The 72,089-nt window shown below is 41.0% G+C and overlaps 1 long non-coding RNA gene across 2 annotated transcripts; it reads left to right on the top strand.

The window, feature by feature from the left end:
• Nucleotides 1–11,908: 11,908 nt before the first annotated feature.
• LOC129822825 (uncharacterized) lies at nucleotides 11,909–54,062 on the top strand. 2 transcript variants are annotated; one of them, XR_008754534.1, is made up of 7 exons: nucleotides 11,909–12,142; nucleotides 39,833–39,870; nucleotides 40,541–40,779; nucleotides 41,061–41,224; nucleotides 48,931–49,020; nucleotides 49,402–49,513; nucleotides 49,664–54,062. It is a non-coding gene; the product is annotated as an uncharacterized LOC129822825 (long non-coding RNA). The 2 variants fall into 2 exon arrangements; XR_008754533.1 differs by having other exon boundaries at nucleotides 39,833–40,779.
• The last annotated feature ends 18,027 nt before the right edge of the window (nucleotides 54,063–72,089 follow it).

Raw genomic sequence — 72,089 nt, 5'->3', positions numbered from 1 at the left:
GTGACAGATAGCAGGCAGAGATATGTAGGAGAGAGAGGGGGCAGAGAGGGAGAGGGAGAAGAGAGAGAGGGAAAGAGAGAGAGAATGTGGCTGGAGTCTCTAGTCTACACAGGAGGAGTTAGATAGAGTCAGGCAGTGCAGGAACAGACAGGAACAGAGAGGTTAGCCTACATGGAAATGCCGCATTCTCAAACTGTTTCCTATACACATGCAGTACCATTCCAAAGTTTGGACCCACATTTCAAGGGTTTTTCTCTATGTTTACTATTTTCTACATTATAGAATAGTAGTGAAGACATCAAAACTATGCAATAACACATATGGAGTCATGTAGTAACCAAAAAAGGGTGAAACCAATAGAAACACATTTTATATTTGAGAATCTTCAAAGTGGCCACCCTTTGCCTTGATGACAACTTTGCACACTCTTGGCATTCTCTCAACCAGCTTCATGAGGTTTTCACCTGGAATGCATTTCAATTAACAGGTGTGCCTTGTTAAAACTTCCTTTGTGGAATTTCTTTCCTTCTTAATGCGTTTGAAACAATCAGTTGTGTTGTGACCAAGGTAGGGTTGGTATACAGAAGATAGCCCTATTTGGTAAAGACCAAATCCATATTATGTCAAGAACAGCTCAAATATTCAAAGAGAAACGACAGTCCATCATACTTTAAGACATGGTCAGTGAATCGAGAAAATTTCAAGAACTTTGAAAGTTTCTTCAAGTACAGTCGCAAAAAAACATCAAGCGCTAAGATGAAACAGGAAAGGAAGACCCAGAGTTACTTCTACTGCAGAGGATACATTCATTGGAGTTAACTGCACCTCAGATTGCAGCCCAAATAAATACTTCACCAAGTTCAAGTAACAGACACATCTCAACATCAACTGTTCAGTGGATACTGCATGAATCAGGCCTTCATGATCGAATTGCTGCAAAAAAAAACCTGCTAAAGGACACCAATAAGAAGAAGGGATTTGCTTGGGCCAAGAAGCACGAGCAATGGACATTAGACAGGTGGAAATTTGTCCTTTGGTATGATGAGTCCAAATTTTAGATTTTTGTTTCCAACCACTGAGTAGGTGAACGGATGTTCTCTGCATGTGTGTTCCCCTCCGTGATGCATGGAGGAGGTGTGATGTGTGGAGGTGCTTTGCTGGTGACACGTTCAGTGATTTATTTAGAATTCAAGGCACACTTAACCAGCATGGCGACCACAGCATTCTGCAGGGATACGCCATCCCATTTGGTTTGCGCTTAGTGGGACTATCATTTGTTTTTCAACAGTACAATGACCCAAAACACACCTCCAGGCTGTGTAAGGGCTATTTGACCAAGAGGGAGAGTGATTGAGTGCTGCATCAGATGACCTGGCCTCCGCAATCACCCAACCTCAACCCAATTGAGATGGTTTGGGATGAGTTGGACCGCGGAGTGAAGGAAAAGCAACCAACAAGTGCTCAGCATATGTGGGAACTCCTTCAAGATTGTTGTGTGGTGACGCGGCTATCATTAATCTGATGACTGTTATTTATTTTATCAACTAACTATGTTTAATTGTTACTCAATTAAATTAATCATGTAACAATTAACTCCTTAGGAATTTGGGGCACCATTGGAAAAGTTGTTTAATGAGTTACTATCTCTTGACTTAAATTCTAAAGATATATTGATATCTCTTACATCAATAACAGTCAATTATAAATTATTATCTCATCAGTCTCATTCTGAACATCGCATAATCCTTCGATCCACAAGAACCCTAGCCCTTCTGAATATTCAATACTACACAAATTGATTTAATAATTTCTTTACTAACTAAATAATAACACAGAATACATATACAGACTTACATTAAATAAAAGTCCCTAGTGGACTGACAAGATATGACGGCTTGTTACACATATGGAGAGGGAAGGGTAGATATCGAGAGGGAGAGACAAAGAGAGACAACAATTGGATACATTTGGAAGCTACACTCATGGAAATATTAATACTTAGCACCCTAACTACTGCTCATTCGGATTAGAAATGTAATGTATATATTTACGCGTAGCTGTCCTTGATGACTCCTATGGTGAAGTTGCAGATGTATCTAAGGCTCTGGTTTATCCACCAGAGGTCACAATGTTGTTTGTAGAGCTTCTCTGGTGGTGGAGTGTTTATTAGACAGATACTTCAGATGTACCAACGGTTGTCTGTGGGGATTCTAGGATTATGCGATGTTCAGAATGAGACTGATGAGGTAATAATTAATAATGGACTGTTATTGATGTAAGAGATATCTATATATCTTTAGAGTTTAACACTTGTGCAGTCTTAACATTCTGTATACTCCCCTTGTTCTAAGTGTCAAAAATGACCCACCTTCACTAAACCCCTAAAATAAAGCGATTTTAAACCCCAAATCTATTTTGCATGAAGAAAAAAACCTGTCGTTCATCACAAACTTTGTGAATATCTGGGTTTTCCCTCTTCACAATGCAGAAAGACTGCATTTAATCAGTGGACACCACTCGTTTTTATTACAACACACTTGTCATAATTGTTTTTCTTTACTAAAGTAGAGGTTTATTAATATTATTATTGCTAAAGGTACTGCATAGGTGTAAACATAACATTTTTAGCAAGAGATAGCACTTGTATAGCCTAAGAAAGTAGCAGAAAGGTGCATAAAATAGTTTTGAATGCATTTTATTGAAGGGAAACAATAAAAGTCTTGAACTTTTTTGACAACATAGTGATATATTCTTATATACTGTACAATGAGGAATTCAACTACAAAAGCCGAAGAACACCAACACAACAGTGAAATACGGGGTGCATCATGTTGTGGGGGTGCTTTGCTGCAGGAGGGACTGGTGCACTTCACAAAATAGATGGCATCATGAGTGTAATATTTGTGTTGTGGAGAGATGACCAGGCAGGAGACGGGAGTACAGTTAGGTTTCGTTTAGTCAAAAAATCCTCATGCTCTACAGCCCCTGGCACAATATTGCGCATGTGCATTTCCTATTAGGAGTAGTAACGTAACACTGCCGTAATACATCACTGCTTAGTAACAGCATAGTAACTAATATAAACAGTCTGCTCTACCCAAAATTACAACCAATTAATTGCAGCATTACCACAAAAATGGAAGAGGCAGGTGGAAGGGGATAAAAGTAAGGAACTTGTATGTCGGCCTTATATTAAAGAACATAAATGGTTAAAGAAAAGTGTGATAAATAAAAACATATACCAATTTCATTTAAGGACCAAAAAACTTACAGCTGTGCCATATAAATTGCAAAATAGTTGGGAAGAGATTTTCGATGTACCCATTCCATGGCACATGGTTTATGAATTGATACGCAAAACAACGCCGGATTCAAAACTTCGAATTTTTCAATTTAAATTATTGTACAAAATTCTTGCAACTAATAGAATGTTATATATATGGGGGATACAATCTTCACAGCTCTGTAGATTCTGCTGTGAGGCGGCAGAGTCATTAGACCATTTATTTTGGTATTGTCAGCATGTAGCTCGTTTTTGGTCACATGTCCAGGAATGGTTGAAGAATTGCAACATTTGCGTAGAACTAACGCTACAGATAGCAATACTGGGGGATTTGAAAAGCCATAGTCAATCAATCAATAATATAATAATTATTTTAGCAAAAATGTTTATTTTTAATTTACAATCCGTGGAAGCTATGAGAATGGGAAGATTCAAATCTTTTGTGAAGCATCACAGCACAGTTGAAAAATATATGGCAAATAAAAATCCGAAATGGATGATGTTGGAAGATAGATGGGAAAGGTTGAGTGGAGCTGAAGGGTGGGACTAATAACAAGATAAACAATGTAGGGCATACGGGATCTGTGAAATGTGTATAGGTGCGGAGCTATTGTGAAATAGCACAGTTACAAGTGGAAATCAAACTGGATGGACAACAGAAATAGAGGAAGGACTAAGAACAAACAAGAGAGAATTATTATAAAGTAGACTGTGTCTGTAAAATGTGTATAAGATGTATAAATTGAAGGTAAAAACAGAAATGTTTATCAGTTTACTCCAATTGGGGGATCGGTGGTAGGGTTTGCGGGGAATAATAATAAAGGTATACTCTTTAAAAAAAAGTATGTATGTCTATGTAGGTATGTGTATGTATATATGTGTATATGTATGCATACGTGAATGGATATATATATTTACCCCAAAAAATATGGGGGATTGGAAATGATGCAGACAATTACATTGGAAGCAACATTCTTTCTGCAATATTAAGCTGATCCACCCCCCCCCCAAAAAAAGAAAAAAAAAGAAAAAAACAAAAAAAACAACAACTAATATAAACAGATGTAGTTCACAGATACTACAATGAGGAGGAAAATTATGTAGATATATTGAACCATCATCTCAAGACATCAGTCAGGAAGTTAAAGCTTGGTCACAAATGGGTCTTCCAAATAGGTATTGGAGTGGCCATCACAAAACCCTGACCTCAATCCTATTGAAAACTGAAAAAGTGTGTGCGAGCAAGGAGTCCTACAAAGGATGCCTACAAACCTGACTCAGCTCTGTCAGGAGGAATGGGCCAAAATTCACGCAATTTATTGTAGGAAGCGTGTGGTAGGTTACCCGAAACATTTGACCCAAATTAAACAATTTAAGGCAATGCTACCAAATACTAATTGAGTGTATGTAAACGTCTGATCCACTGGGAATGTGATGAAAGAAACAAAAGCTGAAATGAATCATTCTCTCTACTATTATTCTGACATTTCACATTCCTAAAATAAATTGATGATCCTAACTGAACTAAGACAGTGACTTTTTACTAGGATTAAATGTCAGGAATTGTGAAAAACTGAGTTTAAATGTATTTGGCTAAGGTGTATGTAAACTTCCTACTTCAACTGTAAGTGTGTTTGTGTATTCTGTGTTATTATTTAGTTAATTAGTAAATAAATGATTAAATCAATTTGTGTTGTACTGAATATTCGAAGGGCTAGGGTTGCGGATTATGCGACATTCAGAATTAGACTGATGAGGTAATAATTAATAATTGACTGGTATTTATGTAAGAGATATCTATATATCTTTCGAGTTTAAGTCGGGAGATAGTAACTCGTTAAACAACTTTTCCCATGGTGCCCCAAATTCCTAGTGAGTTAATTGGTACATTATTAATTGAATCGAGTAACAATTAAACACAGTTAGTTGATAAAATAAATAACAGTCATCAGATTAATGATAGTCACATCACGACAGTTGGAAAAGCATTCCTCATGAAGCTGGTTGAGAGAATGCCAAGAGTCTGCAAAGTTGTCATCAAGGCAAAAGGTGCTACTTTTTAGAATTTAAAATTTGAACGTGATTCCATATTTGTTATTTCATAGTTTTGATGTCTTCACTATTATTCTACAATGTAGAAAATAGTACAAATAAAATAAAAATCATTGAATGAGTAGGTGTGTCCCAACTTTTGACTGGTACTGTACATAAATTTAAAAAGCAGCTGGGCTTTGGGTCAGCTGAGCCATGAACATGACCAACCTAGAGGTCATGAGCCTACACAGTTTAAATATATAAAACCAGTGGGGGATTGTTGTGTAACGATACTCTAAATCCTCCTCCTCCTCAGACGAGGAGAGGAGAGAGGGATCTGAAGACCAATATGCAGCGAGGTATGATGACATGATTTATTGATTTAAACAAGACACGAAATAGACAGAAAACGAACTATACTTGAATAACTACAAAACAACAAACGACGTAGACGCACCTGAACATAAGAACTTACGTATAACGAAGAACGCATGAAAACAGGAACAGACTACATAAACCGAACAAACAAAACCGAAACAGTCCCATGTGGCGTAACATCACACAGACACAGGAGACAACCACCCACCAACAAACAGTGTGAAAACACCTACCTTAATATGGCTCTCAATCAGAGGAAATGAAAACCACCTGCCTCTAATTGAGAGCCATATCAGGTCACCCTTAAACCAACATAGAAACAGAAAACATAGACTGCCCACCCAAACTCACGTCCTGACCAGCTAACACATACACAAACTAACAGAAAACAGGTCAGGAACGTGACATGTTGACACTAAAGGCCAATAGAATCCACCTTGGTGGAGAGAAACAATTATTTACAGACTACCCCATAGAGGACCCAGTTCACCCGCAGTCTTTTGCTTTCCTACAGCACCTCTATTATACCCCCTGACAGTTTTGTACATACACACACACTTAAAATACCACTTGGGGTAAGACAAATATTTAAAACTAAGAGTGTACATATTTAATTAAGGTACCTCCCCAAGTGCCTGAGCTTAGGTAATTAATTTTGTCAAAAGGGAGGCACACACTAATTCTCCATACTGATTACCATCAATTTATTAATGGTTTACATGGGGAGATAAGACAACTGGAGCCTTGGATTAGCATTGAAGGTGTCTTACATCTACTCAGGCAATGCCCAGGACAGCAAGAAAAATGACATTTTTATCCCAGGGAACTGAATAGATTTTTCTCTGACCTAGGCTAAGTGGGAGAAGTAGGTTTATCTTATTACACCACTGAGATTATCTGTGTCCCAAGTGGCACCATATTCCCTATGTAGTGCACTACTTTTGACCAGGGCCCAGTGCACTATATAGTGAATAGGGTGCCATTTGAGACACATACAGTGTCTACTTCCTGGTTTTGTTTGATCCAACAGCAATAATCAATTAATAATTCATGGCTGCACCAGTCCTCCCACTGTCATCTGCACCTCAAATAATTATAGAGAAGTGGGTTATCATTGTCGACAGACATTGCAGGTATGTATGTTCCTAATGTATGATCTGCTATTCAACCATTCATTATGATCTATAGAAAGTGTTTATCCTTTAGTTAGGCATTACTGTTCATGTTTTCATGGAAGATAATGGTGACATGTCGATGCATGTGTGTATATTTTTACAGTAAGGTGTTTGAATGTGTGTCTCATAGAATTAAATATAGAACTAGGGATTATAGGATCTCTGTGGTGTCTATTCATTTCTGTACATGTCTTTATAAGGATATGAGACAATGACCTACAGTTCCTTCAGAAAGTATTCACAACCCTTGAAGTTTTCCACATTTTATTGTGTTACAGCCTGAATTTAAAATTGATTAAATGTTGATTTTGTGCCACAGGCCTACACAAAATACCTCATAATTTCAAAGTGGAATTATGTTTAAGAAATATATTTTTAAATAAATTACATAAAAATGAAAAGCTGAAATGTCTTGAGTCAATAAGTATTCAACCCTTTGTTATGGCAAGCCTAAATAAGTACAGGAGTAAAAATTTGCTTAACAAGTCACATAATAAGTTGTATGGATAGTGTTTATTCCTTAAGAGTCCATTGACTCACCGTTGCGTCAATCTAAGTAACATAATAAAGAAATCCCCATCAAAATCCATAAATTTAAGCTAGAGATACTGTATCAGCATGGGCTGCATGTCTATCCACTGCAACCGACTATGTGGTGCATCTCCGGTGGTGTTTGTCACACCACAAGACATCCCGAAAATCGGTGTTTTCACGAAAACGTTGGTAACATCCGAACAGTTTGGCCAATATACTATTATGACCACGGGACTCGTTTGAAAGTAACCCATACAAACGAATCGAAGTATGGAGGTAGTTTTGTGCCCCCAAAAATAAGGGGTTAAATATGTGTAAAAACAAATATATACAGTGGCTTCGGAAAGTATTCAGACCCCTTTTGTCATTATGGGGTATTTTGTGTAGATTGCTGACGATTTAAAAAAATGGAATCCATTTTAGAGTAAGGCTGTAATGTAACAAAATGTTGTTATGTCAAGGGGTCTGTATACTTCCCGAAGGCACTGTATATATTTGTTTTTACACATATTTAACCTCTCTAGGGTATGTGGGACAGTAGCGTCTCACCTCGTCAACAGCCAGTGAAACTGCAGGGCGCCAAATTCAAAACAACAGAAATCCCATCATTAAAATTCCTCAAACATACATGTATTTTACACCATTTTAAAGATACACTTGTTGTAAATCCAGCCACAATGTCCTTTTTCAAAAAGGCTTTACGACGAAAGCAGACCAAACGATTATGTTAGGTCAGAGCCAAGTCACAGAAAAACACAGCCATTTTTCCAGCCAAAGAGAGGAGTCACAAAAAGCAGAAATATAAATAAAATTTATCACTAACCTTTGATGATCTTCATCAGATGACACTCATAGGACTTCATGTTACACAATACATGTATTTATATCCAAAAATCTGAGTTTACATTGACGCGTTATGTTCAATAGTTCCAAAACATCCGGTGATTTTGCAGAGAGCCACATCAATTTACAGAAATAGTCATAAATGTTGATGAAAATACAAGTGTTATACATGGAATTTTAGATCCACTTCTCCTTAATGCAACCGCTGTGTCAGATTTCAAAAAAACTTTACGGAAAAAGCAAACCATGCAATAATCTGAGTATGGCGCTCAGGCGACAAATCAACCCAAAGACATTTCCGCTATGTTGGAGTCAACAGAAGTCAGAAATAGCATTATAAATATTCACTTACCTGTGATGATCTTCATCAGAATGCACTCCCAGGAATCCCAGTTCCACAATAAATGTTTGTTTTGTTCGATAATGTTCGTAATTTATGTCCAAATACCTCCTTGTTGTTTGCGCGTTCAGTACACAATCTAAACTCACGAGGCGCAGGCAGGTCCAGGCAAAAGTTCAGACGAAAAGTCATATTACAGTCCGTAGAAACATCTCAAACTAAGTATAGAATCAATCTTTAGGATGTTTTTAACATAAATCTTCAATAATGTTCCAACTGGGGAATTCCTTTGTCTTCAGAAATGCGATGGAACAGAGCTCGCTCTCACATGAACGCGCATGGTCAGCACATGTTCAGCTCATGGCAGACCTTACTCAATCCCCTCTCATTCGCCCCCACTTCACAGTAGAAGTATCAAACAAGGTTCTAAAGACTGGTGACACCTAGTGGAAGCCTTAGGAAGTGCAACATGACCCAATTTCCACTGTATCTTGGATAAGCAAACAGTTGAAAAACTAAAAACTTCAGATTTCCCACTTCCTGGTTGGATTTTTTCTCGGGTTTTTGCCTGCCATATGAATTCTGTTATACTCACATACATCATTCAAACAGTTTTAGAAACTTCGGAGTGTTTTCTATTTAAATCTACTAATAATATGCAAATCCTAGCATCTGGGCCTGAGTAGCAGGCAGTTTACTCTGGGCACGCTTTTCATCCGGACGTGAAAATACTGCCCCCTACCGTAAAGAAGTTAACACCTTATTATTTTATTAAAAAATGTATAATTTTTTTTGAAAATGTATTAAAAATAAAAAACAGAAATACCATATTCAGACCCTGCTATGAGACTCGAAATTGAGCTCAGATGCATCCTGTTTCCATTGATCATCCTTGAGATGTTTCTACAACTTTATTGGAGTCCACTTGTGGTAAATTAAATTGATTGGACATGTTTTGGAAAGGCACACACTTGACAACGACGCTAAGCACACTGCCAAGACAACGCAGGAGCGGCTTCGGAACATGTCTCTGAATGTCTTTGAGTGGCCCAGCCAGAGCCCGGACTTAAACCTGATCGAACATCTTTGGAGAGACCAGAAAATAGCTGTGCAGCAATGCTCCCCATCCAACCTGCTAGAGCTTGAGAGGATCTTCAATGAAGAATGGAAGAAACTCCTCAAATTCATGTGTACCAAGCTTGTAGCGTCATACCCAGAAGACTCGAGGCTGTAATTGCATATTTTTCCTTTTTCATTATGGGGTATTGTGTGTGGATTGATGAGGGAAAAAAACGATTTAATATATTTTAGAATAAGGCTGTAGCCTAACAAAATATGGAAGAGGTCAAGGGGTCTCTATACTTTCCGAAGGCACTCCCCCTTTTTCTTCCAAACATAATGATGGTCATTATGGCCAAACAGTTCAATTTTTGTTTCATGAGACCAGAGGACATTTCTCCAAAAAGTATGATCTTTGTCCCCATATGCAGTTGCAAACCGTAGTCTGGCTTTTTTTATGGTGGTTTTGGAGCAGTGGCTTCCTCCTTGATGAGCAGCCTTTCAGGTTATGTCGATATAGGACTTGTTTTACTGTGGATATAGATACTTTTGTACCTGTTTCCTCCAGCATCTTCACAAGGTCCTTTGCTGTTTTTCTGGGATTGATTTGCACATTTCGCACCAAAGTGCGTTCATCTCTAGGAGACAGAACGCGTCTCCTTCCTGAGCGGTATGACAGCTGAGTGGTCCCATGGTGTTTATACCTGCGTACTATTGTTCGTACAGATGAACGTGGTACCTTCAGGCATTTGGAAATTGCTCCCAAGGATGTACCAGACTTGTGGAGGTCTACAATTGTTTTCTCTGAGCTCTTGGCTGATTTCTTTTGATTTTCCCATGATGTCAATGCAAAGAGGCACTGAGTTTGGAAGTAGGCCTTGAAATACATCCACAGGTACACCTCCAATTTACCCAAATTATGTCAATTAGCCTGTCAGAAGCTTCTAAAGCCATGACATAATTTTCTGAACTTTTCCAATCTGTTTAAAGGCACAGTCAACTTAATGTATGTAAACTTCTGAATTGTGATACAGTGAATTATAAATGAAATAATCTGTCTGTAAACAGTTGTTGGAAAAATTACTTGTGTCGTGCACAAAGTAGGTGTTCTAACCGACTTGCCAAAACTATAGTTTGTTAACAAGACATGTGTGGAGTGGTTGAAAAACGAGTTTTAATGACTCCAACCTAAGTGTATGTAAACTTCCGACTTCAACTGTATATCATTATTGCTGTTCAGGAGGTGCGGCTGGTTAAATCATTGAGCCAGAGCACCCAGCACGACAAAATAAATTGGTTCAAAAGGGTGAGGAAATTTAATGGATACATTCAGTAAAATGTTTTGGACGGGCAGGAAATGTAGAACAGTATATTATTAATTTCTCTCTATAAGGACAGGTTTTCTGCTATCAGTGGATTGCTTATACAAATGAGAGATTTATTCTCAACAATAAATAATGTGCATTATCACCTATGGTCTGTCCATCAACTTGATGATGTGCCCGGTGTGTCATGACAATAGGTTTCAAACCAGCCTAAACAGCCCTACACACCATATGCAGCCTCTTGTCTACACATCATCAAGCTAAGCTGTACTAAGATTAACACAGTGGCCCATTTAATTGTTGAAAACAGTCCCCCACCATTCTATTCAAGTCTGTTATGAGAGAGAGAGAGAGAGAGAGAGAGAGAGAGAGAGAGAGAGAGAGAGAGAGAGAGAGCATAATAAATGCCTGCCTTTTTATTGTTTGTGATTTTCTCTCATCCATTTACTGTTAGTCTCCTCAGGTGGCGAGAAATATTAATTTTCTGAGCTGTTTAAACACACCGCTGGAGGCAGGAAGGTCTAAAGCTGTTGTCATGGTAAACATTAGCCTCCTAAATTACTCAATGATCCTTTAATGAGATCTCCACCCCCCACCACTGTCTCCTTGTGACAGCTGCCGGCCAATAATCAGGTTGTTCTGCAGGGAGCGGTCCTCATCCTTTGCAACAAATTAAAAAGTCTGTGTCGCAAATTACACCCTATTGCCTACATACAGATGTAGGATCTTAATTTGAGCCAGTTTGCTACAGCAGGATAACAATCCTGCAGCAACAGGAAATGTGAATTATTATGTGGATTATGATTAATGTAGAAAGCCAGTATGAGGGTTTGCGCTCAGGCTATAATGAAAGGTGGCCGGTGCATGGTGAGTGTACACAACAGTACAAAAAACGTACAAGGTCCAATTCCTCCAATTCCACTGGAGAAGGCACTCATTCGTGTTGCAGTATCTGCGGCTTGAGCAAACACGGTCAATGGCACAGAACTTAAGATCAGTCACAGCATGATTAGCCTCATGAAAATGTCTGACCACTGGTGATTTTAGGTCATTTCTTTAGATGGCACCACAATGCTTGTTGATGCGTAACCGTAGTTGTCTGCGCGTAATGCCAGTGTATTGCAAGCCACATGGACAAGACAGTAGATACTCTACATTGTCAGATCCACAGGTAAGGAATCTATTGATGGTGTATTCTTTATTTGTGATAAAGATCTGAAGGTGTTGCACTTTTTAATACCTGTACAGGCCGCACAATAGCGTCAGGGGAAGAAACCACAGGCATCATCCAGAAGTTCCTGAGGAGATTTTGATGAGTCATACATGTCTGCGTGCACCAGCATGCCCCTTAGGCTGCGGGACCTAGAACGAGTGAACAGGGAGAGATCATGAAACACATCAGAGCCCACAGTTTGCAATACATGCCAGGGCTGTCTAATAATGTTTTTAATGTCAGAGCTTTAAGGACTGTATGCGGTACAGCACACCACAGAAAAGTAGTTTTGTTTGTTATTGTGTTTGCCTTGTAATGTGTCACGTCTGTCCATAGCCCGGACTTTATCAAGAGCAGAGTCCAAACTTACTTTGGTGTAACATCTGTGATGGAAATTCTAGTACAATTGATTTGCTTCCATGATAAAATCCTCATTTCAAATGCAGATGTGTCTAATGCGTAAGATTTGGCTGAATGGCAAGCCCCTCTTCAAAGAACCAGGGGTTGTAGCTTGACGTGTGAAGAAAGCTGTTTTTATCCATCTGTTTGACATAGAGGGTAGTGTAAAATGAATTGTCATAAATCACATATGTGTCTAGAAAATGTATCTTGGCAGGGTCACATTCCCAAACTGAAGTTAATAGAATCAACTAAGTCATTGGCATACTGATGGAATGAGTCCAGTTTCATTTTAGTGCCTTTCCATATGATACATACATCATCAATATAGCATTTGTAGAACATGATATTATCAGAAAAATTATTATTAGAATGGATTTATTTATCCTCAATGAGGCCCATAAAAAGGTTGGCAAAAACTGGGGCCAAGGTAGCGCCCATCAAAGTACCTCAAAATTGTAAATAGTGATCTTCTCCAAACAAAAAACTTTTTCTTGGTCAATACCAGCCCAGCCATTTCATACAGAAAGTAGGTGGGAGGAGTACGGTCAGCTCTAGAGTCTAAAAAGTAACGTGAAGCCTCCAGTCCAATGTTGTGGGGAATGTTGGTGTACAAGCTAGTTAAGTCCATAGTTACAAGAAAGTACGCCTATCATCCTTGTTCAGCTTTAGTTCAGATAACTGATTGATGAAATCACCCGTGTCTCTTAAGTAGGAAGGTAGCTTCATAACAAGAGGTCGGATGTGGAAATCAATTAAATGAAACAAACGCTCGGTTAGAGAGCCATTGCTTGCCACAATCGGACGTCCAGGGGGAAACTCCTGGTAATCCTTGTGTGTTTTTGGTAAAATGTACATAGCGGCCTTGGTAGGCCGCTTGTTGATGAGGTAGCCCTGCTCCTTGTCAGTCAGTTAGCCTGCCTCATGAGCTCTGCTGAGAAAATAATACAGTTTGGTTTTATACACACAGGTAGGTCACCTTTGAGTTTGCAGTAAGAGTCCGTGTCAGACAATTGTCTATGGATTTCTCCATCATAATCAGATCTAGTCATGCATACCAATCCACCTCCTTTATCACAGCTCTTGAAGATAAGGTTGGGATTTTTCGAGATGGAATGAAGAATGTCTCTGTATTTTTCTGCAGTTAGAAGCATATTTTTTATTGTCATTAACAACAAAGAAGTCATCATCCTCTGCAACAAATTAGAAAGACTTTGTTGAAAATGACACCCTATTCCCTACATACAGATGTAGGGTCTTAATTTAAGCCAGTTTGCTACAGCAGGAACATATGTCACGATCATTATAAGGAGTGGACCAAGATGCAGCGTGGAATGTTTCCATCCTCTTCATTAGGAAAAGAAACTCAAAGAAAAAACAATAAAGCGTTAACCGAAACGTGAAGCTCAATGTAGTGCTCGCAGGCAACTATACCTAGACAAGATCTCACAAAGCACAATGGGGAAATGGCTGCCTAAATATGATCCCCAATCAGAGACAACAATAAACAGCTGCCTCTGATTGGGAACCATACCAGGCCAACATAGATCTTTAATCACATAGATAACTCACCCTAGTCACTGTCACACCCCAACCAACATAGAGAATGAACAGCTCTCTATAGTCAGGGCGTGACAACATAATCCTGAAGCAACAGGAAATGTGAATTATTATGTGGGTTATACTTGATGAACATTGGTGTAGGGGTTGATACATTTTTCTAAAGTAAAAATCAAGTCTGGCAAACTTCAGAAACCTTTTTTAACCTCAAATACACAAGTTTTACATTTCCTGCTTTGCATGAAAGTTGTCCTGCAACAGGGGAATTAAATTAATATCCTACATTGTAGTGCACTACCTTTGACTACGGCACATAGGGCTCTGGTCAAAAGTAGTGCACTGTGTAGGGAGTAGGGTGCCATATCGGACATAGACAAAGACTTTTTTAAACTGGATTTTCTTATTTTGCCAATATGGCTGTCATCAATGTCGTATGACTCCTCCTGGTTAAATATTAATTTAATTATTGATGTATTGAGTAGGCCTATTTAGCACCACCACGAGCTCTCTGAAATAAAAACAGGACGAGAGGTTTCTCTGATCAATAATTACAACTTAATCAACTTGAATTACCTTGCGGATGGAGTTCTTTTTAATAATGTGCTCTCATATGGAGGATGTTTCAAGGGAACGCTCTGGGAGATCTATATTGTCATGAAGACGAATGGTGTGTCGATGTGACGACAGTTTTACTCAGTTTCAGTACCCGAAGGATACTGTTTGTCTGAACTCCTCACGTGGAACTGTTAAACGGTTGTGGTCCAGTATATCCTGTGGTGGTATAGACTCTCACGTTATTGTACGTTGCACCTTATAATTCTGTCCAAGCACACCGGATTTTCCCACAACGTTGCCCTTGCAACTCGGCCCCTCAGATCTAGTTCTGTATGTAGTGACTTTGTTTACCTTGCACGATTGCAGTGGTAAGGAATGTAATTATGCTATAAACAGGTTACAGTATATACATGAGTCCTGTATCTCTATAGCACCTACCTGCATTTGTACAATATGAACTCTCATTTTCGTTGGACTACACCCCAGAAATGTCTCGTAACTTAGAAATTGTTTATAATTTAAAAGCCTAGTTTTCTCCAGAGTCCATCTTTCTCCAAGATTTTTTGTGTGGACTACTGACTTAAAATAACATTCTAAGACTTTCTTATATTTTTGGGAGTGTTTCTCTGTGGACTATTTCTCCTTTGGATTATTAACAAAACAAATGAACTGGTAAAATCAATCCTTATTTAATTTATTGCAGCTGGATGAATTAGATTTTTGCTTATTGAGTTGGGTTTCGTGCTAACTGACTGTTATAGTGATAGTTACGGGGTGGCAAGTAGCCTCAAAAATCTGTTGCTGTGCCCTTGAGCAAGGCACTTGCTGTAAAGTGGCGACCCTGGCCGTGACCCCACTCCCTGGGGACAAATATAAGCACCCCCCAAGTTGTTGTATGTTGAACCTCATCATTCCTGCCAAGCACATGGGATTTTTTCACAAATGTTCCCTTATATTACTCGGGCCCACAGATCTAGTTCTGTGTACAGTGACTTTGTTAACTTTGCACAATTGCAGCGGTAAGGAATGTAACCATACTTCTGCATATAGAGTATAGACTATAGACTATTGGATTTATCTACATTCAATTTCCTAGAAAACCACATCAGTTATTTGTCTTATACACTGTAGGCCTACATTTGTTGCATTCTTGACAAGTAATCCTGAATTAAAAACTGCCTCATAAAAATATGATTCTAAAACACGGTCTTTATAGCCTAACCGCTTTTAATGATGCTGAATTACACCAAGAGAGACAGCATTGGCAATCACTATGATAAATATAATAATCATGACTATGTAGAGCCAATTCTCTGTCTTATTATAAAATATTGTTTGAACTGAATGATAATGAGTTGTTTCGCTCTTTTTCCTTGCCATCCCTTATGGAAAAAACACATGATTTCCACATTTTGCACACATGTCATTTTATTTCACATGAAATTTCACATGTGAAACCATATGGTTTTGGAACACATTTTTCATGAGATTTCACCTGATTTGAATTCACAACCTCTTGGTTCACTCCATCCTAATCTTCCTGCTACACCACCATGTCTGTGTCAATAACTGATTTCATCTGTATTCCTACACTTTGGACTTCAGAGTAAATCTCAGCTTTGTTAAAAATACTCTCAAGGAAAACTACTATATTTATCATAGTGATTCAGGAGAAATATTAACACAGAACAATATGCCTCACCAGCATTAAACAACTAAACAGAAAACCCTGAAATCAACGATGAGAGAATAGTCAGATTAACTGATTACTAAAATAGCAGTACAGATGGCACTCTTTTGTTAAGTGCAGAGATGTATTATAGGTAATGAATCTTTAAGAGACTTCTGCGAATGCTAAAGACTTTGTGGCACAGCATAAAGATCAGGGTACCCCAAATCCAGAGGTGGGGTCATATTGAAAAGTCAGCACTAAGTGATCATGTCAAATGTAATCAAATTGATTAAAGATGTTTACACTTTACCCCCATACCATTTCATTACTTCCCTTAAAAAAATATGAAATTTGCAGTTTCACATGTAAAAAAAAATTACATTTTCACATGTGAAATAGCTGTTTTCACATGTTGAGCAGAAATGTTCACATGTGAAAACAAAAGAGACACATGGGAGGTCAGTTGTTCACATATGAAACCATATCCGTTCACATGTATTACATTTAGAGTTCACATACTAACACCACCTTTTCACGTGAGGAGAATAACTTGAAAATCTAATTTGCATTTCACATGTGAAAAACATTCACATGTGAATTAGCAGTTTTACATAAGAAACATTTTCAAATGTTGCCACGTAGTTTTATGGTATCACATGTTGAAATTTTGAATCCCCATGTCATTACATTTATTTCAGATGTAATCATGTTTTCACATGTGGTCAAATGTGTTCATGTGTAGTTTCATGTTATCACATGTTGTTTTTACATATTGTTATATTAACTTCACATAACATCAGTGAAACTTGTGTTTTTTCCGGACGGGATTAGTTTAGCCATAGCCAATACTGCCCACACACAAAGCGGATCAGAGGGACTTTGGGTTATAGGCAGGGTATTCAATGCATGGGCATGTGGTGACATTGAGAGAGAGCGCTTAGTGACAAAGCATGGCGCTTTCATATGCAGGGGAGCTTGCCTTTGGTTGTGCACCAAAAGTGCAATTTATAACATATCTGACAACTAACCCTGGCTGCCACAAAAAAGCATCACTCATTGCTCCTGCGTTTTGCATATTGCGAGTCAAAAGCGTTTAATGGTGAGATGTAACTTTCCCTGGGTTCCATTGATCATGTGGCAGGCTGCGATTCCCATGAGAAGTGTGTGTTAAGGCCAGTGACAAGCGGAAAAAATACAAATAAGCTTTAACATATTTGCGAGGCAGTGCCACCCCTTTGATGTATAGATAAGTAGATGCTGGATTCTCTCTCTCTCTCTCTCTCTCTCTCTCTCTCTCTCTCTCTCTCTCTCTCTCTCTCTCTCTCTCTCTCTCTCTCTCTCTCTCTCTCCTCTCCTCTCTCTCTCTCTCTCTCTCTCTCTCTCTCTCTCTCTCTCTCTCTCTCTCTCTCTCTCTCTCTCTCTCTCTCTCTCTCTCTCTCTCTCTCTCTCTCTCTCTCTCTCTCTCTCTCTCTCTCTCTCTCTCTCTTCATCTACTCTCTCTCTCTGTCTCCCTCCATCCCCCTCTGTCTCTGTGTCTGTGTCTATTGCCCCCATTTGGATTAAACAGAACTGATGCGGAGGGAAGATCTCTGTGATAAACGTGTCTTCGTTCTGATGAGACTGAAGACGAGTGCGTCATAAATCACCCCCTGGAGATCGGTGCGTTGGAGTGAAATTGTACAATGATAAATATTGAGAGGTGGAATGAGCAATAGTTTTGTCACAATTGGAAGTCTCCTGCTTTCCCCCTCTTCCTTGTTGCCATGAAATGTAGCTGTGTGATTGTGCCTGCCCGGGCAGGGCTGAGATGGGCTAAGCTGCTGTAACTCAGTGGCAGGCGAAGGAGGATGTTTTTGAAGACATATGCATCCGTTAGAAGCAGGAGCGAGGCGTAGTGATAAATCGTTATCCTAGGCGCGGATATTATTCTTTTTACGCTGTTCCCCCAGACTTGGGAGAATTGTAATTCAGAGGGGAACATGCAAACAAAGCTAATGATTTTTCCTCCCACTTAAAAATTTTCCCCTCGGCTTTCCGTCTGCGCAGCTAAACTCATACATCTTTCACTAAGTACAGCTCAATGCCTCCTGTCCCCCTCACAGATTGTGAGGCGGGGTAAAGTAAAAATGTCTACTTTTCTACTGACAAATATAAAATACGCTGTCTGTTCCCCTGATTAACAAAATACCTCCATTGTAGTTGTATTTGGTTAGTGTTCTGAATACAGGGTGAGAGATTTATCCTTGCTTGAAGATACATTTACATGATGAGTAACTGTACTTGTGAAAATAACCATCCATTTTGCCAGTGGGGTTCAATATGCTTTCTGAATGGCAATTGCAATAAACGCACAGATGTGAGCACTAGTGACTGCAATGCCAACACCACTTCCATCAGAAACCTGCTTTTCCCAGATGGGCTCCCATGCAAGTACTGCCATGTGCTCTCGTAATTTGATTGTCCTAGTCTTGTCCTCTGGTTCTTGTCATAGCAGGCAGTCACAGAAGGTTTCTTGGAATGTTCCCTATAGTGTGCATACAGTCCTTACCATTAGACATATTCAGCTATTTTATCATTCATAACAACTACCTAACGACTTCCCTGTTTCATCTTTTGCTGTTCACTGGACCCTATGATCACTTGGCTACATAGCTGATGCCTGCTGGACTGTTCATTAATCACGGTACTCCATTTTGTTTATTTCTGTTTATCTGTCGGCCCCAGCCTCGAACTCAGGCCCTGTGTGTAGTTAACTGACCCTCTCTGCCCATTCATCGCCATTTTACCTGTTGTTGTTGTCTTAGCTGATTAACTGTTGTTGTCTTACCCGTTGTTGTCTGAGCTAGCTCTCCCAATCAACACCTGTGATTGCTTTATGCCTCGCTTTATGTCTCTCTCTAATGTCAACATGCCTTGTATATTGTTGTTTAGGATAGTTATCATTGTTTTAGTTTACTCCGGAGCCCCTAGTCCCACTCAACAAGCCTCAGATACCTCCTTTGTCCCACCTCCCACACATGCGGTGACCTCACCCAGCATAACAAGTGCGCCCAGAGATGCAAACCTCTCTTATCGTCACTCAATGCCTAGGTTTACCTCCACTGTACCCACACCCTAGCATACCCGTCTGTATATTATGCCCTGAATCTATTCTACCACTCCCAGAAATCTGCTCCTTTTATTCTCTGTCCCCAATGCACTAGACGACCAGTTCTGATAGCCTTTAGTCGTACCCACATCCTACTCCTCCTCTGTTCCTCGGGTGATGTGGAGGTTAACCTAGGCCCTGCGTGTCCCCAGGCACTCTCATTTGTTGACTTCTGTAACCGTAAAAGCCTTGGTTTCATGCATGTTAACACCAGAAGCCTCCTCCCTAAGTTTGTTTTACTCACTGCTTTAGCACATTCCGCCAGCCCTGATGTCCTTGACATGTCTGAATCCTGGCTTAGGAAGGCCACCAAAAATTCTGAGATTTCCATTGCCAACTACAACATTTTCCGTCAAGATAGAACTGCCAAAGGGGGAGGAGTTGTAATCTACTGCAGAGATAGCCTGCAAAGTTCTGTCATACTTTCCAGGTTTGCCCAAACAGTTTGAGCTTCTAATTTAAAAAATGTCTCTCACTGTTGCCGCCTGTTATAGAGCCCCCTCAGCTCCCAGCCGTGCCCTGGAAACCATATGTAAATTGATTGCCCCCCATCTATCTTCAGAGTTTGTTCTGTTAGGTGACCTAAACTGGGATATGCCTAACACCCCAGCAGTCCTACAATCTAAGCTTGATGCCCTCAATCTCACACAAACTATCAAGGAACCCACCAGGTACAACCCTAAATCCGTAAACTTGGGCACCCTCATAGATATTATCCTGACCAACCTGCCCTCCAAATACAACTCTGCTGTTTTCAATCAGGATCTCAGCGATCACTGCCTCATTGCCTGCATCCGCTATGGGTCCGCTGTCAAACAACCACCCCTCATCACTTTCAAACGGACCCTAAAACACTTCTGCGAGCAGGCCTTTTTAATCGACTTGGCCCGGGTATCCTAGAAGGATATTGACATCCCGTCAGTAGAGGATGTCTGGTTGTTCTTTAAAAGTAACTTCCTCACCATCTTAAATAAGCATGCCCCTTTCAAAAAATGTAGAACTAAGAACAGATATAGCCCTTGGTTCACTCCAGACCTGACTGCCCTCGATCAGCACAAAAACTTCCTGTAGCGGACTGCACTAGCATCGAATAGTCCCCGGGATATGCAACTTTTCAGGGCAGTCAAGAACCAATACATGCAGTCAGTTGGGGAAGCAAAGGCTAGCTTTTTCAAACAGAAATTTGCATCCTGTAGCTCTAACTCCAAAAAGTTTTGGGACACTGTAAAGTCCATGGAGAATAAGAGCACCTCCTCCCAGCTGCCCACTGCACTGAGGCTAGGAAACACTGTCACCACTGATAAATCCACGATAATCAAGAATTTCAATAAGCATTTCTCTACGGCTGGCCATGCTTTCCTCCTGGCTACCCCAACCCCGGCCAACAGCTCCGCACCCCCCACAGCTACATGACCAAGCCTCCCCAGCTTCTCCTTCACCCAAATCCAGATAGCAGATGTTCTGAAAGAGCTGCAAAACCTGGACCCGTTCAAATCAGTTGGGCTAGACAATCTGGACCTTCTCTTTCTAAAATTATCCGCCGTCATTGTTGCAACCCCTATTACCAGTCTGTTCAACCTCTCTTTCATATCGTCCGAGATCCCTAAAGATTGGAAAGCTGCCGCGGTCATTCCCCTCTTCAAAGGGGGTGACACTCTAGACCCAAACTGTTACAGACCTATATCCATCCTGCCCTGCCTTTCTAAAGTCTTCGAAAGGCAAGTGAACAAACAGATCACTGACCATTTCGAATCCCACCGTACCTTCTCCGCTGTGCAATCCGGTTTCCGAGCTTGTCAAGGGTGCACCTCAGCCATGCTTAAAGTACTAAACAATAGTATAACCGCTATCGATAAAAGACAGTACTGTGCAGCCGTCTTCATAGACCTGGCCAAGGCTTTCGACTCTGTCAATCACCGTATTCTTATCGGCAGACTCAATAGCCTTGGCTTCTCAAATGACTGCCTCGCCTGGTTCACCAACTACTTCTCAGATAGAGTTCAGTGTGTCAAATCGGAGGACCTGTTGTCCGGACCTCTGGCAGTCTCTATGAGGGTACCGCAGGGTTCAATTCTCGGGCCGACTCTTTTCTCTGGATGGTTCTGGATGGTTTTGACTTAGAATATGTGGACAACTACAAATACCTAGGTGTCTGACTAGACTGTAAACTCTCCTTCCAGACTCATATTAAACATCTCCAATCCAAAATTAAATCTAGAATCTGCCTCCTATTTTGTAACAAAGCATCCTTCACTCACGCCGCCAAACATACCCTTGTAAAACTGACTATTCTACCGATCCTAGACTTCGGCGTTATAGCCTCCAACACTCTACTCAGCAAACTGGATGCAGTCTATCACAGTGCCATCCATTTTGTCACCAAAGCCCCATATACAACCCACCACTGCCACCTGTATGCTCTCGTCGGCTGGCCCTCGCTGCGTATTCGTCGCCAGACCCACTGGCTCCAGGTCATCTATAAGTCTTTAGTAGGTATAGCTCCGCCTTATCTCAGCTCACTGGTCACGATAACAACACCCACCCGTAGCATGCCCTCCAGCAGGTATATCTCACTGGTCATCCCCAAAGCCAACACCTCTTTTGGCTGCCTTTCCTTCCAGTTCTCTGCTGCCAATGACTGGAATGAATTGCAAAAATCACTGAAGTTGGAGACTTATATCTCCCTCACTAACTTTAAACATCAGCTATCTGAGCAGCTAACCGATAGCTGCAGCTGTACACAGCCCATCTGTAAATAGCCCATCCAATCTACCTACCTCATCCCCATATTGTTTTTATGAACTTTTTTGCTCTTTTGCACACCAGTATTTCTACTTGTACATCATCACCTGCACATCTACCACTCCAGTGTTAATTTGCTAAATTGTAATTACTTCGCTACTCTGGCCTATTTATTGCCTTACCTCCTCATGCCATTTGCACACACTGTATATAGACTTTTTTGTTCTTTTTTTGTTCTATTGTGTTATTGACTGTACGTTTGTTTATTCCATGTGTAACTCTGCGTTCTTGTTTGTGCCGCACTGCTTTGCTTTATCTTGGCCAGGTCGCAGTTGTAAATGAGAACTTGTTCTCAACTGGTCTACCTGGTGAAAGAAAGGTGAACGGTTGTGCTTTATTCACGTTAGCTTGACAGCTTGTAGATGATGAAGTTGTAGACATGTTATTGCTCTTGAAAATCAGCTCGAAGCGCGCAGCCAGACTTCCCTGACTCGATAGACTGTATATGCAGTGCACCGACTTGTTTTTCATGCACAGTTACTATGCTAAATCTATTATTTACTCCCAAAGGCTGCAAGACCAATGGTGTGTCAAAAGTAGTGCTCTATATAGGAAATAGGGTGCTATTTGGGAAGCACACCAAAACCTCTACAAGCATGATTCCATCCCACGCCTGATATCAAAACTAATTCAAGCCTTATCACCATGTTATTTACATACAGTAATGCCTATATAAAGTAATAGCTATCTCACAGGGATTCTACAAGCCTCGCATGTCCATATGTTCTGCTCTCTCTCTACTTTGAGCCAATTTATATATAATGTTGTGTTTAACCTCTGTGACTGCATCCCAATTGGCACCATATTCCCTATATAGTGCATTACTGGCCAAAATATGTGCACTAAAGAGGGAGTAGGATGCCATTAGGGACACAGACCTGGTGTTATCAGGAACACACAGCCATGAAGGACAGGAGATGAAATAAAAATGTTTATTGAGTTGTCAATATTAATGTAAATGTAATCATGATAGGGTAGCCATTCCCTTGTCTAACACTGCCAATTACCTCAGGGGTAATCATGCCCTTTGTCAGGTCAATCCTCATGCAGTCTCCTCTTCCTCTTCTCCGCGTGACCGTTCAAACGGATGGAAAGATATTCCACCAACTATACTTGTGTACTCATATGAAACACCCAGCAATCAATAAGATTGAGGACTGTCCAGCTAGCTATCCATTGTTGTCCATACACAGGCCTAGCTGTCGAACCCATAAAAGAAAATATTTACATATGCTTGGTAGACATAAAAGAGGTCATTGTGTATTTTATTATACATATCCCTGTGAAGTATTAATTTGTCTAGACAGCCATTACAGATAATTCCCCTCCACAATATAATTGTTTTGCCTTCCAGTTAAATGCTGTTCATATTTACAATGGTTATTATAATTGTGTTGAAGTACTTCATGCCTTGGATACATTGTCAGTGTAAATACAAGGGGATGTATTTTTTACTGACATCGGAAGACTTACGACGGTTCCCCAAGCTAATGCCTAGGATTTATCTCAAAGAGCTAACACAATTAATTATCACTTTATAGTCATGTTAAAACAGACTAGAAGTCAAGGCAGAATAATTGAGGTCTCTGGCATAGAGATATCTCTATGGACTCTGGCCCTAAGTTCTAGTATCTGTCACAGTTGGTCTGTTGGACTACATGGGCCAGTGGAGTGGAGTGGAGCAGTGTGGTGTGGTGTGTGTGTGTGTGTGTGTGTGTGTGAGTGAGTGTGTAGAGGCTGAACAGACAGCAGGGAAGGTCTGGGCTACATCTGTGGAGCTGAAGCACTGGGCCTGAAGGGGACAATCACACACCGTCACGGGGAGCGAGCAGAACCTCTCCACCGGGGCTTTAGCAGACAGACTTACTACAACACTCACAAACACACACTAGTAGGAAGCGGCTAAGAACAGTGTGCAGTGTGTTAATTCTGTTGAGGGATCGCCATACTACTGACAAGAATACTGTGATGATGATACAGACATAACATGTCAGCATTATGTGACAGTGAGTTCTATCAAGTCGAAACAAGATATATATATATTTTTATTTCACCTTTATTTAACTAAGTCAGTGCCCAAAATCACTAGCTAGCTAGCTAAGTTCCAACTCTGTGTTTGTCAATGAAGCTAGCAAGTCGTAGCTAGCAAGCACATTGAGCTGCCAGGCCACAATCAGCTTATCAAGTCACTGGCGAGTGGAGACGTGTGTTTCAGTGCCATTTTTTGTTTTTTACCATTTCCATGTAAAAGGATCCATGAGCACCAGCGTGAAATTCATAGGAGCATGTCAGATTTGGTGTCAAATGAAAGCTAAGAGTCTATATTTCTGAGAAATTAGGGCATACATACATTTCCCAACTATTTTCCATCCTAAAAATGAGGAATAAGGAATGGCTTTGATTTCTGGTCAAACAGATGGAAAGGGAGTCTTAGAAAACATCTAGCAGAAAAAGTCTTAAAAATATTACAAAGTAAAGACCCCTGCCAAGTAATATCAACACATATTTAGTTTAGGAGAAGTTGTTCTGCTTCCTGTAAGTTTAATAAACATTGCCTTGAAATTCCGTTATAAAAAAACTCACATATCTTTAAGATACTTTAACATTTCTCTCCCTCATGAGGAGGGAGTTTAGTTTGGTGTCCTATAGGATATATTACACCCTTAATTATATAGTGAAGTCTGGCTACATTCTAGGATCTCTGAGGAATACATACGGACGTGATTTGACTGGTTGAAACAACGTTTAGGGTTGTTTCAGATTCCTTTCTTTGCAAATTGAACCAGTGGAATTACAAAATCGATCGTGCATGCTATATGGACCTTTTTAGGATATGAAAAATTATTTTATCTAACAAAACAACACTTCACGACCCTTTGAATGATAAATCAGAGCAAGGTTTCAGAATGTAAGTATACATTTCACCTTCAGAGGTGAATTTATCAAACCTATCGTGGTGACAAAATGTGTTTTGTTGTTAGGAACTCTCTCTCTCCTCAAATAATAGCATGGCATTTTTTGCAGTAATAGCTACTGTAAATTGGACAATGCAGTTATATTAACAAGAATTTAAGCTTTCAGCCGATATAAGACACTTAACTGTACCGACATTAGTTGTTTCTCTCAAATCTGCGATCGTGACACAAGGCGCTGCATGATTTACAACTGTCCCGTTGACGGAACGCTGGTTCAGAGAAATTTGGGGAAATTAACCTTTTACGGGGGCAGCCCGACACCGGTACTCTTATGACAACATCCAGCTCAAAGTGCAGGGCGCGAAATTCAAAATCTATTTTTTTTTTATATTTAACCCTCACACATTAACAAGTCCAAGACACCAGATGAAAGGTGCACATCTTGTGAATCAAGCCAACATGTCCGATTTTTAAAATGTTTTACAGGGAAGACGTGTAAATATGTAAATCTATTAGCTAACCACGTAGCAAAAGACACAACTTTTCTTACTCCATCAGGTGCTATCACAAATTCGACCAAATAAAGATATAAATAGCCACTAACCAAGAAACAAATTCATCAGATGACAGTCTGATAACATATTTATTGTATAGCATATGTTTTGTTCGAAAAATTTGCATATTTCATGTATAAACCATAGTTTACATTTCAGCTACAATCCGAAATTGCACCGAAAGCAGCCATAATATTTACAGACACCAACGTCAAATAGCTAATTACTCATCATAAAACATTTCTGAAAAATACATAGTCTGCAGCAATTGAAAGACAGGCATCTTGTGATTCCAAACAATATTTCCGATTTATTAAATGTTTTACAGCGAAAACAAAATGTATCGCTATATTAGCGTAGCTACAATAGACAGACACAATTTGGCGCCCACGGCCAGTTCACATGCACGACAGATATATGAAATAACATCATAAAATGGGTCTTACTTTTGCTGATCTTTCATCAGAATGTTGAAGAAGGTGTCCTCTGTCCAGATGAGTCGTTGTTTCGATTCAGAATGGCAAATTTCCCTCTTCAATTAGCATTGGCACTAGCCGAGTGGCATAAATTTCTCCAACGTAAACACAGTCAGAGGACGGAACACGGCAAACTCCCGAATAAAGTTTCAATAATCTGATTAAACTATATTGAAAAAACATACATTACGATGATATGGTCACATGTATCAAAAACAATTCGAGCCGGAGATGTTAGCCGTTCCTTACGAAGGCAAAACAGAAGTCAATCCCACTTCCTTCAGAGTACCGGAAGTGGACGGTCACGTCAAAGAAATAGTTTTTTTTCCACCACAGAACAAGATGAGCACAAAAATTTCTTCTCTGACATCCTCTTTACACCAATAGGAAGGCGTATAGAGTGTCAGCAGACTCCTAAGTGTCAAGACCATGTATAGGCATCAAGTTGAAAAGAGCATTGATTTCTGAAATTTCACTTCCTGGTCAGGAAAAGTGCTGCAGAAGGACTTCTGTTTCACTCAGAGAAATAATTCCAACTGTTTTAGAAACTAGAAAGTGTTTTCTTTCCAAAAAGAATAATAATATTCATATTGTACGAGCAAGATTTGAGTAGGAGGCCGTTTGAAATGGGCACGATTTCACTGGCTACTCAACACTTTGTCTTGCAGCCATAATAAGTTAACCTGTCTAGGATGAGGGTGCCGCTAGCGGCACTCCCCCCCCACCCCCACTGAAAAACCAGTGCCGCGAAATTAAAAAAAATATTTTTTTTAAATATTTAACTTTCACACATTAAAGTCCAATACAGCTAATGAAAGACACAGATCTTGTGAATCCAGCCAACATGTCCGATTTTTAAAATGTTTTACAGGGAAGACACAATATGTAAAGATGTACATCTATTACCTAAAAACACATTAGCATAATCCACCATCTTTTATTTGTCTACCAACACCAGTAGCTATCACCAATTCGGCTAAACTAAGATATTTATAGCCCCTAACCAAGAAAAAAACTCATCAGATGACAGTCTGATAACATATTTATGGTATGGGATAGGTTTTGTTAGAAAAAAGTGCATATTTCAGGTAGATGGCATAGGTTACAATTGCACCCACCGTCACAAATGGACTAGAATAACTACATAGAGCAACGTGTTTACCTACTTACTAATCATCAAACATTTCGTAAAAATACACAGCATACACTAATCGAAAGACACAGATCCTGTGAATACAGACAATATTTCAGATTTTCTAAGTGTCTTACAGCGAAAACACAATAAATCGTTATATTAGCATAGCACATAGCACATAGCAGCCCAGCATTGATTCTAGCCAAAGTGAGCGATAACGTCAACATCGCCAAAATATATAAATTTTTTCACTAACCTTCTCAGAATTCTTCAGATGACACTCCTGTAACATCATATTACACAATCCATATAGAGTTTGATCGAAAATGTGCATATTTAGCCACCAAAATCATGGTTAGACAATGAGAAATGTAGCCCAGCTGGTGAGAAAATGTCCGTGCGCCATATTAGACAGTGATCTACTCTTATACATAAATACTCATAAACGTGACTAAAAAATATAGGGTGGACAGGGATTGATAGACAATTTAATTCTTAATACAATCGCGAAATTACATTTTTTAAATTATCCTTACTTTTCAATACAGTTTGCGCCAAGCGAAGCTACGTCAAAAAACATGGCGTCCTAAGCCACTAACATTTTTCGACAGAAACACGATTTATCATAATAAAAATGTCCTACTTTGAGCTGTTCTTCCATCAGTATCTTGGGCAAAGGATCCTTTCTTGGGTCTAATCGTCTTTTGGTGGAAAGCTGTCCTCTTGCCATGTGGAAATGCCAACTGCGTTCGGGATGAACTGGAAGCGTGCCCAGCAATTCACAGCGTTTCAGAAATAAATGTCCCAAAATCGCACTAAACGGATATAAATTGCTATAAAACGCTTTAAATTAACTACCTTATGATGTTCTTAACTCCCATAACGAGTAGAAACATGACCAGAGTAATATTACTCCCTCCACTAATGCTTGGAACAAGTGCGGGTCGATGTCCTCCAGGCGCATTACGCAGCAAGAAAAGAGTTCCTAGCTACAGGGTTTTTTAATTTATAGTGCCTGTGAACGCGCAATCGACCCCATTCAAATCGTCATCACGTAAAGGCATCCAGGGGAAGACGTAAGCAGTGTCCGTATACTCATAGCAATAACTGTGACCTTTTAACTGACTCCAGATCAGGGGCCAACATTTCTGAAATCTGACTCCATGTCAGGGAAATTGCTGTAGAATGGGTTCTGTTCCACTTAGAGACAAAATTTCAACTCCTATAGAAACTATAGACTGTTTTCTATCCAATAATAATAATAATATGCATATTGTACGATCAAGAATTTTGTGGGAAGCCGTTTCAAAAATTACACGATTAGCATAAATAGTGACAACAGCGCCCCCATCCTCAACAGGTTAATGAGCACATCTGTTCTGTAAGAAGCTAACAGGGAGAACTATAGCTGAGGATGCATTTCATGTTATTGACAGCTTTTTCTCAGAGCACAATCTAGATTGGTAATCCTGTGTTCATGTGTGCACAGATCTTGCTGCATCAATGCCTGGGAGAGTGAAATGAGGTAAATAAGGTAAATCCCACTGTATCATTCACAGAGAGTCATTGACCAGCAAGAGAATGAGTCCTGAGTTACATTATTTTTTGAATGACGCAGTGAAGGTGATTCATTTTATCATGTCCAGGCTTCTGAGTTACGACTGTTTGAAAGGCTCTGTGATGACAGTGGGACTGAGCACCAGCACCTACTGCTTCACATCGACGCCCGTTGGCTAACCAGAAGGAAAACGCTACACAGGCTTTTTGATCTGCTTGCCGAAGTGATTTTCTAAACATGCATGACAAAGTGTGTGGATTCATGAAGAAGATCAAATTCTGGGAGAGGAAATGTGAAGATGGGGATATAAGTTGTTTCCAGCAGCTTGACACCTACCATTTTATAGGTGATGTTGACAGAGCTCCTATGGTGCAAATAGTTAGCTCACATTTGTCCAGACTGAGTTCAACTCCTACTTCCCTGACATTGAAAACAAGTCTGCCAAACTTGACTGGGTGTGTAAACCAAATTTTTTCAAATGTACACCTCATTTAGAATTATGCCAGTCACACATGCATGAATGAAATCAAACCAAATTGTATTTGTCACATACACGTGTTTAGCAGACGCTATTGCGGGTGTAGTGAAATGCTTGTGCTTCTAGTTCCGACACTGCAACATTATCTAACAAGTAATCTAACAATTCCACAACATCTAACTAATACACACAACTCTAAGTAAAGGAATGGAAATAAGAATATAGAAATATATGAGGGGTACTTCAGGCAGATCAAAGTGTTTTAGGGGTACAGTACCCAACAAAGGTTGGGAACCAGTGGTCTAGAGCCCACTCCCTTACCCAGATGAAAAGACATTGGTCTATTATAATCCAATCACATTGTGATGTTATGATGTTGGCCAAAGGTGTCACGCCCTGACCATAGTTCTAATGTGTTTTGCTTGTTTAGTGTTGGTCAGGACGTGAGCTGGGTGGGAATTCTATGTTGTGTGTCTAGTTAGTCTGTTTCTGTGTCCAGCCTAATATGGTTCTCAATCAGAGACAGCTGTCAATCGTCGTCCCTGATTGAGAATCATATATAGGTGGCTTGTTTTGTGTTGGGGATTGTGGGTGGTTGTTTCCTGTCTCTGTGTTTGTGTTCTGCACCAGATAGGACTGTGACGGTTAGTTTGTTTTGTCATTTTGTATAGTGTCTTGTTTTGTGTGAATTAAATCATGGAAAATTACCACGCTGCACATTGGTCCTCAGATCCTTCTCGCCTCTCCTCGTCTGAGGAGGAGGACGACTTAGACTGCCGTTACAAAAGGTTCCATTCCACCTGAACAGGCTGAAATTCCAGGCATTTCTTTTTAAACAGCTCTTACACAAAAATGGCATAATCATCATGTTGTCAATTTCAGAGTGTTATTTTGACCTCATAGTAGGGCCGGGACAATACCAATATCGCGATACTCGTTTGTATCGTGGAAAGGAAACAAGACACGTAGCAATTGTAACGTCTTTAGGAAAACAGCCCTAATGTTAGAAACAAACATCATTATGTTGTCACACAGAGTCCCATTTATTTATTTTCCAAGCTGTAACACACACTATTTTGCATTCAGCAGGTTTATAAAGGACCCAAAAATTTTGCGATACTGATATTGTCCCAGCCCTACCTCATAGTGTGTGCGTTGAAATATCATTAAAAAAACTTAACTGCACTGCCCCTATAACATTTGTAGACAGTGCCAGACTGACTGACTGCATTACCATAATACCCATGGCCTATCCAGAAACAGCTCCTAGCCCCTACTGCCCAGAGTCTAGACACTTGTGGACATCTGAGAGGGGGTGATAGGTGGTGACATGGTGAGTGCTCCACCTTACTCTCTGAAAGGCTTTGTAGAATATTAGCGGTATTGCTTACACCTGTCTAATCCTCTCAGATCTCCACAAGTCTCTAGGGGTAGGGGCTATGGGTTGTTTCTGGATAGGACCCCACAACACTCCAGGTGTGTGGTGGACCTACAGCACGACTCGAGACATTGGTTGGATGTTTAATTTCATTGCTATACACACATGGATTTGCACAGGTGTAAGCTGGACACACCCACGGCACCATATCAGGCTAATCAGACAGTTCTGGGTAGCTGAAGACCTGCTGTTAACAGTGAAAGGATACATTTACATGTCTACTATTCACACCCTTGCTTCATTCCAGCCAGTTAGATGTGCAACCACTCACTTACAATAGCTAGGGGCATATCTCAAAAATAGATATTGTTTTTTTGGGTGTATTGAATAAGATTACCAATGGTTAGTTAGGTAGGTAGTTCGGTAGCTGGGCTATATCAGTCAGCTAACCAATTATAGTAACAGCAATTCATGAATAACTCAATGCACACTAAATCGTATGCAGAGATTGAGAAATCTTACTTTACTTGGCTCTGTGGTACAGTATGGGCAGCTATTATTTGATTCATTAATAGATTCATAGATTCATAGAATGGATTCAAAAGGGTGAAGTACTTCGAAAGGAAAGGAAGTGTTGGCGGTGCACTTAAACCAATGACAGGCATTACACATTTAACCCCACCCACATGTGAACATCGAAATATCAAGTCGTTTGGTTTTATATGCAAAAACGAAAACAAGCCATTTTTTCTTCTATTTCTATTCAAAAACGAATAAACAAGCTGTTTTCATATTCCAGATTGCTCCATTTTAACTCAGAAAATAAACGATCAAAACGTACACAAATCTCAGGAATCTTGACATAATGTGGTCCAAGACAGTCTAATCTTGACCACCATAACAAAATAGACACCAAAATGTTCTGCAAATTCTCCAGATTAACATTCATTCCCGCACTTTGACTGTTGTTCAATCGCATGCAGTATCAGACTAGCTCTTTACCACTTTACTGTCATTCAGAAAATTCTTTGCTGTATCAGCTGATGTTGCCGATAATTTCCCCACATAACTAAACAGCTAGACATCAAATCTGCATCAAACGAACCCCATTAATGACAGTATCGATTTTTGTTTGATTCATCTTGTTGAAGTTACTCTTTCTGTTAGAAGCATTCAATTTTGCAAGCCATACATTATTTTGGATATATTTTTTTCCTTTACTTAACTAGGCCAGTCAGTTAAGAACACATTCTTATTTTCAATAATGGCCTAGGAACAGTGGGTTAACTGCCTTGTTCAGGGACAGAACGACAGACCTTTTAGTTACTAGTCCAACGCTCTAACCACCAGGCTACCTGCTGCCCCCGATATAATGTGCCCAGTTGCGATTTTAGCATGTAAATCTTGGTGGGGCAAAAAAAATGTTTTAATGCATGCCAGCAAAGCCGCTACACAACACAATGCTAAACAATACATTCATTGAACTTTAATGGTGACAAACGGTGCCCACAAACTGTTAGGGCCTACATAAAGCTGTCACAACAGCAGAGCTTATTCTTTTCAGCACCATGGAGTGAATCCTTACCACCGCTGCACCTCATTTACTGCCTTTTTAAAAACAAAGCTGATATGGCTGACTTGCTGAAACAAATGTGGTGTCTACTGACAATTGAGATGTACAAACTATGGCATAAGAAATGACTAGTGGATAAGAAGCAATCTGTAATTTCGATTAAGACATTAATGAGCGAGCTATGACGGACGTAGTCAATATAACTATTTGTTCAGCACTTTTGAAATGTACCTTGACAGAATTCAGAACATGGGCATTTTCCCTGTACACCAAGTCAGAACCGTACAATGAATAAAGGGGGCATATAAGCAGACAATGAAAGCTCTTACAATATTACAATATTCGATGATCACATTTCTCTAAAACAGGCTATAGGCTACATGTGCAGCACCAAGTCAGAACAGTAGGCTAAGTTATGAGGGGGGAAAGGCACCAAATAATTAGGGTGAGGCACATGGGCTACTAACAGCTTACTACACAACATACACTTAGTATTACTTTCTTGGCTACAGTATTCATATCTCCCTGGCATATGACATAATTTATGCAGCAGCATACAATACATTTTTGTACTTACCTTGTTGTGCTGGAGCAGGAAGGTGGTGTGGCGGCCCTTCTTGTGGTCTCTAGAAAGAGGCCAGAGTTCCCAACTTGGAATTCCGAGTTGGATGACCGCTCAAAATTATTTTCCGTATTTTCAGAGTTCCCAGTTGTCTTGAACACTCTGAAGTCTGAGATTTCCCTGTTCCGTTTCCAGTTGTTTTGAATGCTGCAGAAGTTATGCTGCATTGACAGCATGGGCAATGTATTCAAACTTTACCAATTGGATTTCATGAAATTGGGGACAAAAAAGGGGGTAAAAAAAAGGATAAACATTCACATGGGCCAGAAGTTATGATCTTGTCTCATCGCTGCAACTCCCATACGGACTCTGCGAAGGTCGAGAGCGAAGCCACACTGCTTCTTGACAAACTGCTCGCTTAACCCTGAAGCCAGCTGCACCAACGTGTTGGAGGAAACACCGTCGAACTGATGACCTGAGTCAGCTTGCAGGCACCCGGGCCTGCCACACGATGTCGCTAGAGCACGATAAGACAAGGAAATGTTGGCCGGCTAAACCCTCCCCTAACCCGGACGACGCTGGGCCCATTGCGCCCTATCCCATGCGTCTCCCCATTCTTAAAATAAAGTGGTGATCCTAACTGACTTAAGACATGGACTTTTTACTAGGATTAAATGCCAGGAATTGTGAAAAACTCAGTTTAAATATATTTGGCTAACTCCCGACTTCAACTGTAACGTGATTTGACTTAATTTAATCTGTGGCCATTGAGCCTTCTTGGATTGGCACTTTTAGTTATTTTTCAACCCCCTTTTCTTCCCCAGTTTTGTGATTACGATCTTGTCTCATCACTGCAACAGGCTCAGGAGAGGCAAAGGTCGAGTCATGCGTTTCCTGAAACATGACCCACCAAGCTGCACTTCTTAACACCCGCTCGCTTAACTCAGAAGCCAGCTTCACCAGTGTGTTGGAGGAAACACCGTTCAACTGACACCTGAAGGTGCCCGGGATTGAACCCCAGGCTGTAGTGACGCTGCAACACTGCTATGCAGTGCCTTAGACCACTGCACCACTCGGGAGGCCCAGGATGGGTACTTCTAATGTAAGTCTATGGCAGCACCCAAGGTGCTTGAATTTTCAAGCTCTACCCAAAGATTTTGTGGTGACGTAGTGTCCCCATGAGTGACAGAACACTGAGCCAATCACGGCGTAACTAGGGAACATTACCAACCCCTACACTCCGTATTTTCCGCTGGCTGCTCCACCACCACAGAAAGCACTGAGCTAGGCTGAAACACCTGCCTGTTGGAGCTGCTTTACTCAAGATAGCAAAAAAGAGACCATGGTTGTATATGGCTTTATTAACTCAATTATTATACTTTTTAACATTGTTTGCAAACTGATATGTGACACGTATTAATGCCAAAAGAACATGCAAAACAGGCAACAAATGAATCATTGCCACTGTGTGTGTCCATGAAAACTGTAACATTGGGAGATACGAAAAAGTGTAACATCACACCGTAACATAGGGAGATACGAAATGTTACGAGGTTAAAGTACACTTCCGAGAGCTCCGTACAAAAAAGAGTCAGACAGCAATATCCAGGAATTTTACAGGATCAAGTTCAATGTGTAATTCAATTATTAAACGCTTAGCATATGATTTAACGACAAACAGCAGTATCATAAGTGTAAGGGAAAAAAGGTAGTGTTTTATGTCATGCAATTTTTGCCAGATCTGTAAAGACTCCAAACATGAGAAAGGGTTTAAACATAGGTTTTGATTTAACTCATGAATTATAATGAATGTATCGATGTTCCCCCTTTATATCTTAATGTATTCACCTGGAAAAAAGGGCTAATTTTTATGAATGACTTTGTAACAGCTCCAAACAGTTGTCCACTACAAAAAATGCTCACTGGTACCCCAGGTTATAGAAATACCCAAATATGGTATTGGCACTGACCCTGGATCTGACCCAGTATCTATTTCTTGTGGGTTTTTGTTCTTTTTCATAGTACCACTGCATTGTTGGGAAAGAGCAATCAAAAATGGCATTTCACTGTACTAGTGCATGTGACAAAAAAAAAACGTGAAACTCTACTCTTCTGTTCTGTGCTGTACTGCACTCTACTGTACTCTACTGTGTTGTACTTTGGTGTCCAAACTTGTGAAACATAGACGTATATGATTGCTTCAGATTTGGTCTGGTCCAGAGTGACCAACCAAATGTGGTCTTGTTTGGGGGCAGAGCTCATTAAAATAATAGCCAGTGTGTAAAATAATACCCAAATATGCAAAGCAGGATATTGCATATTTATACCTTTGTGTACCTACTTAGGATACATCCCCATGAAGAGAATGACATTCATATCCACAATTAAGCATTTCTTTGTGGTACAGATCAGGGACCAATGATGAAATTCTGATACCGTAATTCCGTTACCGGGTGTAAATTCACTTACTGTTTTCAAAATAACCAAAATAGATGTTTTCAGAGTCAATGTGTAATGTCATAGCTGACACCCCATTCTTTCTGCATACATCGTTAAATCTTAATTCGAAGCAGATATTTAACAGATTTTTGGGAAAGCGTGGACACATAAAAAAAAACAGAGGAAGATTTTACAGATACTAAACTTTGCATCTGCAGTTCTTCCAGTAAATGTGTTTTTGTAAAATGTTCAGTGTAAATTGTTCAAAGTAGACCTTTTGCATAAGGTTGTATGGTTTGTTAAACTTTGAAATCAATGGTTTTTATTTGGCATACATCTCAATGCAATTCAGTTGTTTGGGAATTGCCCCTATGTATTACCATAGTGTGCGTCTGTCTGGTAGTGTTTAATAGGGATTCATGTTACAAAACAGATCACGGGGAAAAACAAGATGCTCTCAAATTTGTTCGGGATTATTGACAAGTTGCAGTTGGGATACAAGTGCACTCTGATCGTCTCAATTATCCTTTTGGCCAAAAAAGTGGCGGACTCGAGTGATTGGCACTATCAAACACATCATCAAGTGGCCACTCCATAAAGGGCTTATGGCCAAGCGTTATTTCAACATAACATTGGTGAAGTGTTGTCTTATGTAAACAAGTCTGAGGTGCTGCGTAATGGGCAGGTCTGTCTCACTCTCTGGAGGTTCGCTGCAATGATTGGACAGAGTGTGCGTAGCTGATAGAGCGCAATCAGCACTGCTGCTTCTCTCGTGTTAGTGGACACTGGGCAAGTTGACATGATTGTTAGTCGTGACGAACTCTCTTACAAAACTCAGTGTTGGATGAGATTGACTTTATGATCAAAATGATCCTATGTACACTTTGTAGTCAATTTTGAGAAGTTGGTTCTAACGGGCAGTTGACCGAAAGGGAATCCCATCCAGTTGACTACTTCAAAATGGTGTAAGTTCTCAAAGGCGCTGTCCATGCTAAAACTGGCTTTTGGACACTAGAGTCCTCTATCATTCTCTATGGATGCAACACACAGACCGACTGACTTAATCTAGCGCAATTGGTTTGGATAGCTTCAAACTCCTATTACATAATGAGAGCAATATGCATAACTTTTGCTCGCACCGTTAAGCAATAAGTCATGAGAAGAACCGATGGATTATTAAAAATGGGGCATCTCCATATGGTGGTCTCCAAAAGAGGTGCCGGTTTAAATTAAAACTGTCCCAGCGCCAGGGTTAGAGGACGTAGTATGACCAGTAGGAGACAGAGATACAATTCACACGTTTAATACCACACGCAAGGCAGACACACACAGCATTGAAACAGGAAGAGTAGACTAGGTAATAGTGGTTTAAGGTCAAGGACACTCTAAGCACCATCAGAAAGTCCAAAGAGTGGTTTGTCCATGTGGGTAGAGGTTCGATTTTTGAGCTGGTGGGGAACCCAGGAGTTTATAGAGCTGTCAGTGGCAGAGTGGGGGTCTCTAAACTCAAGCTAGCTCACTGATTGGCTGACCAGGTCAGCTGACACTGTTTTCTGTCAACCTGGTCCTTAACACATAGGTGTGAATTTGCGTTCTGCAGCAGGACAATAGACTCAGGCTGAGGTCGGGTGTTGGTAGCCGACCTCAGCAGTAAGAAGTCACAAAATGTGTCTCTAAGTCCCAGAGCCAGAGAGAGGGTTTGAGAGAGGGTTTTCTAATATTATTGTGAATAGCACACGTCTAAAGGATGTTTTTAGGTGCGGCAACTGGGGTTTTGTAACTTACAAGCAAAGACAAAATGAGATTTACTATAGCAGCTACAATATAGAGCCACCTACAATGTCACTTAACCTTTGAAAATTGTTGTAGTTTGTATACTCACTGTATTGAATACTGTATATGTGATCCATTGTAGATGATACTATGATCATGTACTTGAAGTGTTGTTGCTATATGGCCGGTTGACCATACAGAGTATTATCATACCCTAGTACCATGAGGATCATACTAGAACGTTTTCCTTTAAAGTGGCGTAGTTAGTTGGCATTACATCACTGTTACACTGGTTGGCCATACAGAGTATTAGCTTTGATAAAAGTGTGTGTTACGCCGTTGGCCATACAGCGTATTAGCTTTGATGAGGATGCAGTCAGTTCAGTGGTGTGTGGAAATGAATGGCTCGTGCCATGGAGGTAATACACTGAGTCAGCATCTGCCGGGCCATACGATGAGAGATAAACCTTTAACCAGCGTGATGCATCTTCATTAAAGGCTACACTTACTAACTCCACTGCAACCTGACAACCTAGCAAGCTGCCAGATGCTGCTTTTCAAATGTTGTATTTAGAGATTAAATATATTTTAAATTGAACGAGAAAAGACAGCGTGGTTAAATGATAAAACGTTGTGGGAAGAGAAGAAGAGATAAAGCGCCAAAGAAAAGCCATTTGAGAAAACTGTCACTTAATTGTGCAGGCGAAATGTAGACATCAATCATCAATCTCGATTAGACAATTGCATGCTAACATGTTAATTTGCGCGAGGTTTAATGACATGCTGTAGCTAACAATGGTGCAATGGTGTTGTAGTTTAGCTTCTGTGGATGGGGGACAATGAAATATGACAGTGTAAGCTTTGAAGAACGGTAGTATGAGGGGGAAATAAACCCTGGTGTAGCTTAGTCTGCGTCCCAAAAAGGCACCCTATTACATGCAATACAATTCAAAAGTTTGGGGTCACTTAGAAATGTCCCTGTTTTTGAAAGAAAAGCACATTTTTTTATCCATTAAAATAACATAAAATTGATCCGAAATACAGTTTAGACATCGTTGATGTTGTAAATGACTATTGTAGCTGGAAACGGCAGATTTTTTATGGAATATCTACATAGGTGTACAGCGGCCCATTATGAGCAACCATCACTCCTGTTCCAATGGCACATTGTGTTAGCTAATCCAAGTTTATCATTTTAAAAGGCTAATTGATCATTAGAAAACCCTTTTGCAATTATGTTAGCACAGCTGAAAACTGTTGTCCTGATTTAAAAAAGCAATAAATCTGGCCTTCTTTAGACTAGTTTAGTATTTGGAGCATCAGCATTTGTGGGTTCAATTACAGGCTCAAAATGGCTAGAAACAAATAACTTTCTTTTGAAACTTGTTACTCTATTCTTGTTCTGAGAAATGAAACCTATTCAATGCAAGAAATTGCCAAGAAACTGAAGATCTTGTACAACGCTATGTACTACTCCCTTCACAGAACAGCACGAACTGGCATTAACCAGAAAATAAGAGAAGTGGGAGGCCCCAGTGCACAAATGAGCAAGAGGACAAGTACATTAGAGTGTCTAGTTTGAGAAACAGACGCCTCACAAGTCCTCAACTGGCAGCTTCATTGAATAGTACCCGCAAAACACCAGTCTCAACGTCAACAGTGAAGAGGCGACTCCAGGTGCTGGCCTTCTAGGCAGAGTTGCAAAGAAAAGCCATATCTCAGACTGGCCAATAAAAAGAAAAGATTAAGATGGGCAAAAGAACAGTGTTACGGATACAAGTATCCTGTGAGTGTATCCTGTGTGTATTTCTTTTCTCTCCTTCTCCCTTCACAGGTGGCAATCATCATTCCCCAATCAGTCACCAATCAGTCGCTAATCAGAAGACACCTGCTCCTTTTCTCTTACCCTATCACATCCCCTTTCCCTTGGTTTAAAAACCCAGTCAGTTGTTTTTTTTCTGTAGTTCAATCTTTGTTATTCAATCTCGCTGTTTCTCACTCTTTCTCTTTGGATTGAGCTCTCTTTTGGTTTTTGTTCCTACATGTCACATTTGTCTGGAATTATGTGAGTATGTATTGTTGTGCTTCATGACTGTTTGTTTGTTGGTGGGAAAAGGGGGTACCAAGACAAGTTGCCCTTGGGCATACACTACCCGTAGGTAAACTTTGTCTAAATACCCTAGTTAGAACTGGGTGAACCACCCACTGTATTTGTGTTTAGTTAGACTAGCCTGCTTTAAGAACAGTTAGCTAACTAAGGGGTGTTTTTGGATATTTATTATTCCTTTCCTTGGGTCCAACTCAGCCCCTCTTCCCGCCCCTAATTTAATGTTTAAAAATAAACCCTGAGTGTTTGACGGTAGATTTAAGTTGCCTGTGGTCTTTGTTCTCACTGTTACTTTTTCACTGTTATTTGCATGAGTTATGTTACGAGTCTCGCAATGTGATGAAAGTGACCTTATGGAAAGCCTAGATATGTAACAGCTTGGATGTAATGTCATTGGGAAAGTAAAGATGAGGTTAAATGTCCTGTCTCTCACTTTTCTCTGTCCTCTCCCCTGACTCCTGTCACTTCTCAATCTCTCCTGTCCTCTCTCCTGTCCTCTCCTCTGTCATGTCTCGTGGATCCTGTCCTCTCCTCTTTAACTTCTCCTCTGTCTCAACTCTACAGCACGTGGACATTGCAGCCCTCCTGATCAAGTTCAACAGGTGTGTGAATGCTTTTGACAAGTGGGCCTTCACCCCTGTCCACAAGGTAGCTAAGAAAGGCTGTACACTGTGCTTTACTGCTGACCCTACCGTGAAGAAGCAGGAGGGACAGACTGCACTTAACCTGGCCACAGTACGCATCCATCTTCTGCTAGCTGGGTTAACAGTAGATAGCATGAATATGTCAAATGAAGTGTTCAGTATTCTCTGATTCTCAACATAAACAAGACTCATGTTTTTTGCCCAAAATGGTAGACGCTGTGAATGTATATATGTGTTACATCTTTATAGTTGCACAAGTAAGTGGCTTACATACAATGTCGTAGACTGCTCAATAAAATTCCCATCCAGTATATTTTTAAACGCAAGCCTGTGGAAACCCCTTATCACCCAGTAACTCTCCCTCTGAACACATCCTCCTCCTCCTACTTCCTCGGGCTGATGATATCCGTGCACTGTTGATGAACACTATGCCCCCAGACACAGAGAAGAGGGATCACCAGCTCAGCTCTTCACACTTTCCAATCTCTGGAGGGGACAACAGACATTGCTCAATCTGCGCTTGATTCGGCCCATTTGCCAACCAGCCGAATGGATTAACGTTTTAATGCATAAATCCTTTAGCTATTGTAGTTTAACATTTACATAAATACATCATGTTCTTCCACAGGTTCCCATTTCATGACAAGCCTAGGCTGCAGCAGTGGGTAGGAAATGTCAGGCGGATGATTTGAAACCCAACACTCTCGTCTCTGTGTCCATCACTTTGAAGAGGAATGTCTTCGATATGACGAGGGGAAAGTCTGCCTCACCCCGACTATTGTGCCCACCGTTTTCTCCTTTCGTGGTCGTCTTCAAAAGCGGTCACAATGCCCCAGGGAAAGACGACGGAATTTGGTAGATACAGAGGTAAGTGGCAACGTTGATCATGCACAGCAGACGCTTTCGCATGATCACACTTACTGTGTAAGTAACGTCGACGAGGCTGAGGTACTTTTGTTATAGTCAGGTGCCCTGCCTTGGAAGCTGTGGGGCAGCCCTAGCCACCTGGCTGCTTGGAATTGACTAGTATCTGCATTGACAGGACGCTGCTGATGAGGAAGCCCTGCAGAAGGACGATTTTATCCATACTTAATTCTTTCTTGGTGTGAGTGTCATTTGTGTTCACATGCCACTTACCTGTGTTTCAGTTTGGAAGCTACACTGCCATCGCTGCTGATTCCTTGCCTCTACAAGAGAGCTTCCTGGCTGACTATAGTGGATCTGCAGGCCGCTGACGACACAAGGTGATATTCCCACACCTCAGCTGAGCAGAGGATCCAATACCGACAAACCATGCAGCAGATCCTAAATGGTACAGTTGTACAGATTCTTGGTTCAATTCAAAGATTCTCTTTTATATTATACTCTCTAATTTGGATTGACAATGGTGTTTGTGTGCAACTAAGATGTTTTATGAACTTTAATGAGAGGAATAATCACATGGGTTTAGAAGTATAACAGAAACTATTGATAATGCTATCCATAAATCTTACATACTGTTTTCTGAGTTATTTTAAAACTGTGTTGGTCCCTTTCCTACAAAAAATAATCCAACTCATAACTGATTTGGACTAGCGGTTTCTGTCAAAACAGCCAGACTGTGATGAAAGTGACCTTGTGGAAAGCCGAGATATGTAACAACTTGGATGTCATCAGTCTTTGGGCAAGTCATGATGAGGTCAAATCATGTCCCCTGTCTCTCTTGCTCCTTTCCTATCTGTCACTCCTCTGCTCTGTCTCGCCTGTCCTCTCCTCTGTCACTTATCCTCTCCTCTGTCACTTCCCCTCCCTCCTGTTCTCTCCTGTCATTTCTCCTCTCCCCTGTCCTTTCCTCTGTTACTTCTCCTCTCCCATGTCTCTCTTGTCCTCTCCTCTGTCACTACTCCTCTCTGCTGTCCTCTCCTCGGTCCAACTAAGGTGTTCTATGAGCTTTGAGAGAGGCATAACCATAGGGGTTTAGAAGTATAACAGAAACGATTGATATTGCTATCCATAAACCTTACATACATTTTGTATGCATTTCTTAGAATGCTGGCAGGTGAGGGGGGGGGGGGGGGGGGTTCTGAAGTCTATCTCCTCATAATTAGTTATCAGTTATTCTATGTAAAAAGATTAGCTGTGGAATTTTCCACTTTTGATATGATTAGGGCTGTTGCAGTGACTGTCTTACCGCCACGCCGAGTTATGATCGCAGTAAAATTCCACGTGACCGTTGAGTCATGGTAATCTCCTCTTATAATAAGAATAGTTGATTAATCTTTTATAACACTTTAACTACAATCTCAAAGTGCTTTACGCAACAAAAACAAAAAATACATGCAATTTTGAAAAACAAAAAAAATGATAATGGAAGATTATGGCAGGCAGGGTAGTTCATTAAAGGCTTGAGTAGTCAGTGCCAGGAGGACAGCTAAAGTAGATGAAACTGAGGGGGGTCACATCGAGGGGGTTTCAGACTGGCCTTGGCCCTTGCCATCGCTGAAGCAGCGCATCTCAGTAGTAGTCTTTGAAGTCAGACTCTATGGGTAGAACTCACCCACTACCGATGTGTAGCACCCACCTGGGCTCTTATGCACTCTGGAATGTGTTGGTAGTACCCAACTCGCTAATGACCATCAGGTCACTAATGGCCTGGTACTCAGGGCTCTATTGTCCCTCTAATCACTCTGGCATCAATGCAAATGCATTTGAAAATCACATCAAACACTTATCAAAACAGTATTGTGCTTTTAAAACTCACCTCACTGTGATTGATACATTTGAAGAAAGAAGTTCAACAACAGTTTGATACTGAGTGAAAACATGGTCCTTGTGGATGTTGTTTCAAAGCCTAACACAATGAAATGGACAGAGCTTTCTAAGGTGATTAATTCAGAACACCATATGCATATTAGAGCTTATGCATATGCATATGCCTATACAGTTGAAGTCGAAATTTACATACACCTTAGCCAAATGCATATCAATTCAGTTTTTCACAATTCCTGACATTTAATCCAAGTAAAAATCAGTTACGATCAACACTTTATTAAAAAAAATTGAAATGTCAGAATAATAATAGAGAGAATGATTAATTTCAGCTTTTATTTCTTTCATCACATTCCCAGTGGGTCAGAAGATTACATACACTCAATTAGTATTTGGTAGCATTGCCTTTAAATTGTTTAACTTGGGTCAAACGTTTTGGGTAGCCTTCCACAAGCTTCCCTCAATAAGATGGGTGAATTTTGGCCCATTCCTCCTGACAGAGCTGGTGTAACTGAGTCAGGTTGGAGGCCTCCTTGCTCGCACACGCTTTTTCAGTTCTGCCCACAAATGTTCTATAGGATTGAGGTCAAGAATGTGATGGCCACTCCAATACCTTGACTTTGTTTTCCTTAAGCCATTTTGCCACAACTTTGGAAGTATGCTTGGGGTCATTTTCCATTTGGAAGACCCATTTGTGAGCAAGCTTTAACTTCCTGACTGATGTCTTGAGATGTTGCTTCAATATATCCACATAATTCTCATGATGCCATCTATTTTCTGAAGTGCACCAGTCCCTCCTGCAGCAAAGCACCCCCACAACATGATGCTGCCACCCCTCTGCTTCACAGTTGGGATGGTGTTCTTCGGCTTGCAAGTATCCCCCTTTTTCCTCCAAACATAACGATGGTCATTATCTATTTTTGTTCCATCAGACCAGAGGACATTTCTTCAAGAAGTATGATCTTTGTCCCGATGTGCAGTTGCAAACCGTAGTCTGGCTTTTTTATGGCGGTTTTAGAGCAGTGGCTTTGTAGTGGCTTCCTTTCCTCTTTACCATAGCCACTGCCCAAGCCTTTAGCGGGTTTGTTTCGGACGCATACAGTCCACACTCAACGTTTCCAAACGGCCAAACATTCAATGAGATCCAGGGATATGGTGCAACAAAAAATGTTTATTCTTATCTAACAAAAAGGTATTCTCCAATCAACTTAAAGCAGAGATTACTTGAAATGCAAATACATAATATAATATGTCTGTCTTTCTGTATGTCTGTATGTCAATATGTCTGTATGTCTATATGGTCAAAAAACTATACCGCTCCCGCATCTAGCAAGGACTCCCCCTCCCAAAGGCCCAACTTCCTGCCTTTATTCTAACACAATTAACACAGTACAATGAATGGGCAAGAGGGGGGGCCAAAAACTGAGTTACACTAATAACAAATGAATATATCTCAATCAGGTAAATAAATCATAAAGGTACGTACCTAATATTTCATCATATACATTTATATTTAATATATTTACACAAATGTACACGGAGCTCAGTATGTTCAGTCTTTTATACAAATATGCCCAAATCGGCTCTAACAGGCTTCTTCCTTGCTGATAGAAGAATTTGTATGTTTAAGATAATGACTAAAGTATTCCACCCTGAAACCATATACTTTTATGAAATGTGTTAGAGTCATAAACCAATAATGTGTGTGACTAGACTTTTTAAGACTAGGCCATTGTGTTACTATTTTGCAATATGAGCATGGTATAGTTGAGACATTCAATGACAACTGAACTGTCGACTTGTGATAACGGTGAAACAAATAACTGGAAAGAGGCCCCCCCACCGTAGGGAGGAGAAAAACAGTTAGAAACTGCTTACAGAAGATGATGAAACATGTTGCACAAGTGTGATAAACAATGTATGTGAACTGTGGAAAAATACAGCCCACCTAAAGAGGGAGTTTCTACTGATGTGAGTTCATTTGTGTGTGTGTGTGTGCTATAAAAAGATTGTGTTCTCATTTTGAAGACAGAGCGCTCTCTGAATAATGGTCTATTGCAGGCTGAGACTGTCTAATTCTTTTGACTTGGAGATTTACAACCTTCAGGAATTAGACAGAGCTTTTGTAGTAGTTGAGTTCAACCACTGAGATATCAAATTCTCGTGACACTTGCTGAGCGGACTTTCAGATTATGTCGATATAGGACTCGTTTTACTGTGGATACAGATACTTTTGTACCTGTTTCCTCCAGCATCTACACAGGGTCCTTTGCTGTTCTGGGATTGATTTGCACTTTTTGCCCCAAAGTACGTTCATCTCTAGGAAACAGAATGTTTCTCCTTCCTGAGCGGTATGACGGCTGCGTGGTCCCATGGTGTTTATAATTGCGTACTATTATTTGTACAGATGAATGTGGTACCTTCAGGCGTTTGGAAATTGCTCCCAAGGATGAACCAGACTTGTGGAGGTCTACAATTTTCTTTCTGAGGTCTTGGCTGATTTCTTTTGACTTTCCCATGATGTCAAGCAAAGAGGCACTGAGTTTGAAGGTAGGCCTTGAAATACATCCACAGGTACACCTCCAATTGACTCAAATGATGTCAATTAGCCCATTTTTGGGAATTTTCCAAGCTCTTTTAAGGCACTGTCAACTTAGTGTATGTAAACTTCTGACACACTGGAATTGTGATACAGTGAAATAATCTGTCTGTACACAATTGTTGGAAAAATGTATTGTGTCATGCACAAAGTAGATGTCCTAACCGACTTGCCAAAACTATAGTTTGTTATCAAGAAATTTGTGGAGTGGTTGAAAAACGAGTTTTAATGACTCCAACCTAAGGGTATGTAATTATCCGGCTTCAACTGTATATGAGTTCAACCCTGAAACCGCCTCCCCTAAATTAAAATAATGATTGTGCTGTTATAGGCCTACAATACATAGCCTACCGCATATTACGCACAACAGCTGTAACTCGGCTACTCAGGAACAGTCACTGTGTTCTTGGTAAGCAACTCCAATGTAGATTTGGGCTTGTGCTATAGGTTATTGTCCTGCTGAAAGGTGAATTAATCTCCCAGTGTCTGTTGGAAAGCAGACTGAACCATGTGTTCCTCTAGGATTTTGCCTGTGCTTAGCTCCATTACGTTTATTTTTTATCCTGAAAAACTCCCCAGTCCTTAAAGATTATAAGCATAGCCATAACATGATGCAGCCACCACTATGCTTGAAAATATGTAGAGTGGTACTCAGTAATATGTTGTATTGGATTTGCCCCAAACATAACACTTTGTATTCAGCACAAAAAGTGAATTGCTTTGCCACATTTTTTGCAGGATTACTTTAGTGTTTTGTTGCAACAGGATGCATGTTTTGAAATATATATTTTTCTGTACAGGCTTCCTTCTTTAACCTCTTGTCAATTACATTAGTGTTGTGGAGTAACTACAATGTTGATCCATCCTCAGTTTTCTCCCATCACAGCTCTATCTGTTTTAATGTCACCGGTTTCTTTCCTCTCCGGCAACTGAGTTGGGAAGGACGCCTGTATATTTGTAGTGACTTGGTGTCTTGATACACCATCCAAAGTGTAATTAATAACTTCACCATAATCAAATGGATATTCTAGGTCTGCTTTTTATTTATTTTTTAATCTACCAATAAGTGCCCTTATTTACGAGGAATCGGAAAACCTCCCTGGTCTTTTATTTGTGGTTGAATCTGTATTTGAAATTCACTATTCAACTGAGTGATCATACAGATAATTGTATGTGTGTAGGGTACAGAAAATCATGTTAAACACTATTGCACACAGAATGAGTCCATGCAACTTATGTGACTTGTTAAGCAAATGGTTACTCCTGAACTTATTTAGACTTGCCACAACAAAGGGTTTGAATACTTATTGAGTACTTTAATTGCTTTATTTTTTTCCAAACATTTCTAAAATTATAATTCCACTTTGACATTATAGGGTATTTTGTGTAGGCCAGTGACCAAAAATCTGAATTGAATCCATTTTAAATTCAGTCTAACACAACAAAATGTGAAAATGCTTTCTGAAGGCAGGAACTGTAAGTACCAGTAGATTAGACTATAGTTTGTGCATCCTTGTGTAATCTTCCACTTCTGTAAGTGTTTTATCTTGTCATTCTTACGCTAATGCAACACTTGGTGATTGTTTTTGAATAACAGGACCGAAGTAAAGTACCTCATGCTGTACTCTTGTTGAAAAGACAGGCAGTGGTTAGAAAGGATGGACCTCCTACAGTCACAGTAAACATATCTGACATCACTCCTAATATTGGTTTGACATAACTCACAATGTCAGTGGCTCTCAAAATACATAATGTTGTTGTGAGGCGTCTTATAGAATCCCGGAGTTGGTATATTATACTACTTGTACATAAAGCTTTAATCAAATACTGTCATTTTTGTAAATGTCATACAAGGCAAAGCTACTGATTCATTGACTGATTCATTGGGACACAGCTCAAATTATTAACAGGTAAATTGTAACTGCATAACTTTTGCAGAAACCTTTAACTCACTTTTCATTTTATAATATATAAAAAAAGAGTACTTTAATTTTTTTTCTTTACCTTCATTTAACAAGACAAGTCAGTTAAGAATAAATTCTTATTTACAATGACAGCCTACCGGGGAACAGTGGGTTAACTGCATTGTTCAGGGGCAGAACGACAGATTTTTACCTAGTAAGCGCGGGGATTTGATCCAGCAACCTTTGGGTTAATGGCCCAACACTATAAACACTAGGCTACCTGTCGCCCCAAAATAATAATAAGTTGTATGTGTTGTGATTTGGTTGTGTTTAATAGAAAACATACAATTGCTAGCAATGCACATGTAGAGCTAGCTAGAGCACATATGATTTAGTACTGAATAAATGACTTGCATACACAAAATTACCTTTCATGTTTCTAGTGGTTGTGGTCACGGTTACTGCAGATTTCCCCTCCCCAACTTACATGGAACCCAAACTGGCTGCGCGCGTGCAAATGTATTTTGTACCCCTACACCAAACGCGATCACGACACGCAGGTTAAAATATCAAAACAAACTCTGAACCAATGACATTAATTTGGGGACAGGTCGAAAAGCATTAAACATGTATGGCAATTTAGCTAGTTAGCTTGCACTTGCTAGCTAATTTGTCCTATTTAGCTAGCTTGCTGTTGCTAGCTAATTTGTCCTGGGATATAAGCATTATTTTACCTGAAATGCACAAGGTCCTCTACTCTGACAATTAATCCACATATAAAACGGCCAACTGAATTGTTTCTAGTCATCTCTCCTCCTTTCAGGCTTTTTCATCTTTGAACCTATATGGTGATTGATATCTACACTTTTACTATGACAACCGGCAAAACATTTTGTCTTTGGTATAACCAATGAGGAGATGGCACGTGGGTACCTGCTTCTATAAACCAATGAGGAGATGGGAGAGGCAGGACTTTCAACGCGATCTGCGTCAGATATAGAAAGGAGCTCAATTTTAGCCCTTGGCATCGCAGACGCTCATGGGCGCACGAGAGCAGTGTGGGTGCAATAATCGAATAACATGGATTTCTAAATTTATTTTGTGACTCTCGCGCACGCGACGTGTCCGGTCTGGTCAGCATGTTAGTCGCAGATCCAGGTCCCCGGCAACACTGGCAAAATGCCCAAAAGCTTCCCATGCTCATGATGACTTTGCTGCATGCGCTCAAGCTTGCGCTGCTCCGTTACAAGTGGACAGGTAGAGTAGTCCCAGTTAAACCGGAACTAGCAAGATGACTAAACGGCGTATGGAAACGTGAGTAGATTACGTTGACAACAACGGTCAGCCATCTTGGACGCTGTCTCCAGTTCTTATTATACCTCAGTGACTTAAACAACGAAGACGGATAATAATTTTGACTGCTTTAATTCATTTTTCTAATGTTGTCTACAAGATTCAATTAATGAACAGAGACGTGTGGGCGTGGAGAGGAGGGGCTGCAACAGGATACGTGTACTAGTGGTTTTCAAAGTAAAAGCTGTGCGGCGACGACTAACTATAGCTGGAGCGATCAGCAATGGTCAGGTAATGTTAGCTAGAGTCTAAGGGCCACCAACAAGTTAGTTAGTGATGCCTTCCATCAATGTTTATTGGCTTTACTGACAGACAAGACAGGGAGTATATATGATGCACTTTCAAGCATCGAGCTAAAGGCTAAAGCTATCTATGATATTGAACCTGTGCGTGTGCGTGTCTGTCTGTGTGTAGGCCTACACTGTCTCAGGATCAATCAAGACTCTCCAGACTAACACGGCTTGACATACCAAGTTTTGGCAATCACCCTTTTTCTGCCATCAGGTGAGCATTAATTCATTATCAGCAATTATCTATATGGTGTGTGTAGCTACAGCTGGTCCTTCCCTGCCCACCAAAAAGAGAAAGTGAAGTTGATGGGTTATTCAAGTTATCAAGATAGTAACCCATGTCAGTTTTCCTCCTCGGTGCGTCTACCCTTCTCTCTCCCTGTCTCTATCCTTTCTCAACACCCCCCCCCCCCCATTGTCTGTCTGTGTGTCTGCATGAGCAAGTCCACCAGAGAGCAAACTGTCAGCTGTCATAACTGAGTCCCTCTTTGTCTCGCTCTGACTGCCTTCATAGTTGAGGCTGTCTTTATATAATTAAATTGACAAAAATGTACTTTGAAGATTCTACACACAGAGTAAAATACATTTTCCGTAGAGATGCTGGATGCAGAGTTACAGTCCCTTACAATCCCTCACACCCCACACATGTTCAGTAGAGAACATCCATAGACATGGAGCTGCTGCAGCAGCTAGACCACTTCATACAGGTAACACACAGGACACACACAGTCATAATTTGCACATGGAAAGGCTGCACTGAAAATGTTATGAGCTTTGTGTTTAAATGTATTAACATTTGTGTATATTTTTAATTTTGTCTGTATGTGTGATTGAGTGACTTTTGCCATCGTTAACAGGAGCTGCGTTGAGAAGGGAACACTGATTTACTTGTTCTGTAAGGAAAGAGAAACATTCAGATTGGTATTTACCTTCCAAGACTTCAGCTTCAAGTTCCACAACACAATCGAGGTACAAGGTACACCACGATCAAGGTACATTCCCTGACCAGATAGTGATGGAGAAAGAAGGTGAGGATAGACTATGAAAGACACATAGAACCGAACCAGGATTGTCCGTGAGAGGTTGCATTTCTTCAGGCGGCGCAGATAATACATCTGGTGGGCCTTGTTGGTAAATGCTGTGATGTTGTCCTTCCACTTAAAGTTATGGGGGAGGATGGTCTCCAGGAGCTGTCATGAGCTCAGTTGTTGCGATAGATTTCTTATGTCTGATAAGTCATTTATAATCATACTTTTCTTTCTGATGGCGGCATAAACTACATTCTTGTCACATGGTCGGCTCATCTGTCAGGGTGGAGTCCAATCTGTTTTTCATTGCTCCTTTTTTCCCTACTACACATAATCCTTGATTGAAAATTATTCGAATATAAGAAGTCTTAACATTAGAACAGAAGTTGAATGAAATGAGACGGTGTTCCCCTCACACGACTCCCTTGTCCTGATTTCACATATAGCTTGTCATAGCAAATTGTTTACACACTCAAGCTATTCCATTACTTTCATGTCCAAACTCTGCATATTTAACATTTTGTTGGATGTAATAGTAATTCAATGGTTCTATCTAGTGTTTTAATGTCATTACAAGTGTACCACTCCACAGGTGGATTGCTTACAAAGTTTTTTTTGTCCCATCGCTGCAACTCCTGTACGGACTCGAGAGAGGCGAGGGGTCGAGAGCCATGCATCCTTCGAAACACGACCATGCCAAGCCACACTGCTTGCTGTGTCGGAGGAAACACCGTACAGCTGGCAACCAAAGTCAGCGTGCATGCACCCGGCCCCGCCACAAGGAGTCGCTAGAGCACGATGGGACAAGGACATCCCAGCCAGCCAAACCCTCCCCTTACCCGGACAATGCTGGGCCAATTGTGCACCACCTTATGAGTCTCCCGGTTGGTCCTTGGCAACTTTGGCCCCACCCATCTCTTTAAGGATTTGCACGTGAGGCCATGTGCTAAACAGAGTGAGTAAGGTAGTGTAGTTAACAACCAAAGATTTCAAGACTAAAAGTGGGGAAAGTAGTAGCCTACAATAAGGAAAAACTCCAGGTAAAAATACTTAATCTAGTCCTTAGCCTATATCCTAATATGATTTTGAAAGTATCAACATTATTAGATGATGCTTACCAAGACACTTTTCTAAATTGATGGGTCATGTGAAAGAAATGCTATAACCACCCCACAGCCACATCTAGCTAAGTTGATGTGTCACTATTGTCTGGACATGTACACATGTTCATGAAATAGAATCGAATGTCGTAATCACCCCCAGACACACCTGGCTAACTTGGTGGGTAATGTAATCATTCTCTTGCGAAGTGGAAGAGCTAGCTAGCTAAATAATGAACCCTAATCCCAACCCATTGCTACAGTATAAACGGATTGTCAAAGCTAGCCACTATACATCAAATGCTGGAGTATGAATCTGCAGGTAGCTGAAGCTTACCAACAAGGTTCAATGTTAGCTAGCTAGCTAACATTAGGCTAAAACTAGCAATGCAAATGGATTTCTGAGATACAAATAATATTACTACGCAGATCATACACGTAACATTAGCTAGCGAGACAGCAAGCTAACATTCGATAGCTAGCTAATAAAAAAATTCCTCTCCTGTGGAGCATTGATGTGCGAAATACAGCTTTTTGAACCGGGTCACAATTGTCATTTCATAAGGCAGCACCAGGTGGCCTCTGGCATTAAGGCATTCTTGGCCATGGAGTCAGGTTCCATCCTCAGAATGTGTCCTAGTCACAGGAGTGTTCCTTGAGTTATGTCTGTTTGTATCCATCTGGAACTGGTCTTGTTATAGAGGTCTTGGTTTGAGATCGTGTTAGGCCAGAAGATGAACATTTGGAAATTGTTGTGGAAGGTGGATAGGGAGTTCACGTCCGTCTCGATGGTTCTCTAGCTTTAGCTATTTTTTAGTAGGACTGATTTCCCATTGTTGTTGTAGATGTGCATCTTTGTCTTTAGGCTGTATTGACTCAAGTTCTAGATTTCCCAGATGTTAGGAGTGTAGCTTTGTTTAGGCTGTGCTTGATGTCTTTACATGTGGAGTTTTCTTATCCAAGTACAGCCCCAAGGTATGTAAAGCTCTCAACCTGTTTCAGTGGCTTTCCTTTGATTGTTTTTTTGTGTTGTTTGATTTGATTCTATGCTCTTGGGTCTTTTCCACGTTTACCAATAGGCCTAGTTGATAAGCACATTGGTCCAACTTTTTTCCTGCATTTGGGCTTGTTGAGAAGAGAGCAGAGAAATGTCAATGGCAAAATCCAGATATTCAAGTCCTGACAACAGGGTCTACTGGATTCCCCTTATTGAGTATTTTGTGGTGTTTCTCATTAACCAATCCATGGCAATCAAGAAGAGAATATGCATCCTTGGCGTACACCTCACACGAAATTGAACTAGTCTGAAGTGGTGTTATCAAGGATGGCATATTACAATCTGTAGAAGTCATATGGCGAGGAGGTCCGGGGGCTACCGCAGGTATGAGGCATGCTCAGCCTTCAACTGTAACACACCAACACGTCAGGTCATGCTGGAAATTTAGGGGACAGTGGTTTAAGAGTAAGGTGCTAAGGTGAGAGTAGGGGATTATGGTAGAGTGTAGGGAAAGACTAATAGGTTACCTTTCTGTCCAGGAACTTGGAGTGCATCTGCATGTCCTCTTCCTACAGCAGATGCCTCTTCTCAAACACTGCCATATCATCCATCACATCTGACACACAACGCACATAGACACACACATGTAAATAGGGGAACATTCCTAATAGTGTGTCTGTGTGTGTGGAACTGTATTTGGGCAGGAGCAGCAGGAGCCTCATGTTGACCGGAGAGCCCATCTGCACTCGGCTGGCCAGGTGCCTAAACTTTAACAGGGAAAGACATCACACAGGGAGAAAGAGATGGCAGGAGCAGTGGTGCCATGTATGTCCCAGGTTTCTCTGGTATAGTCCGTGTTACTCTAAAAGTACTTTGTGACAACTGCTGATGTTTTAATTTATTTCACCTTTATTTAACCAAGTAGGCTAGTTGAGAACAAGTTCTCATTTGCAACTGCGACCTGGCCAAGATAAAGCACAGCAGTTCGACACATACAACACAGAGTTACACATGGAATAAACAAAACATACAGGCAATAATACAGTAGAAAAAAGAAAGCAAAAATCTATATACAGTGAGTGCAAATAAGGTAAGATAAGGGAGTTAAGGCAATAAATAGGCCATGATGGCAAACTAATTACAATATAGCAATTAAACACTGGAATGATAGTTGTGCAGAAGATGAATGTGCAAGTAGAGATACTGGGGTGCAAAGGAGCAAGATAAATAAATAAATACAGTATGGGGATGAGGTAGTTGGATTGGCTGTTTAGAGATGGGTTATGTGCAGTGATCTGTGAGCTGCTCTGACAGCTGGTGCTTAAAGCTAGTGAGGGAGATATGAGGCTTCAGTGATTTTTTTGCAGTTTGTTCCAGTCATTGGCATCAGAGAACTTAAAGGAAAAGCGGCCAAAGGAGGAATTGGCTTTGGGGGTGACCAGTGAGATATACCTGCTGGAGCGCGTGCTACAAGTGAGTGCTGCTATGTACAAAAAGGCCATGTATAATTTTGCTTGATTGATTGACTGTATAAGTGAAAGTGATGTCTTCTTACCCGTCAGGTAGGAAGTATCGCTTTTTATTATCTATGCATAGTCACTTCACCCCACCTCCATGTACAAATTACCTCGACTAACCTGTACCCCAGCACATTGACTCGGTACCGGTACCCCCTGTATAAAGCCTCATTGTTATTTTATTGTGTTACTTTTTAGAATGTTTTACTTTAGTTTATTTGTTAAATATTTTATTAACTCTTTCTTGAACTGCACTGTTGGTTAAGGGCTTGTGAGTAAGCATTTCATGACAAGGTGACAAATAAAGTTTGATTTGATTTGATCAGTGCCAAATCTGCCAAGTGGCTGGGATGTCCTCCACTGAATCCACCGTCCTCTCCACCACCTCCATTTCCACCACCTGCTGTCTGCCATCTGCCGTCTGCACCCTAACTCCCTCTGACCACAGATTGACCACACATTAACCACACAACATGGACAATATAAATACGGTCAAATCAAACACAACCTCGCCCCCAGGCTTATAAGCCTGGGATATCAACCACTCCAAGTTGGCCTTATTGGGAGTGACCATAGAGTTCTATGAGACCTACTGAATAAAGTATTTGTCATCATTCAATGTTGGTGAATCTCAATTCTATAAGGCATGCCTCTGTGCTTATGGTGTGCTAGCGTATAGGGAGGGTGAGGGGGAAGGTGTTGTGGGGGATGATTGGTTGGTAGATTAAGCTGATTAAGCCTGCCTATGCTCTGGGAGATTCCCCTGGCGCTCTGCATTGGCTAACGAAGGCCAAGTTTGACACATTGGCCCACCAGACTCTTTGCGCATTTGGGCAGACGTGTCTGGGAATGAGATTAAATCAAACACACCTGAGAACACACAACGTGAACAGTGAACACACTCTTATCTAACACACTTGTATGAGTACTTTGAGTAGGGCAGATTAAAACAACTGACACGCGCACACACACACACACACAGACGGAGCAGTGTTGTGCCTGCCTATGTGTGCAGTGTCACTGTTACCACTGCCAGCTTCAATCTCACCCAGTGGTGCAGGTGTAGTGGTAAACAATTGAATGATCCCTCTTAATTCCTTTTATGTTTCCATTATTAGGACCAGTTATAGTTAGCTACCTACTAGGCTTGGGCAATATGACGTTTATACACTGCTCAAAAAAATAAAGGGAACACTTAAACAACACAATGTAACTCCAAGTCAATCACACTTCTGTGAAATCAAACTGTCCACTTAGGAAGCAACACTGATTGACAATAAATTTCACATGCTGTTGTGCAAATGGAATAGACAAAAGGTGGAAATTATAGGCAATTAGCAAGACACCCCCAAAAAAGTAGTGATTCTGCAGGTGGTGACCACAGACCACTTCTCAGTTCCTATGCTTCCTGGCTGATGATTTGGTCACTTTTGAATGCTGGTGGTGCTCTCACTCTAGTGGTAGCATGAGACGGAGTCTACAACCCACACAAGTGGCTCAGGTAGTGCAGTTCATCCAGGATGGCACATCAATGCGAGCTGTGGCAAAAAGGTTTGCTGTGTCTGTCAGCGTAGTGGCCAGAGCATGGAGGCGCTACCAGGAGACAGGCCAGTACATCAGGAGACGTGGAGGAGGCCGTAGGAGGGCAACAACCCAGCAGCAGGACCGCTACCTCCGCCTTTGTGCAAGGAGGTGCACTGCCAGCGCCCTGCAAAATGACCTCCAGCAGGCCACAGATGTGCATGTGTCTGCTTAAACGGTCAGAAACAGACTCCATGAGGCTGTTATGAGGGCCCGACATCCACAGGTGGGGGTTGTGCTTACAGCCCAACACCGTGCAGGACGTTTGGCATTTGCCAGAGAACACCAAGATTGGCAAATTCGCCACTGGCGCCCTGTGCTCTTCACAGATGAAAGCAGGTTCACACTGAGCACATGAGCACATGTGACAGACGTGACAGAGTCTGGAGACGCCGTGGAGAACGTTCTGCTGCCTGCAACATCCTCCAGCATGACCGGTTTGGCGATGGGTCAGTCATGGTGTGGGGTGGCATTTCTTTGTGGGGCCGCACAGCCCTCCATGTGCTCGCCAGAGGTAGCCTGACTGCCAATAGGTACCGAGATGAGATCCTCAGACCCCTTGTGAGACCATATGCTGACACATGCACATTTGTGGCCTGCTGGAGGTCATTTTGCAGGGTGCTGGCAGTGCACCTCCTTGCACAAAGGCGGAGGTAGCGGTCCTGCTGCTGGGTTGTTGCCCTCCTACGGCCTCCTCAACGTCTCCTGATGTACTGGCCTGTCTCCTGGTAGCGCCTCCATGCTCTGGACACTACGCTGACAGACACAGCAAACCTTTTTGCCCCGGCTCGCATTGATGTGCCATCCTGGATGAACTACACTACCTGAGCCACTTGTGTGGGTTGTAGACTCCGTCTCATGCTACCACTAGAGTGAGAGCACCGCCAGCATTCAAAAGTGACCAAAACATCAGCCAGGAATCACTCCTTTTTTGGGGGTGTCTTGCTAACTGCCAATAATTTCCACCTTTTGTCTATTCCATTTGCACAACAGCATGTGAAATTTATTGTCAATCAGTTTTGCTTCCTAAGTGGACAGTTTGATTTCACAGAAGTGTGATTGACTTGGAGTTACATTGTGTTGTTTAAGTGTTCCCTTTATTTTTTTGAGCAGTGTATTATATACCGGGGTATTTAGAAAAGCGACGGTATGATGCTAGGGCAATGCTTAAGTTAAGTATAACTATAAGAAATCTAAGATGTGTCAAATAAATAATATCCAGCTCAGGGCTCCAGCTATGCATTTGGTTTGCTAACTTGCTAGCTAAATGGCTATATGTCAAGATCAAGCTTCTTGGTTAAGGCAGAGACACTCAAACCTGAATCAAGATCCCTGTTGCCTAAATTGTTTTTTGCGTCCCGGTAATACAGTATAATGAAAATCAGGATATCGCCCAAACCTACTACCTACACAATATAGACAATTGATGATAATTAATTTATACTCACATGATGGCAGAGAGAGGGTGATGGTCAAAACTTGGTATGTCAAGCTGTGTTAGCTGAGGCTGGATAGTTCTTTGACAGTGTACACACAGACAGTGTACACACAGACAGACAGACAGACAGACCTATTTGATATGATAGCTACCTAGCTAGCTTTAGCCTTTAGCTTGATGCTTGCGGGTGGCTTTTCATAAGCTCCCTGTCTTGTCTGTCAGTAAAGCCACAAAGCATTGAAGGAAAGCAGCTAGCTAGCTAACTAACATTACTAGTTGGTGGCCCTTATTATAACTAACCTGGAGAAAGCTAGGTAGCTGGAGCGATGGTCAGGTAAGCCACACCTCCAGTCTTCTGAGCTGACCCAGTGGATCACAGCGCAACAACCCAACTAAGTGACCCAACTGGCTGGGTCAAAAATAAACTAACGTGTTCTGTCCACTATTTACTCAGTGCTGAGTTGTTTTTAACCCAGACTTTTTGTTAGATTGTAATTCCTTGTAAGCGGCTATATTTGTTTCACCCTGAGAGTGCTTTACTAATTTAACTGAAATGTTGGTAGTAATTCCATATTAATGTAATGTGTATAGGAGACAGATCAGAGTGGCAGCAGGTCTTAAACCTTTAATGGTTAAGTGTTTAGCCATGTCTAATTTGATCTGTTTTGCCTGCCAGTTCAGAAGCCTTTGTTAAGACCTCTACAAGTGATATAAAACACCAACTATTTATTGGTATGCTGTAATATATAATGACATATTCACTGTTAGCAATTGCTGTAATTTTATAAAAATACAATTTAATAATAAAGTGCTGTTTTGCTGTATATTTACTACAGCATTCTGTAAATTACGGTGCATTGTGAAAACATTTTGTGGGAGGGGAAAGAATCGCTGACTCATGAACATATTTTGAGGCATGCCTTGTAAGGGTATTTGTATTTGTTGAACCTGTTAGTGAGAATGCTGTACCAATAGAACTTATATGTGGTAGTAGTGCTTTGAAAATTGTATGTCTATAGTGGACTGATCAGAGTGGCAGAAAGTGTTTTTGTTTAAAGTACAAGTAATACAAATGGCTAAATATTGTGTAATATACAAATGCCTAGCAGCCAACCTGGTTGCATCAATTACAGGAAATTGCCAATGTATAACAATATAACAATTACAGTAGCATTTACTTTCTTAGTTTAGTGGGAATATTTTACAATATGATACTGTATCATTGCTCTGATATTTCAGTAACTTAAAGTAAGCTGGTGGCAAGTTACTATGTATATTACAGTAACATACTTGGCACTAGCCAGAGAAGGGCAAAGATACATCAAAAGCTACCTTGTTACATATTACAAATATTTTGAATACCAATGTATCCTTAACGACAACAACATTCTCAGTAATGGTTACAGGTATTTTTTACTCACCATGATTGTGACATGTTTTTGTTGTTGTTAGTCAACCTTAGTTTAATGCACTGACTGTTCTTGCTCTGGACAAGAGAGTCTGCGAAATGACCAAAGTGTACATGTAAAAATGAACACTTGATAAGCACACTGCTGGGTATTATTATATTGAGCTCTGCCCACAAACTAGTTTTGATCTAATTTGGCCTTGTTTGGGGGCGGAGCTCATTAGAATAATTCCCAGCAGTGTGCTTTGCAATTCTTAATTTTTACTTATTTTTTTTTTATCCAGAGTGACTTATAGTAACAATATTATGTTACTGTTACCAAGAATTTTGCTGTAGTTAAGTAGGCTACTTGCAAGTTTAATTTTGTGTTTGAAAATACAAAATACATGTATTTTATTTTATTTTAATTTTACCCCCTTTTCTCCCCAATTTTCGTGGTATCCAATCGCTAGTAATTACTATCTTGTCTCATCGCTACAACTCCCGTACGGGCTCGGGAGAGACGAAGGTCGAAAGCCATGCGTCCTCCGAAGCACAACCCAACCAAGCCGCACTGCTTCTTTAACACAGTGCGCCTCCAACCCGGAAGCCAGCCACACCAATGTGTCGGAGGAAACACCGTGTACCTGGCCTCCTTGGTTAGCTCGCGATGAGACAAGGATATCCAAGGACAAGGATATTTTTGTTTCAGTTAAGGTCCTGAAAATCTACAGTAATTTACTGGCTACTGAGTTGCCAGTAATTCAATGTAAAAATTACAGGAAATATTTGACAGTGTAGGGAGTAGGATGCCATTGGGGACTCAACCACAGACTCAGAGAAGACCTTTGTAAAAGGCACTGCTTTCAGCTTGAATATACCTTCCCTCCCAGAGCTGGGTGTGTTTAATTAGACTCCCCAGCTCTCTCTCTAATCGCCTCCACATCACTCAGAGAGAGGAGAGGGAGGTGAACTCAGTGTCACGCCGTTGGATTTCATGTTCAACATATAAATAATGCATGGAAGCAGAATTTACAAATCAATAACCCATACCACACAAATATAGCCTGGGATAAGATTAAGCTGCTTCACGACCGGAGTGGGCAAGGTCACACAAACACATATCCCTCAGATCCATCAAATTCAATTCAATAAAAAGCCATTGCAATTTAGCCCTATTCTCAAATTAGGATTTAAGTGACTCAGAAAGGGCAAGTGAAGTTCAAGTTCAAAGCCACCAAACCTCATCCTTCATCGTATGACAGTGAGGGAACAGCGAGGGACATGGAAGTGCAGCGTCGATACAATAATGATCTGTCCACGTAAATGAACAGCGAAGAGTGATTGATATTTGCAGGGCTTTTGTGTTATATAAATCACCTGATAATTCAGTGTTGTAATATTCTACCAACATTTATGATGGAGGGAGGGAGAAGAAGAGAGAGTGAATAACCTGGGAGTGAGACATAGAAGGGAGAAGGAGAAAATAGTGGGGGGAGGGAAGAGAGAGAGCGAGAGGGAGAGAAAGAAAGGGGAGTGTGGTGTGAGAGGAAGGTTTGAATAAATTATCACGTTATCAAGACTGCTTAGGCATGTGAATATGTTTTAACAGCAAATGTCATGCAACTCAGACAATGGAAACGTGCTAATTTTGTAATAACACTAAAATAATATGTCTAGAGGTATTTTATTAGGATCCCCATAAGCTGTTGCGAAAGCAGTAGCTACTCTTCCTTGGGTTCACACAAAACATAAAACGTGGCATAATACAGAACATTAATAGACAAGAACAGCTCAAGGACAGAACTACATACTTTTTTTAAAAGGCACACGTAGCCTACATATCAATAAAGTGCCTTCGGAAAGTATTCAGACCCCTTGGCTTTTCCCACATTTTGTTAGGTTACGAACATATTCTAAAATGGATTAAATCGTTTTTTTCCTCATCAATCTACACACAATACCTCATAATGACAAGTCAAAAATAGTTGTTAAATGTTTTTTGCTTATTTATAAATAAAAAAAACTGAAATATCACATTTACATAAGTATTCAGACCCTTTACTCAGTACTTTATTGAAGCACCTTTGGCAGCGAATACAGTCTCGAGTCTTTTTGGGTATGACGCTACAAGCTTGGCACACCTGTATTTGGGGAGTTTCTCCCATTCTTCTTTGCAAATCCTCTCAATCTCTGTCAGGTTGGATGGGGAGCGTTGTTGCACAGCTATTTTCAGGTCTCACCAGAGATGTTCGATCAGGTTCAAGTCCTGCCTCTGGCTGGGCCACTCAAAGATATTCAGAGACTTGTCCCAAAGCCACTCCTGCATTGTCTTGGCTGTGTGCTCAGGGTTGTTGTCCTGTTGGAAGGTGAACCTTCACCTAGGTCTGAGGTCCTGAGGACTCTGGAGCAGGTTTTCATCAAGGATCTCTTTGGACATTGCTCTGTTCAGCTTTCCCTCGATCCTGACTAGTCTCTCAGTTCTTGCCGCTGAAAAACATCCCCACAGCATGATGCCACTACCATGCTTCACCGTAGGGATGGTGCCAGGTTTCCTTTGGTGACGCTTGGCATTCAGGCCAAGCGTCACCAGGGCCTGATTGGTGGAGTGCTGCAGAGATGGTTGTCCTTCTGGAAGGTTCTCACATCTCCACATCTCTGGAGCTCTGTCAGAGTGACCATTGGGTTCTTGGACACCTCCCTGACCAAGGCCCTTCTACTCCGATTGGTCAGTTTGGCCTGGCGGCCAGCTCTAGTAAGAGTCTTGGTAGTTCCAAACTTCTTCCATTTAAGAATGATGGAGGCCACTGTGTTCTTGGGGACTTTCGATTCTGCAGACATTTTTGGGTACCGTTCCCCAGATCTGTGCCTCGACACAATCCTGTCTCGGAGCTCTACGGACAATTCCTTCGACCTCATAGCTTGGTTCTAGCTCTGACATGCACTGTCAGCTGTGGGACCTTATATATGCTACCGTTCAAAAGTTTGGGGTCACTTAGAAATGTCCTTGTTTTTGAAAGAAAAACACATTTTTTGTCCATTAAAGTAACGTCAAATTGATCAGAAATACAGTGCAGACATTGTTAATGTAAATGACTATTGTAGCTGGAAACGGCTGATTTTTTATGGAATATCTACATACGCGTACAGAGTTCCATTATCAGCAACCATCACTCATGTGTTCCAATGGCACGTTGTGTTAGCTAATTAAAGTTTATCATTTTAAAAGGCTAATTGATCATTATAAAACCCTTTTGCAGTTGTGTTAGTACAGCTGAAAACTGTTGTTCTGATTAAAAAAGCAATACAACTGTCCTTCTTTAAACTAGTTGAGTATCTGGAGCATCAGTATTTGTGGGTTCGATTACAGGCTCAAACTGTCTAGAAACAAAGACCTCTAACCATTCGATGAAAGATGGAGTTGAATTTGTCTTTCTGCCCATAATTTATTTTTAAGTACTCCAAAGTTGTTTTCCATCATTCTTTATGTAATTGATCTTGGCTTCATAATACAGTTTCTTCAAATGTTTGTTGCGTTTATTAACATAATTTCTCAAATTGCAGTAAGACAGCCAGTCAGATGTGCAGCCAGACTTGTTAGACACTTATTTTGCCCCATTTCTTTCAACCAAACAGTTTTTCAATTCCTCATCAATCCATGGAGCCTTACCAGTTCTAACAGTCAGTTTCTTAACAGGTACATGTTTATTGGAAGAAGCAGTTGCATAAATTCATCAAGTGCAGTGTCTGGAAGGTGCAGCAAATATTTTTTACATCATCCACGTAAGAGTCATAGCAAAATATTCTGTATGATGTTTTATACACTATTTTAGGCCCAGCTTTGGCTTTTCTGGATATAGTCATTATATTGTGATCTCTGCATCCAATGGGAATGGATACAGCTATAGGACAAAGTTCTACAGTATTAATAAAAATGTGATCAATACATGTGGATGATCATGTTCCTGTAGTGTTTGTTATCACTCTGGTAGGTTGATAAAAATTACCCAAACCAGATTACAGGCACTGGTTACAGTGATAAGCTTCCTCTTGAGTGGACAGCTTGATGAAAACCAGTCAATATTCAGGTCTCTAAGAAAGTAGACCTCTGTTTACATCACTTACACTATCAAGCATTGTACACATATTATTTAGATACTGACATTTAGCACTTGGTGGCCTATAGCAACACCCCAAAAGAAAAGGCTTTAGATGAGCCAAGTGATCCTGCAACCACAACACTTCAATAACACTTGACATAAGTTCTTCTCTAAGCATTACAGGGAGATTGCTCTGAATATATACAGCAACACCTCCCCAATAACAGTACTGGCTCTCCTATAGATGTTATATCCATGTATTGCTACTGCTGCATCATCAAATGAATTATCTAAGTGCGTCACAGACATGGCTAATATATGACTGTTATCTAATGTTAGCAAGTTACTGATTTCATGAACCTTATTTGTAAGGCTACATATATTAATATGGGCTATTTTCAGCCCTTCTCTGGGCAGCTTATCAGAGATAGACATAATACTGAAAAGAGCAAACATAGCAAGAGAAAAAAATATACATTCAACAGTCCATTAATCAGTTGGTGTGTGTAAATGTGTGTGTGCTGCGGGGGTCGAGGCTACGAATCCATAGGCTTGGCTCTGTCATCCCTTCCAGACATTTGGGAGGGAGGGGGGACAATGAGCCTGTCATAGCGGATGTAAGCAATGTCCCCACACGCTCGGGCAGCTTTCATGGCTGGGATCAGTTCTTTCCTCTTCTGGCGCACAGCTTCAGGATAGTCCTCGTTGAGGAAGCTATACAATACATTCCTCTCAAGTTCTTGGCTCTTTCCAGAACAGCTACCTTGTCCTTGAACCTCAGGAACTTGACTATTGGCCTGGACCTGTCACCTGAGCCGGGGGGTGGGTTTTACAGTTCTGTGTGTGCGCTCCACCTCAATCTTCCTGTGGTCCATCTTCAGTTTCTCCAAAATAATTTCCCTCACTTTGTCCTCAGGCTCCATCCAGGTCTTATGTGGAGATTTTGCAATTTCGTCCACAACCATGTTGTTCCGCCTTGATAGCCCCTTGAGATAATCTGATTTCTCTGTCATTGTTGTCATGGATTCACATACAGAACTGATGTCCTCGCTCAGTGACCTACAGATTGCTGTCATCTTGCTGTTTTCCTGTTTAAACTCATTGAGCTGACCCTGGGGGAACTGAAAACAGTTTCAGGTCCTGGACATCTCTGGTCAGGTCATCCATTCTTTTAATAGTTGACTCCACCAGTATTTAGACAAGCAGTTGTTGTAGAACTAATTTTGTTTGTTTAAAAGATCCTTCAACTATGATAAAGAGACCCCACTGTCCTCAACGGTACTCCCACCGGCTTTGGTCTTTGTCATGGAAGCAACGTAGGTTACACTGTTACTCCTTGTAGTTCCAGACAGGGCAGGTCGCAGGGAAGATTGAAAACACCAACAAACAGCAGGGATCTAGACAGCCAGGAGCCCGGGGCAATCCCTGGTCCCAGACACATTGGCTAACTGCGTCGCAGGCTGCGTTCAAGCCCTCAAGAAAACCCTGCTAGCTTGATAGGCAGCTGCTACGCCAAACGGCTCCTCAGACCTGGCCTTGGTCGGCAGGATTACTGGACAGAGAGTAGCAGTCCCAGCAACTGATGCCAACAGTGTCGTGGGATCCAAATTCAAAAAAGGTAGCTAGCTACTAAGAAACGTTTCAATACACTTTCAAAACTTTCCAAAACAACAAACTGAGTTCTCCCTCGTTCGACAGAAGGAACTGTGGAGGTGAAAGGAGACGTTATAAAAATATTCAACGGGATAAAACACACAAGTGTTGAAAAATAACTGTTTTAACTCAATATAATCTGTACACTATATACTTACCATAGGCCTCTGGTCAAATTGTTCACTATGTAGGGAATAGGGTGGCCTTTTGGACGTTGTCATTTTTTCAATGCTTTGGAAGTAGAGAGCCGCCAGCTGGTGGATTGACTGGTGAAAGTCTTGCTAGTCAGTCACACATGACAGATGTTCCTCACAGGACAACAACACAGATAACTTAATATATTATATTATCACTCCCCCACCCAACCAAATGCCACAGCCCTTCTTGCGTAACAGGAGAAGGAATGTACATGTCAAAAATATCCTCCATTAACCTTTAATCAAAACTTAGTCAAACAGTGGCAGCCGTTTCTGGAACAAAAATGTGGGTACATCCCAAATGAGACCCTATTCCTTATATAGTGCACTACTTTTGACCAGGGCCAATAAGGGTGCACTATAGGGTCAAAAGTAGTGCACAATTAGGAATAGGGTGCCACTGGGATGCACACTTGGTTATAAAACTTCTTAAAGAATAGTAGTTGTATAGCTTCTGCGTTTCACTTACAGTGCTCTTTTCAATACAGTATATACAGATTCGTTCATCTTGCAAACCAGGACTAATGCTTAGGAAGGGGAGTTGGTAAACAGAGTTACTTAACATTTCAAAGCAAGATATATCCTATCTCCTGTGAATGTACCTGTTATTGTGTGTGTGTGTGTGTGTGTGTGTGTGTGTGTGTGTGTGTGTGTGTAGTTGTCTGAGGAAGACAGATAGAGTAAAATGAAGAGATGGACAAGATTGGGAGTGCAGACTTGAGACTGGCATTGCTATCATAGCATCTTTTGGATAACCATGAATCTCAGATGTGCCTGTGCTTCAATGAGCATTAGTCCAGTCCTGGGTAAATGAACGGTGGAATAAAGTCTGATGGGAAAAGAACAAAACAACGTCCTGGAAACGGAAAAATATATATGCCTAAGAACGTCAGACGGTTAAAGGAAGGAGAGAGAGAGAAAGAGAGAGAGAGAGAGAGAGCCATTCCAAACAAGTGTTCTCAATCCCCCCAAAAAAGAGAGAAAAAAAGAGAGAGAGTGGCAGGAATTCACACTTGGATGGCCATGAAACTATTGATTTCATACAAAAGTCTGCTGCTGTGAAAAAATAAGAACTTCTCTCCCTCCAGACAAGGCTGTGGCATTATCATTGTTCGGGGCTCCAGTTGAAATCATCCTATTGTTGTCTTCATATACGTGTGATAGTTTAGCGCCGGCTTGCAAGAATATCTCGCCAAAGCACATTGGTCTTACTCAGCAGTTTCTTCCACTCTTTTTTCCTGACATATTACACAGTCAATATTGGCCTCACTTGTTGTTTTGTTGTAAATTTGAGTATAAGCGATCTAACACTATTTTCTTTCTTTGAAAACTAATTGCAATATTTTTTGCTGAGGAGAGGCATTTCCCGGCCCTGTATCATGCCATGTACAGTAACAAGAACAAGAACAAAGAGAGAATACGGCAGACAGAGTGGGAGGGTCATCACATCCCCCCCCCATAAAACCGGGGACCAATAAGGACCCCGGAACAACGTACCAGCCTCTGCGTCCCAAATTGACACATCCTCTGCGTCCCAAATTGATGAGGGGTTACGTGTGCACACTTCCAATTTGCCCCAGCCAACCTCCTCCTCCCCAGACCTCAGCAACCTTTGCGCATGGGAAGCAATATTTAAGAGGAAAGAAGACTCCCCAGACCTCAGCAACCTTAGTGCACAGGAAGCAACTTCTAAGAGGAAAGAAGAACACAAGACCAGGAGGGAACAGACAGGAAAGACAGAACCAGACAATACAACCATTCAAGAACAGGGCGCACGAGACCACATCAGCTACAACCTCCAACGAAAAGAACATCAAGGTCCTAATTTTTAACAACTCCCAACAATTCACAGTCACTTCCCAACGATTCACAGTCACTTCCCAACGATTCACAGTCACTTCCCAACAATTCACAGTCACTTCCCAACGATTCACAGTCACTTCCCAACGATTCACAGTCACTTCCCAACGTAACAGACTAACTCATTTCAATCTACCCTGCAATATACAATCGTCAGGACCAGGCCCATCTTCCTCCTCATGCACAGATCTAGCATGATAAGAACCCAAGGAAACAACGGTATCAGCCAAAATAACAGGTTTACCGTCCTCTGTAGACTCCCACTGTTCAGTCTCAGAGGAACGTGCATAATAGGGTTTTAACAAATTTACATGGCACAGCTGGTGTGCTTTTCTCCATTCTGGAGTGGCAACTAGGTAATTTTCCTCAGTGTACTGGCGCACCACTGTATATGGACCTTGAAACTTGGCTTGAAAAGGAGAACCAACAATTGGCAGCAGAGCAAGAACCTGGTGACCCGGAGTAAACTGACGAGGCTCAGTTCAGCGATCAAATATGCCCTTCATCTTCTCCTGTGAAGATTACAACTTATCTTTAGCCATTTCACCACTACTACCCTTTTTAGAACGAGGCAAAGGACCCACACAGTCAATGATCAGATACTCAAAAGGTTGGCTGAGTACAGGAATAGGAAACAGTGGTACCGGTTTAATAGCTTGATTAGGTTTACCAGTTAATTGACAGGTGTGACAAGTTTTGATGAAATCAGAGACATCCCTCTTTAATCTAGGCCAAAAGAAATGTCTTAATATGCGATGGTATGTTTTCCTCACACCCATATGTCCAGCAACATCATTGTGAGAAGTTGTCAACACCAACTCACAAAGTTTTACTGGTACCACAACCTGACTAATCGCCTCCCCCAGAAAACAACTACCATGAGACACCCACTTTCTCATCAGGACATCCTCTTGGAGAAAATAGCCATGGGCGACATCTCCCAACTGTTCCACAGGCACAATTTGGTCACGCAACTCTTCTAATGTGCGGTCAGTCCGTTGCGCATTGATTAGATCTGAGTGGGTAACAGATAACGGAATAACAGGGAAAGCAGTGTCATACTTCTTTGTGGTATTCTCATTAGTCGGCACAGTGACCAGTTCGCCACGGCTCATAGAACGCACCACTGCACACGCACTGAACATCTCTGGGGAGCTCTGTACACTTTCATCTGGAATCTCAACAACTGACGGCTTTATGGAAACAACTAGAGATGGAACCTCGACAGGCCATACACGCTCACCAGCCAAGTTATTCCCAAGAATAACGTCGATACCCTCAATAGGCAATGAAGGACGCACCCCCACAACAACCTCACCTTTTACCAGCCCACAATCCAACATCAGTTTATGCAATGGAACTGAAAGAGTGTTCAACGAGTGTTAAGTGATTTGTCACATTATTTGCAGTATTACATTAGTGCCTTGTTGCAAACAGGATGCATGTTTTGGAATATTTTTTATTCCCTACAGGCTTACTTCTTTTCACTCTGTCAATTAGGTAAGTATTGAGGAGTAACTACAATGTTCTTGTTCCATTCTGAGTCTTCTCCTATCACAGCCATTCAACTCTGTAACTGTTTTAAGGTCACTATTGTCCTCATTGTGAAATCCCTGAGTGGTTTCCTTCCTTTCCGGCTACTGAGTTAGGAAGGACACCAGCATCTTTATAGTGACTGGGTGTATTGATACACCATCCATATTGAAAAGAATAACTTCAACATGCTCAACGGTATATTCAATGTCTGCTTTTTATTTGTACCCATCTACCAATAGGTTCCCTTCTTTGCAAGGCATTGGAAAACCTCCCTGGTCTTTGTGGTTGAATCTGTGTTTGAAATTCACTGTTCGATTGAGGAACCTTACAGATAATTGTACGTGTGGGGTACAGAGATGAGGTAGTCAATGGGTTTGAATACTTTCTAAATGCACTGCATATCCATATTCCATATCGTCCACAAAAAGAATATTGTTGTCTCTCTGGAGAATCTCAATTGCGTATTCCTCATGTCCTCTCTCCTCACCTCCTTCTCAAAACCAATTGGAGGATAAGTTCAGAGGGGGAGGAGAAGGTCAGAGGGGAAGGACCTCTGGCTTTCTCATCCAATGGGTTTTGAGAAGTAGGTCGAGGAGAGAGGAGGGAGGACACAAGGAGTGTGCAATTGAGATTCTCCCTATGTCTGTCTGGCTGTTGTTACTGTCCCCTTAGTAACGCCTTGACCACACCGACAGCATCATTGCGCAAAATAGTACGCAGCATCCTCTGCATATGTGTGCAACAAAAGTTCTGCTACCACTTCTGTCAAGCAGTCTACGCATGCGTATGCACCACACAAAACGCACTGCATCTGCCTCTGCAACGCAATGCTGCAAGGCAAACGCAGCATTCCACTGGAAATGAATGTACTTCTGGTGTACCAAAATACAATGACACTGTCGGTGTCATTGAAGCGTAAGAAAGAAAGAAGCTTGCCATTTGTAAGCGCAGAGTAATGCACAGCGCATCCGAACAAACAGAGAAATCGGAAATCAGGGAGGGATACACAAAGGACAGCATCTGACAACAGTGACATACATGGAGCTCCGAGGACTACTTCTTCAGACCAGTGAGAGACGGAGATACCGATTCATCCCCCTCTCTCCACTGACTCTCTCTCTGACACTTTAAAGTTTAAATTAGATTAGCATTCTAAGGTCATACTCTAGTAGTCTAATGTCTGCCGAACAAAACAAAACAGTAGCACAATCCGTGGTATTGTTGGATAGATCCTCTATAGTCTGGAACCATTATAGAAACATGTCTCTCTCATTCACACTATATCTGCCTGTGTCTCCATGATCCTGAGGGGGGAGCACAAGAGACACAGAGCCTGTCTGTCTGATCACTTTGCATGCAGTGTATGATCACAGAAACGATGCAGTCAGAAGCTCATAACCAGCCCGGCTACATGCTGCTATACTCTACATGAAAATGACATTTAAAACTGACATAGACATGACATTTAAAAGATCATTGGAAGTGCAGGAGGAGAGCTAATCTTACCTGCTTCTACAAACATTACATTTCTTCAAGTAAGTGGACATTGTTTTACACAATCTCTGTCGGGGTAGATGAGGAGCATTTACTTTGTGCTATGCTCTGTCAGACTGTGCTTTTCTTCTCTCAGCTATAATACATATCTCTGCTTTTTAAAATCTAGACAGAAGGGACAGTGCCACATGTATTACCCAAGAAGCTACATTTATTACACATGTATTACAGAATACATAACGTTTAACAACCTGTCAACCCCTACTCCAACCGATATCATCACACATACTTAGACACACACAAACCTCTACAATGAGTAATCAATAAGGAGAGTATTGACAGTGTTTCCCAGTCAGTGATTAAATTGTATATTCATAGGTCACATGCTTCCTCGTAGTCAGCAGAAAGAAACTGCATTTCAGCTGCACACAATTGTAAACAACATACATCTCTGTTCTCAGTGGTTCTCAAGGCTGTGTGTGTGTCTGGGTGGGTGGGTGGGTGCATTCATGGGAATGTCTCTCTGTGTGTTTGTGGTTCATTCAACATGGAGACTCTTCCACTAGTCACAACCGTTTTCCCTCATGCTCTTGTTTGAGCTGGAGGCAGCTGCGAGAGTGATTTCCTGAATAACTTTTCAGTCACAGACACTGAGGGGAGTGTTTCCTCCCACAGACACAAACGTGCTTCTCTCTCTGAAGTCCTAGTGTTCCCAGTGTTGTCTCCGTCTTCATCACATAACAGCACTACTGGCACACTTATCCGAGCTTGTGTACAAAATGGCACCCTATTTATATATATAGTGTACTACTTTCGATCAGATCCCTGGTCAGAAGTAGTGCACTAATGTGGGAACAGGGTGCCATTTGGGTCCCTTTCCCTTCTGTTGTGTTTCTGTCTCGATTACATTGCAGCACTACTGGCACAGATGTTGACATCCCTTGATTGCAGGGAAATAGAGTTCTGTGTGTGGTAGGGTGGAGAATCTCTCTGTCCATCTCTCCAGACATAGACACATTCCATGGTTTTCCCATCCATCTTGAAATCTTTGTTTCTGACAGTTGCTGTATCAATTTGGCATGTTTCACAGTTGCAGTGATGCAGTGTTCCATAATGATTGGTATGAAACCAGTTACAGTTCTGGAATTGATTTATACATTCCCTTTGAAATACATGGTTCTTAGGTCTGTCTGTCTGTCTGTCTGTCTGTCTGTCTGTCTGTCTGTCTGTCTGTCTGTCTGTCTGTCTGTCTGTCTGTCTGTCTCTGTCTGTCTGTCTGTCTGTCTGTCTGTCTGTGTCTCTCTCTCGACTGCAGGTGCTAATGTGAAATTAGATGTTATCCACCAATACAATGTTGGTAATGAAGTGGCTCGGAACAGCTTGCTGACAGGGAACGTGTCGGCGCTGACATTTGTGTGGTTTACCCCTCTGGCAGAGACAGACAGACAGACATGGAATGGGGACTGTTTAGAGGCTCCCTCAGGCGCCTCGATCTCCGCAGCTCCCCTGTCACATTAACCACTGCACTCAACCACGTTGGCCAAGTCTGAAATTCTACCCTATTCCCTATGTAGTACACTACATTTGACCAGCTTGCACCCCATTCCCTCAATAGTGCATGTCACCCTATTTCCTATATACTGTAGTGCATTACTTTTGACCAGAGCCAGGGTTATGGTAGTGTGCTATATAGGGAATAGGGTGCCATTTCAGATGTAACCCTTAGAAGCATTTCTCCCCAGCATGTACATTGAACATGAGACAAACGGTGAGAAGACAGACCACTTAGTTTCCAAGGTTTATTGTAACAGGCTGAATATAGAACACAAATATTTATTAAAGTGCTGTAGAGCATGTGTTGTTAGAAGGACATTTAGGTTTTACTGCAGTATGTGTTTCAATAAAATACACATGGAGGAATAGGCAGAAATCATGACTGTGGTGGTAGCTAATGATATACAGTGCCGTCAGAAAGTATTCACACCCCTTGAACTTTTCCACATTTTGTTGTGTTACTGCCTGAGTTTAAAATACTTTCAGTTGAGAAAGTTTTGTGTCACTGGCCTACATACAATAGCCGTAATGTCAAAGTGGAACTATGTTTTTATAAATGTCTATAAATAAATAAAAAATATAAAGCTGTAATGTCTTGAGTCAATAGGTATTCAACCCCTTTGTTATGGCAAGCCTAACGTTCAGCAGTAAAAATGTGCTTAACAAGTCACATAATAAGTAGCATGGACTCACTCTGTGTGCAATAAAATTGTTTAATGCTTGTCATCGGCAAGGGCGAGCAAGTTTTTTAGGATAAAAAGAAACAGAATAGAGCTAAGCACAAGCAAAATCCTAGAGGAAAACTTGGTTCAGTCAGCTTAGAGACTTACCCAGAAAGACTCACAGCTGTAATTGCTGCCAAAGGTGATTCTAACATGTATTGACGCAGGGGTGTGCACACATGATATATATATATATATTTCCTTTTCAATAAATTAGCAAAAATGTCCAAAAACATGGTTTCACTTTGTCATTATGGGGTTTTGTGTGTAGATTGGTGAGAGAAAAATATATTTAATCCATTTAGAATTCAGGCTGAAACACAACTAAATCAGTCATAAGTCAAGGGGTATGAATATGTTCTGAAGGCCAGCTGATATGAGTCGTTCCACGAAATGAGTGCCTTCTGTGTGCCTTTGATATTTTAAGTAGAAATTGTGCACCAATATTGAATTTAAAACCTGTTATATTAAATTAAGTGCCCTTTAATATAGACCACATTGAGAATTCAATAAATAAGATTTTCAATATGAATAAAGACTTGCTAAAGTGCCAAAATTCAGCCTTTTGACATGTCCCTCCGTGCACCCTATGTGACTTCTAAGATTTTAACCCACTAACCGCAACATTTCTCCAAGTTTTCACCATCCTTGTAAAGCTCAAGTTATTGTGTTGCTTTGGCAAAGTCATTTCTGAAGATTAATATTTATTTAATGTGATTTATTGAATGCTCTCAGTGCAAGAGGTGTCACTACATTCACTGGTTCGATTGGGAGTCCCATAGTGCGGCGCACAATTGGCCCAGCGTCGTCCGGGTTTGGCCGGGATAGGCCGTCATTGTAAATAAGAATTTGTTCTTCACTGACTTGCCTAGTTAATAAATAAAGGTTAAATTAGTGATTCATTTACGCATATCCCTCATTTTAAGGTCAACGCTGTTACTTGAACTGAACTCTCCTTTTAATATGGTGAAACTATTCCTTTTAAAATATTTTTTTCAAAAGAAACTTTGAAAATCGAATAGTCAAATCATAATGTAAAAGCAGGTGAGCTGATTCTACTCTTTTTGGCCCTTTTCCGGTGTTTTGTGGTGGAAAACTAAGCATAGAGCATAACACGTC

Source organism: Salvelinus fontinalis, chromosome 25 (assembly GCF_029448725.1).
Source record: "Salvelinus fontinalis isolate EN_2023a chromosome 25, ASM2944872v1, whole genome shotgun sequence".
NCBI classification, from domain to species: domain Eukaryota; kingdom Metazoa; phylum Chordata; class Actinopteri; order Salmoniformes; family Salmonidae; genus Salvelinus; species Salvelinus fontinalis.
The sequence above is the reverse complement of the archived record's forward strand: the minus strand, read 5'-3'. Positions and strand labels throughout refer to the sequence as shown.